At 35.7% G+C, this 72089-nt stretch overlaps 2 protein-coding genes across 3 annotated transcripts; both read right to left on the reverse strand.

Moving 5' to 3' along the window:
- Window positions 1–17336: 17336 nt before the first annotated feature.
- LOC131161803 (probable F-actin-capping protein subunit beta) lies at window positions 17337–43136 on the reverse strand. Of its 2 annotated transcripts, XM_058117782.1 has the most exons (8): window positions 42875–43136; window positions 29896–29966; window positions 29335–29448; window positions 28964–29046; window positions 28814–28887; window positions 28489–28608; window positions 18168–18263; window positions 17337–17770 (listed from the first exon to the last, which is right to left on the reverse strand). In XM_058117782.1, the coding sequence occupies exons 1-8, from the start codon at window positions 43001–43003 to the stop codon at window positions 17687–17689; spliced, it is 771 nt and encodes a 256-aa protein (XP_057973765.1). In that variant the 5' UTR covers window positions 43004–43136; the 3' UTR covers window positions 17337–17686. The 2 variants fall into 2 exon arrangements, with proteins under 2 accessions (XP_057973765.1, XP_057973766.1); XM_058117783.1 differs by lacking the exon at window positions 29335–29448 and having other exon boundaries at window positions 42875–43126.
- A 21305-nt stretch (window positions 43137–64441) lies between these two features.
- On the reverse strand, window positions 64442–67927 carry LOC131161804 (uncharacterized). The gene is made up of 3 exons (XM_058117784.1): window positions 67769–67927; window positions 67512–67662; window positions 64442–64816 (listed from the first exon to the last, which is right to left on the reverse strand). The coding sequence occupies exons 1-3, from the start codon at window positions 67884–67886 to the stop codon at window positions 64789–64791; spliced, it is 297 nt and encodes a 98-aa protein (XP_057973767.1). The 5' UTR covers window positions 67887–67927; the 3' UTR covers window positions 64442–64788.
- Between the last annotated feature and the right edge of the window lie 4162 nt (window positions 67928–72089).

Consider the following 72089-nt stretch of genomic DNA (forward strand, 5'->3'; position numbering starts at 1 on the left):
AGGTTTTAGTAATATATAACTTTTTAAGAAGGTGGGCGTTATATAAAGCATGAAACCCTAGTATGGAATATATCTTCCTTCCTCATTCATTTGACTTTGTGGCCGAGAGTGTATCTTTATTAGTGTTTATGGATTTGTCACCATTACATTTCTTCATTTTTAGAGTTTAATGGCTGCAAGGCCTATTTCCTCCTCTTCCTCCTCCTCCTCCTCCTCCTCCTCTTCTTCTTCTTCTTCTTCTTCTTCTTCTTCTTAGTGTTTTAGACCCTTGATGACCTTTCAAGCCTAACCCATATTTATCACAAGGTAAATTTTCATATGCCTTTGGGGCTTATAAGATTCTTTTCAACCTAAAGAGATTTTCATTAATGAATAAAATTTTGAAGTTAGCTTTAGACTTCCAATCCCTCCCTTTTTCATAAATGCCCTTAGTCACTATAAGATTTCGCATTCACTCCTTCAAATTATTAGCAGACCCTTGTTGAGTTTGTTATCCTTCTCCCCAAGCACCAAATTCCTTGTGATTCTTTGTCTTTTCTTTAAAAACAACACCCATCATACCAAGTTGATTGTACTTTTATGCCAAGCTCCACCAAAAATTCATACACGGATGTCATCTTCTCTATTCCATGACTCAAAAGACAAGTACATCTTCGACATGTATAAAAGTATTGGTCAGTGAAGATTGTGAGGAAGGATCTCATGAGGGATGTGAGGTTCAACCAGCATTGACCCGAAGCTCAAAGGTTCAAATTAGGGAGTTGTTTGACCTTCAAATCCCTCTTTTTCCTTTTCTTTTGGTGGAACCCAAGCTTGTTCAAACTAGGATTAGTTGACTTTACTTTAAGCGGCTGATAAGTGTTGTATTGCATACATCATCATTTCATTTTGTGAGTGTGTGTGTGTGTGTAGTGTAAACTAAACTAAACATTTTATTTGTAGACTCTTCGCTTGCTCCTTAGATTGCTCTAGCTTCAAATTTGTGGTAGTTCAAGATAGTGACAAAGAGGGGAGACATAATGGTTCTATACAAAGTGACCCATGTGCCTATTTGCCAATTTATTGCAAAGAAGAAGGTAATGGAGTCCTGCAAAGATTCTTTGCAAATATATTATTTACTATCTTTTATTTTCTTTAAATGTTCCTCATTTTATGTTCAAAATATTTTTTTCCTTATACCTACCCCACTCCTTCTTGTGCTTTCATATTATAACAACTTTGAAGACCATCCTCAATCAAAAAGATTTTACCCATAAGAAGGCCACTTTAGTTAGGAAATTGGACAAGGAGAGAAAGGCATAGGCATCTAGATTCCATTGGGCTTTTGAATTAGCCTTACACAAGTTTAGACAAGGAAAAAGGTTATTAAGGTCACGATTAGTGCCAATACCTAGTCAATGGAAGTTGCAATCGTTATCTAGCAAAGCAAGAGGAGGTTGGGGTGGCTAGATTCAATGCCTTGAAGGGCTATAGAAAGAGTTGAAAGACCATGTATGCATTTTGTGGGTGGACAACTTTGAGCTATGCAAAAAGGCAATACTAAAGGGCCTTGGTAGCTAGTGGAACATCTCTAGACATCATTGATTGCTTGGATGCCTTCAATACAGAGATTAATAACAACCTTGCAGATGATGTAGTCATGGATTCCCAAGCTTAAGACTTAGCTATAGACCAAGGATGACTCAACCCAATTATTCGATGAATAATTTTGTTTTATATTCATTGTTCTCTTACTTGTCTTTCCCTTTTTGGAGCCTTCAAACTCTTATATAACTTTCAAATCTTCACTAAAATGACACTTTTTTATTCTCTATTGTGCCAATCTCTTTCTTTAATAAAAATGTTAATCTTTCTAGGCTTAATGCCTTTCAACCCATTTTGCACTTCAATGCCCTTGGGAAATTTTCACCTAATTAGGGTTTACGCCTTTGGAATTTAGGCTTAATGCCTTTTGATCCATTTTGGGTTCAATACCCTTAGAAATTTTATCAGATGAATCTCTGTGATTTGGGAATTTCAATACCCTTAGAAAGTGGTGATGTTTCAGGAATTAAGTATCTAACATCCTCAAAATTCTTACCATTATATATATATATATATATATATATATATATATATTTGTGAATCCATATCCATACCTAAGCAGTGGGGACACATATCATATAACCATTCACATATATACTATTTAATACCAGAATCCAGTATATATACAGACCATAGCCATACAAAAATACCCCTCCAGCATCATCTACCCAAAAATATACACAACTCTGTCAAAACTCACCATATAATCGGGTAATCAACACTCTCTCTATCCGCGAGCCTGATCTGCTCGCCTAATTGGCTCACCTAAAAAATATTAAAGTAAAGGGGTGAGTTGACGCTCAGTAAGTGGAGATATGCTATTACTAGTGTGTAGCGACCGAGTTATAAAATTATAATAACAATATTTAAAACTGCACGATCTGTAAAATCTATAAAACGTATATATAAAAGCTTAAAACATTTGTATCATCTGAGCTTTCTATCATTCATACTATTATAATTTACTATATACAATAAAATTATAAATCTGTACACATATATATAACTGTGTTCTTTTCCCTGGGACTCTATAGGTCATGATTTGACCCCTCATGATAGGGTTGTGCGGCTCATAGGTGGGACTTAACCTGGTCGGCCCTCCAGGTAAGTCATCATACTCTACACTACTCCAGCCCGGCTGCCAAACTGCATCCACTCCTAAGTGCGGGACTGGCTACTACCTCGTCTAACCGGCCACCTCTACCTAGTGTACTGGGGAGCTGTATCCTCTTCGAGCACAATTAGACGGTACCCACACACTATCTGAGATATGTGGTTGCTCTCTATCTGTATATAGCAACGATACCGTGCTTTGTAACTGTATCTATCTGTGATCTTTCCACAAGGATCTGATACTATATACATATATACAGATATATTCTTTTACTGTTTTCATCATGTTTCTAGCATCTTGATGCTACCTCTATATATATTTGTCTGTATACTCTGTTTATATATCTGATCTGAATAAAACTGTATGCATGTATATGTATATATATATGTATGTATGTATCTGTTTCATGAAACTATTCATATAAAAACTGTATATGCATGTAATCTTCGTGAATATATATCTGTAATTGTATATTCAGTATAGTATGATACATTATAAAAGCTGTATCAATTCTTCATCACATGAAAATCTACTCAAGCCACACAAGCATTTAAACTCATATTCTGTAAAAACTGTATAATGAATTGGTATAAATATATGTCTATGAAATTTCTATTAACTTTATTAAAATTCCTAGCATAACATATTTCCCTTACCTTAACTCTGAAAAGCGTCTATAAAACTCTGGCTCTATACCCGTAGGGTTCCTAACTCAACATCCTGAAATAGAATCCTCAAGAAAAAAACATTAGTATTTTCTTACCTACAACATTTCTCATAACTGAGGGAAAGACAAATACTCAACAAAATGCCTTACCCTGAGATTGGGACGAAATCCAACCCAACTTTTCCAACGATCAGCTCCGTCAGACTTACAAAGCACTTCGCCAGGAGCGTCGTGGTAGCCTCAAATCTTCGATCCGGTGAGAAACAGGCCCGAAAACGAAGAGAGATGTGAGAGAGGGTCGTAGAGAGAGAGAGAGAGAGAGAGAGAGAGAGAGAAAGAGAGAGGAGCGCTGAAAATGATAAAAATCCCGATTTTCCACTATTTATAGGGCCAGATTCGTCAACGAGACACGTCACTTCATCGACGAATCCTTCAGTAAATTCGTCGACGACTCCCTGTATTCGTCGACGAAATTCAGAGTAGCCCAAATCCGTCTCTCGATATTTTCTCGTCGACGAAATCTTGCCTTAATCGACGAGGTCGTGAAAACCTTCGTCGATGAAACCCTGTATTCGTCGACGAATTTCCTTATGTACTCGTCAACGAACCCCTGTATTCATTGACGAGTCATGGAAATTTCTTCAAATTATTATTATTATTATCTCCAAAATGCAATGTCGTCGACGAATGCAAAGCGTTCATTGACGAAACCTATTGACTCCTTTTGTTCCTGTTTCCATTTTCCTCTCTCTTTAATATTTGAACATCAGTATTTCCCGGGTTGTTACAAAGTGTTAGAAAGTTCAAGATCAAGTAATCACACGAGTACATTGTACACCTACAAACAATTGATTCAAAGAAAGCTTATATCAAAGTTTGACAAATATCATGGAAGCTCAAAGAATGTTGAATCTCAAGATAAGATGGAATCAAAGCAAAGACATACATGAAGACTTCAAGAATTGAAGGATTTAGAATCTTAAGGAAGTCTTATGTGAGTACTTCAAATAAAAGTCAATATAAATGCATTGAAAATTTTAAGTTAATTACTTGAACCTAGATACTTTTTAAAATACTTGGAAAATATTTTTATAAGCCCAAAATTTATTTCAAAAAGGTTAAAATTATTTTTGGAATGAAAAGCACCAAAACAGGATTTTCCAAATTCTGTTATTTTTTCTATATCCGCATTGATGAGCATTTTTTTCTATCCAAAACTCGTTATCTTAAAAAGTGTTCAACATAAAAGTTGTGTTATTTTCTCTTAGCTTTCTATTGATACCAAGAATGTCAAGTTTTGAGTTGTATAGAAAAAATTATGACTAAAATACTGAATGGTGCTCAAAGTTGACAGTAGGATAGGTGCCTCACAGATTTGTATCAGGCGCCTGACTTTACAATCTGAGGCTTCTAACCATGTTTTCCCAGGCGCCTGACACAACACTGCCTCTTTAAAATAAGTTGGGTTTTAACTTGACAGGCGCCTGACCCTTTTGATAGGCACCTGACCTTCTTAAAATTTGAAAATTTAATAGCGGGAAAAGTTTCAAAAATTGGGTTTTTGGGCTCCAAACTTCGTGCAAACTTGGGAAGCACTCCAAGTAAACTTGGGGAACAAGGAATACACTTTTTAAACTCTATATATATAGCCCCCAAGGTAAAGATTTTAAAACACCAAGAAATTATTTAGCAATTAAATACTCTCAAGTGCTCTCAATTCTCAAAGGCTATCTTGCTCACATCTTGCTGATATTCTCTTATGAGTTTTTGCTAAAATTCTCACACCGAAATTGAGCATAAATTCTGAATCTTTCAATCATAGAAAAATCATACCGGTGATAAGTTTACTTTGAGCTTCAATTTCATTGCATATTGATATTTACTTTGAAGTATACTCTGTGCTTAAACCTGTACTAACTTACTCTTTTGAGAGTGTCATTGTACACTAAATTGTTTCTTGTTTCTCTTGTAGTTTTTGACGGTTCAAGGTTGGTTAAATCATTGTAACGAGGGTGTGGTATTGCTTGGAGAGGGGGCTCCACCCTAAAAGAGGGATTGTAACGGTTTGTTTCGCCCACAAAGGAACATTATAATGGAATCCTTAGGTGGTGTTGTGTGAGGCGAGGACGTAGGCTGGGTATAAGCCGAACCTCGTAAAAAACCCAGTCTCACTCTCTTTCCCTTACTCTTTAATTTTCAGCATATTTATTAACTACATGATTGATTTAAAAATCTTGATCATAAATACTATGTAGATTGAACTTTAAATAAACTAAAGATTAATTTGTTTTTGGGACTTGCGAAAACCGAAAGGAAGTACGTTGATTGATCAATATAAATTGCGGAAACCATAAGGGAGTACATTGATTGGTTAACACCCAAAACCTATTAACTAAAAGTTTATTTGAAATCTGAATTTTGGAAAGAGTGTTGGATGTTATATTACTTATCATTTTGAAAGACGAATTTCATTAATACAGGGCTTAATCTCTGCAAGCATTCATATTCAAAATTTACTACTTACTCACTAAATCTTGATAGTGCTGCAGTTCATTCATTAACTTGTGTTTGGTAAATCAATTGGTTGATTTTCATTAAAAATCATTACTTTGTGTTGATATTGAATCAATTCATTAATTGAGTGTGATTTGTGAGGCCTATACAAGCATTGAATATCAAATCATTCTTGTGTGATTACTAAATATAAAATAAGTTGGGAATTTATAAAAGAAATTAAAAGAAAAATTTTATAAACCCAATTCACCCCCCCTCCTGGGACTACACCTTAGTTTTTCAGAGTAATTTGGTTCGTGTTGATGTAAAGTTCGAGGAGGAAGACAAGGCGCTGATGCTATTAAATTCCTTGTATGCGTCTCATACATATGAGAACTTAGTTACAACTCTTACATGGGGCAAATAAAGCCAAATTTTGGAAGAGGCGACAAGCGCATTGCTCGATTTTCATCAAAAGAAAATGGTCGATGATGAAGTTTCACATAGTGAAGGGCTTGTGGTGAAAAGTAACCAAGAACATAGGAGACGTAAGTCCCCGAGTGGATCTTGGTTGCAATCCGAGAAGAGAAAGGATGTAAAGTGTTTTAGGTGCAGTAAAATTGAGCACATAAGACCAGAATATCTAGAGTGGAAGGAAGGGAATGCTGAAATTCAGCAAGGTCCGTCGAAATCTACAAATGTAGTGGAAGGAGACTCAGGAAGCAGTGACGGTGATATGATATATGTTTCATCGGGTTCATAGTGCCTCAGGGATGATTCTTGGATCCTAGATACCATATGCTCTTATCACATGACATCAAATAGACAGTGGTTCAACACCTATAGGTTAGTTAATACTGGTTCAATTTTGATAATACTGGTTCAATTTTGATAAGAAATGATATTTCATGCAAAATAATTGGTATTGGAAATGTCAAAATCAAAATGTATAATGGTGTTGTAAGAACCTTATGTGATGTAAGGCATGAACTGGGTCTAAAGACGAATGTAATTTTATCAGGCACTTTAGATTGTAACGAGTATAGTTACAAGTATTAAAGTGGAGAAATGAAAGTGTGTGAAGGTGACTTGATGGTGATGAAAGGAGAAAAGGTAGCGGGAAATATTTATGCACTACAAAGTTTCACGGTTGTAGGTAGAGCTGCAGCTGTAGAATCCGAGTCAAATGTTCTGTGGCATATGCGGTTAGGGTATATGATTGTCTACATGTATTTAGATGTTTGGAGACCGATGAGGATAGCATCATGGGGTAAACATATGTATTTTGTGTGTTTATCACAAAATGTCTTGGTTTATCTCATATGGCACAAGCCTGATGTGTTTCCTAGGTTTAATTTGTAGTTGAGGTAGAGAACTAGACTAGGAGATAAATCCTCAGGTCAGACATCGGGGTTGAGTACGCTGGTTTTGTTCAAGGAGTTTTGTGAGCATGACAAATTATATGCAAGGCTTGTAGGGTACTTCTTGGTGAAGCCAATGAGTATGACCCGTTTCTCATGTGACCGATCGTCATAGGTATCGCTAGATGGGAGAGTTGTAGGTGAACTGTGGGCAAATTTTTTGGTAGACCACTCGAGCATGGGTGTATGTCCACTGGTGCACTATTCTAGTGATGGAGGATTTAGGCTCGGTGTTATGTCCGGATAGTATATCTTTCTGGGGTCGAAGAAATGTGAGTGCAAGCTAGGTGATCCTGTGACAAAAAAAGAGGTGATCGAGGACATGACTTTTGGTGAGAAAGTCATAGGGCAGCGTACTCAGGTAAAGGAAGAAAAACAAATGACAGAAAATTGCGGCAGCAGCAGACATATAATTCAAGTGGAGTTAGATACTCTACGAAGAAATGCAGGGAGTTCTATCTCGAGTCAAGAATATCACAGTATCAATGGGCATGTGATGCAAGTAGAGCCACAAACTCAGGGCGGAGATGATATTGTACATGTTGTAGGGAATTTCAACTCGAGATACCAGCAGGATCACGGTAGGCCCATATGCACTATCAGACCACCACTCAGGCATAAGTTTGGCATTTTGGTGTTTTATGCATTCATTACTTCCAACAGCAAGGTTCCATTGCTAGCTTGGTGATCCAGCCGACATTATTTGAGAGGACTAAAGTCGCGCAGGCTAGTGATGTAGAGTTAGCTGAGACTATGGAGAAAGTGCAGCAAGGGTTGGCTGCAGATTTTAACATCTCCGAGGGAGGTATGCTGAGGTTTGGAAATAAACTATGTGTTCCAAACGACGAGGGGATAAAGAGGACGATTCTAGAGGAGGCGCATCGTTCTTTGTATACAGTACATCCGGGTAGTATGAAGATGTATCAGGATTTGCGCGAGTCCTTCTGGTGGAGTGGCATGAAACAATGGAGCAATGCCTAACGTGTTAGCAGGTGAAAGTTGAACATTAGAGGCCGGCAAGGCCTTTGCAGCCGTTGAGTATTTTGGAGTGGAAATGGGAGCATGTTTCCATGTACTTTGTCACCGAATTGCCACTAGCAGTTTGCGGGCATAATTCTATTTGGGTAATTGTGAACAGGTTGACAAAATCTGCTCACTTTATACTGATGAAAGTTAGCTACCCTTTGAGTAGGCTAGCAGATTTGTACGTGCAGGAGATAGTCAGAATGCACGGGGTATTAGTGTCCATTGTTTCAGATCGAGACCCAAGGTTCACTTCTCGATTATGGAAGAGTTTACAGGAAGCACTGGGGACGAAGCTTACTTTCAGTACATCATTCCCCTCCCGGACTGATGGACAGTCAAAGAGGACGATACAGATATTGGAGGATATGTTACGGACTTGTGTATTAGACTTCGGTGGTAGTTGGATTCAATTTCTATCATTGGTGTAGTTTGCATATAACAATAGCTTCCAGGCTAGTATCGAGATGGCACCGTTCAATACATTGTATGGTCGGAGGTGTCAGTCTCTTCTGTATTGGGATGAGGTCAGTAAACGATAGATATTGGGTTCTGAATTCGTATAGTAGGCTTTTGAGAAGGTTGGTTTAATCAAGGATAGGATTAAATAGGCTCAGAGTCGGTAGAAGAGTTACGCGGATGTTCACCGCGTGAGTTGGAATTCGAGGTAGGGGGTAAGATATTTCTGAGAATCGCTCCGATGAAAGGAGTGATAAGATTCGGGAAGAAGGGCAAGTTGAGCCCGAGGTATATTGGACCATTCGAGGTATTGGAATGAGTGGGTCTAGTGGCCTACAGGATTGCACTACCCCCAGCGCTCTCAAGGATCCACGATGTGTTTCACGTATCCATGTTGAGGAGGTACGTGTCGGATCCGTCGCATGTGATTAGTTACAAATCCTTAGAGATTGGGGATGTTTTGGCATATGAAGAGATATCCATTCAGATTCTGAACCATAAAGTTTAGAAGTTGCGTACCAAGGAGATACCGTTAGTGAAGGTACTGTGGTAGAATCACATGGTGGAGAAAGCTTCTAGGGAGTCAGAGACGGAAATACGCTGAAAATATCCATAGCTATTCTAAGTAGTAGCTTAGTAGCAGGATCGGTATGGGTATGTATGTATGTATGTAATATTATGCTATTATAGTAACGTTGTGTGGTTAGTCTCTGGGAGAGTTTTGTAATATTGTGAGCTCCCGAGATGGTATGTATGTAACCATGGTATTCCTTCCCCATAAGTGAGGGTATGTGTGTATTTGGGACGGGGCTGCTATATGGGTGGCTGCCAGCTTTTCCTAGAGTCGAGTATCCGTTGGATATGTAGTTGAATTGGTAAATGAGAAATTACAAATTACGAGGACGAAATTTTTGTTAGGAGGGGGGTTGTAAGAACTCGACCCAAGAATTTCAGATTTAATAAATAACAAAAGGGTAAAAAGGTAAATTTTGTAGGCTTCATCGACAAAGCCATTATTCTCGTCAACGAAGGCCCTCATACTCTTCGTCGCCGAAATTCAGAGCCTCGTTGATGAAGGATACCAAACGTGTTGTAAAATATCGGAATAGGGTTCGTCAACGAAATGTGTGGATGATTCATCGACGAAGGTGTCATCTCATCGACGAATTAGACTGGGTCAAGGGTCTATAAATAGAATATTTTATTGCTTCATTGTTAAGAAACCTTAAAACCTCTCTCTCTCTCTCTCTCTCTCTCTCTCTCTCTCTCTCTAAAACTCGAATCTTCTCTATCTCTCTCTAGGATTTCTGGTCTTCAGTTGCCAGAATCAACAATCTGGCGTCACCACATAGATCAGGAGGAGAATCTCTACATTTTTAGTGAATCGAAAATTCGTTTCGAGGATTTTCGGGTTTTGACCCAAAATCAAGGTAAGGGTCTGATTTCATTTTCGTTTCGATACATATGTAGTAGTAAGAATTATAGTGAAGTATAGTTCTTGGATGTTTAAGTTTTGGGAACTCGATTCATAGTTTTGGAGCCGTAGAATTCGTATTTTGGTATTTGAAAAAAAGGTAAGGGGATTTTGTTTATATTAGTCATTTTTGAAATTGAAATCGGTAAACATGTAGTTTACGATTGTATATATGTTTTGGTTACTTATTTGGGAAAATCTATTGGGTAAAAATGTGGGATTTTTGGGTTACAGTTTTTTGGAAAATTGGAGGTTTCGAGTATCATCTCTATTTCTGTTGGAAAATCATATGTTGTATAAAACTATAGTAATGAGATGTCCGTACTTGTATTTGTATTAAACTTTGTTCTCGAATTGAAAACGATATGATTTGTTGTATACTCAAATAAGTGTGGAATAAACTATTGTATGTAAAATGTTCCAGGTTTTGTAAAACAGTTAGGGGCGGCTAATTACCGTACGCTGATGGGTATAGGAACATAAGTTCCAAAATTGTTCTAGGTTTTGTGAAATTCTGCCATGTCTCGGCTAATTACCATGGGCAAATGCCATGTCTCTGCTAAGTACCGTGGGCGAGAGTGTCCAACTCTATATCTAAGGGTGTGAAATATTGTCTATTTGTCCCGACTGGTCACCGATGGGTGTGAGTGGATACTGTATTAACATGATATCGCTGTGAGGCTTCGATTATTGCAGGATATCGGTGCTTGAGTGTGATGACACTGACCGTATGTTTGGTATCGTATGTATTGGAACTGGATTGTGAAAACACTAGAATTGTATTGTATTATGTTTCACGTTGGAATAACACTTGTATGTCACACACTGATATAACCTATTTTCTTTCTTACTGAGAGGTGTCTCACCCTGAATATACAAATATTTTTTTCAGGTCTTTCGGGTAGCCGAAACTAGCATCCTAGTGTTCGGAAGTGTGGGTATCGGTTAGCTACGTAGAGTACTTGTGTAAGTATGAATTTTGTAACCGGGTTATCATTGTTGGGTTTTGTAAACACTCGGGATATGTACTGTATTTTGGAGCGTAGACTCTAGTCATGTATAGACTTTGGTATGATATGATGTATGTATTAGAAAGAATATTTTCGCTATATATTTGATGTGTATGGATATGTATGTGACTGTGTATAGGGTTGGCGTATACCCCACGGGGTCGGACCCTCATTCAAAGTAGTATCATGTATGTTTTAAATGATACAGAGACAGGTTAGGTTACTAAAATCACACTTGGGACCCATCTGCGGGTTCAAGGCATGACACACATACTGAGTGGAAAGCATACACAAAGGAAGAAAACATGTAGGGAATCAAAGATGTTTGATATAGTAGGGAAAACCATCGACGGTTTGACAATAACCGTCGATGGTTTGACCAATCAGTCAACAGAAGCTGCAACGATTTGGAGCAATATTTCAGACATTTTGCATTCTGTCTGAAACCGTTGACAGTTTGGCTTGGGACACTCAGCGCAGATTTCAAATTTTGAAAGGTGGACGTTAATATAATTGGGGTTTGGAGGGAAAACCTTTGGAAACTCTATTTATATGTCTTATTGGATGTATTTAGCGTAAGATGGTTGTAAAAGTTGAGAGGATTGTATTGTTCTTGTAATCTGGACAAGAAGATAGTGAATCCTTGCTACTTACTCTCGTGGATGTAGGCATTACTGAACCACGTAATTACTTGTGTCTTTATGATTATTATTGCTTTCTTTAATTTTGCTGTGGTTGTGGATTGTTCTGTATTTTCATCATTAGAGTGCTACAGTGTGTTTGATCTTTTACATACATATATATATATGCAATGTAGTTCTTTGGAATCATCTTGTAATAGTTATAAGGAAGAAATGTATCTTTTACCTCATAGTAATATTCTTATTGATAAGCAAGGCACAAATTTTTCATTTCTTCTCTTTTGGATCAATTATTGAAGATATAGATTTCATTATTGCCCTATGATGCTATCTTAGTCTTCTTTTGTTCCTTGGCCTTTTTCTTTTTGAATGGAGAGCAATTGTATCCATATTGTCCAAGATTCTTACATTCATAATAGGTTATTTCTTCCTTTTCTCTAAAATTTTCTAAATTTCTTTCCTTTGAAGCGCTTTTTCATCTTCAAGATTTTTCCTTCGTATGCTAACAAGAGTTCTTGTATCATTCTCATATGATCTTTCCTTGCCTGAGGAGTGCTCTTTGGTGATCTTGATATGCAATAAGCTTTTTCTCCTTTTGAACTTTCTTTGACATTCTTGTTCATAGTGATCTTATAAGTGGCGAGTGATTGTTTAGCTAATCTAATTCCAACTAATTTATATCCTAATTAGTGTCAATTATAAATGCCATCGCTCGATAATGACTTAGGAATTTTCTCATCAAAGCTCCATTAGAATAATATTCATCCAACAATTTCATCAAATTTATTATACAAGTTATTCTAGAGTACATGTCTAACCTAGTTTCTTTCTTTTTTTCGTGTTAAATCAACAATGGGTAGATTTACCTTAATGTAATTTTGTTCCTTCATGAGCTACTAATAACTTGCCCAAATTTCCTTGTAGGTTCATTGTAGGTAAGGTAGGTTCTATATTAAATTCATCAAAGGCACAATACATCAAGTTTATAGCTTTTGTATTAAACTGCATCTTCATCATTAATTTAACCATATTCATTCTCCATTGCATTATGCCTAGTTTAATAGGAAGACAAGTACTATGGGTATCATCACCAATAGTTTAACATCAACAAAAATAGAATTTTATTCATGCTTTTCAGCAACTAAACAAAGGTCAATTTGCAGATTGTCCTTCACAAATCCTGTTCTCATCACGGATTCCATTTAGATATGGTCTCGTTAATTAATCAAGTATTGAGCACTTGCTCTTATATCAATTATTGTCTAGTTATAATAGAAAGGAGAGTGAATTAGGTTAAATTAAATTTTCATGCAAATTTAACTTTTAAAAACAAAGGATGGGCAGCAATGACAAAAAGCAAGTATACCAAACAGTGCATGTGCATTAGGCTTACAAATCCTCAATCCTTTACACAACTTACAAATACTTGACCTAAAATTCAAAATAATAAAACAACTACAAGAAATATATACCACACAAAAAATCTCGTAGGAAATAAACACTATGAAGCACTTTCATGTGTTGGCTGCAGTATTTGTGAACCTAATTTAGATATTTTGAGCAATGATAGGTGTCTAACTCGCTAAATGATATTACGCTGATGAGTTAGATTGTTTATCGATGAGTCATCTACTATAATTGCTTATGGAATCAATCCTGACTGCTACTTATGCATTCATGGGTTGTCTCATGAAATGATTGATGAGCAACTTATAAACAATTATGATGTAGTTGAAAGGGTTTCGGTCTACTTTTCATACTTTATTTTAGCAGTACCAAGTGCTACAAAGAAAACCCAATAAAAATCAACTCAAAGATTAAACACCCTTTTCTTGAAGTATGAGATCTCAACAATAAAAATCAAGTCAAGGATTAAACACCCTTTTCCTAAAATGTGAGATCTCAATATCTTTTATTTCTTTCTATACAACTTATGTTTTTGCTTTGTAAAATACTTTGTTGCAACATATGTTCAAGTAATTATAAGATAAGTTGTACCAAGAGATAACACATAGTTCAAAATCTCAAGAATTAGTAACCTTATTTGAAAATTTAGTTCCTAGAATTGTACATATTTCAAGTTCATTTACGGCTAGTTGACCCACATAAAAATAAAAAGCTGCTACTTTACAATTGAATTAGAATCGGTTAAATAATAAATAATGTACAAATGTTCAAGTGAAACAAAGTGAAAATACCAAATATAATAATATTTTTATGATGTATCTAATAAGATATCAAAACATAGAAGAATAACTTAGAACAGTATATGCAAATAGTTATATGATGAGTTTTTGTATACTACCATGAGTAAATTCATGCAATGTTTCATGCTGTAATTAAGAGAGGCATTTCATTTTGTAGTTCAATGCGAAATAATTGTGAAATACTTGAGTCAAGAGCATATCAATCATTCACAATTCATCTACAAGTTTTGGAATCATCAAGATCATTTAAGTAAACATTTTTAGAATCATAATGTTGATTACATATGTTTACCTTTGATGAGGTTTAAATTACATGTTCTTTGTCTTGTCCGATGTCAATGTTGGTTTTAGATATTTAAGGTTTCGACTTATTTTGAGTTTGGGTTTAAATTTGAAGTTTATTTATTTATAATACTCTCAATTTAAGAGTAGGTGTTTATGTTTGAAATTTTAAATTTTTATCTAATCAATGATGAATTGATTTCCTTTTGTGAATTTGTATAATGAATTTTGTACAGGAGACCCCTTCAAATATATGAAATTTCTCCTTCTTTTGGGGGAGGGATATCCATGGGGTACAAAAAATTATTGGGGGCATGAATTTTGAGTTTTAAATTTGAATAAGGATATATTTAGATACAACAACAACAATAAAACCAAACCTTAATTTCATTAGGTGGGGTCAGTTATATGAATTATTTTCGGCCAATTTATGCGATCGTGGGTCATTTTTTTTTATAGATTCAAGGATATTATATTTAGATAAAAATATAATATAAAATTGTATTAAATCTTTTGCAAATATAAAACCCGAAATTCATGCCCTCAACTACTACATCACGTGTGCCATAAAAAATAAGAAAATTAGTCCCAAATTACAGAATTTAACCAAAAGCATTAGAAGTTTCTTTACTTTTTTTTTTTTTTAACATATACTGAATAAAAGGTGAGGCCAAAATGGCATTTTTAGGGTTTTCTGGGAACTTCCCCATGGAAAGAAACCATTTAAAAAATCATTTCAAGGGTTTTCACAGTTGTAAGAGTAGACACGAAATTAGATAGTTTTTTAGAATATTTGAAAAAATAAATAAACAAAATTGTTCAAATTTTTCAATTAAGGTTTCATTTAGATCAAGAATTTGTTTTGAGGAAAGAAAAGGAAAAGAAAAAAAAAACATATTTTTCATTGTGTTTTCTCTCTTTATCAAAATATTATTAAAATAAATTTTAATTTTTAATATGAATAAAAATAAAGAAATATCAAACGTGAATGATGTTAAATTAGTTTTTGTTCATTAATTTATATATTCAACTTTCTTATTTTCCTTGGTAATCATGAAACATGAAAAAAGAAGATTCCTTCTTATTTTCTTTTTCCTTTCTCTACCAAATTCCAAATTCTACCCTTAAATAAGTGAAATCAAAATCAATTCCTTAAGTTTTTTTTTTTCCATTTATATTTTTAAAAACAAAGACACAATAATAATTGTTAAGAGCCCATTTAATCATGAAAAACAATTTTTATTTTTTGCTTTTACTTTTCCAAAGAAATTACGGGTTTGGAAACAACAGTAAGACTGCTCCTTTATAACCGGTTGGCCATGGGTTCGAGTTTAAGGAAACAATTCCTTTGCATAAAAGTAGGAGTTAGGTTGCGTATACTGTGACAACCCTCCCCTTGCCCTCGCAAAGCAACGAGCCTTATGGCACGAGGACGCCCTTTACTTTTTCAAAGAAATTATAAAAATGCTAGACTTATTTTTATTTTTCAAGATTTATATTAAAAGGTTAGAAAATAAAATATTTTTTTAGTTGTGAAAAGCATTTTTCATTCTAGATTTTTGAATAATTACAAACTCACATCCTATTTTTTTAATTTCCTAAAAAAAAATACTTTTTAGCTTTCCTATACAAATTTTAAAAACTAAAAATTAAAATTAAAAAATATTTTCTACAAGTGATAGTGTTGAAACTTTTATTGTTATCCACTTTTTTCATATAGATATTACAAAATAAATACAAACAAAATTTTTATCATACTTCATTGAAAAACTAAAAATAATTTTTTGCAAATAAACGGAAAGATAGATTCAAAGGAAACTGACTTTAGGATTGTTTTTCGGACATTTTTAGAATGTCAAATTGATTCAAGAAATCTTGGATTTTAAGGTAAGACATAAGGTTTGATTTTTAATGCTAAAAAAAAATGGAATCTAAAAGCTCTATATAGATGAATAATAATCAAAAATAGATTAAGGTTCTATATGTAGAAATAATAAGTAGAGAAAAGAAATAATAAATAGAGAAAATGTTGCAAAATAGAATATGCTTCAAGACACGTTACAATATCATTTTCTTTAAAGTGTTATTTGCCTCTACCAGATAAGTGTGTATTGAATCCGCAAATACGTTTTCAGGATACAATGAAACCCATAATATGATCTTATATTAGTTTGCATTATATACAAACGAAAACTGATCATAAATACCCTTTAAATAATCTAAACAAATTTTCTAGAATTCTATTCCTTCGAAAAATAGAATCCAAATTTGAAAAAGATATAATTTTTGAAAGCTTCATGTAAGAAAGAGGAGAGTGATGAATTTTCTATATATTTCGTGAAGTTAATTCTATCTTTAAATAGATAGAACTATGTCTTTTTCAAAAGATTGCACCTGTTCAAATCGCAAAACAGATTCAACCTGGTCACACCGGTCGACAGGGTCAAGCCATGGTCGAGACATTCTGGAAAATTAATTATTCATTCATATTCAGTCGATGGTACCATGGACCAAGTCGCACCTGGTTTCCTATTCGCACCACTTGGTCGCACCACTTAATTTTAAGTCATCCGATCATGATCAACGATCACGATCCCACAACAATGTGAGCGAGCTAAATACTTGTGCACCACTAGCACTCCCACATCGCGCGTGCGATTGCGTGTGCTAATGTGCATTAGAGTACACATTAGCACTTTCTCTAAACCAACTTTAAGGAATTATTCCACCTTATCATTTATTAATGATCTTTCATTTTCCACTTTTTCCAATATAAGATAAATACACATAACATTAAATACTCCTCATGAATGTTCTGGAAAATTCATAAATGGAAGATTTTGAAAATCCATAAAATTATATATTTTAGAAAATATTTCAACACTATATAAAAAGAAAAAAAAAAAGAGCATTCTCTAAAATATTTATTGCCATAGAGAGAGGGAGAGAGAGAGAGAGAGAGAGAGAGAGCATGTTTATTATGATCATTGAATCAAAATGGCATGAAGTAGAAGCGGACTTGACGTACACGAGAACTGATAATATGCATTTTGAGATCAACTAGACACTGGCATTTGAAGCTACGCAGAGGAAATAATTCTGACAAAAGATTCTTCACCACTCATCTTCATAAGCTGTAATCATTTCACCAAAATTCTCAAGAGACAAACTGAAAATCCAAAATGAATTTGCCCGTCTTACATTTAACTTAAACTTGTAGCAGCCACATGCAGTATCTATCAACCATGAATTTCAAGATGTGATCTAAATAATTTTTCTTTTTCTCCCTCGAGGTCAGAAGGTCACACACATCAGCTGTCGGGCAGTCTCATTTGCACCACCTCGGATGGGGGTCGCAGAGTGCATACCATCTCCTTTGTCTTCCCAAAATAAACCTGCAATTATATGAAGAATGTGAATTCACAGTAAATCCTCCAAATATTCTAAGCATGCTAGGCTATTATAATTTGACATTGAATGTTTAAATTTCCCACATAAATAAATGAAACTAAAACAGTAGAAGAGGAAGAAGAAGACGAAGAAGGAGAAGCTGCTGCAGTCAATCTTGGCCCGGAACCCCAAAAACAGGGAAAACATGAAAGTGCAGTCAATTGTACTGGGGAAGAGATATGGCGAATTATTGCAGAAGTCTAAAGAAAGCCAAACCAAAAGTGGGGAAAAAAAGTTGGAATATCACAAAGACAAGGCGTACATAATAAAAAAGAAATAGGAAAAATATAGGGCATAAAGATATCCTCTAAAAAAGTAAAGAAAAGAAAATAAGCCAAATACCTGATCCAGTGAGTTTCTCAGCTTACCCTCCATTTCTTCTATCATCCTCCCCATGTTACAAAGGTGACCCTCCGCAACTGAAAGATCCATATTCATCTGAAACATAATAACAGTAATACTTTCCTGATTAAAAACAGTCCTAGTCATAAAATTACTTCAGATCAACAGCCTCACCAACAAAAAAGTGTAAACCATATTCCAGGATTAGCACTAGAACGTACTTTTTTTAATTTTTTTAAAATATTAAAGATTATTTTTTTAAAAAAGGGAAAACAATGCATAAAGCAAAAAGGATAAGAATCCTCCTAAAAAATACAAAAAACAGTCAAGTTCATAAAGCCAGCATCCAAAAGTTGAATTCCTTAAAACACCCGCTGCAAAAGCCCAAAGAGAGGCCAAATGCCATATCCTGTCCTAAAGCAAAGATAAACCTTTCCAATGAAAATACCTACATTCCATTCTAACCAAAAATCCCTCACAAAACTGATCCACCACAACTGACTAGCACCTTTCTCTGCATAAAATGTCTAAAAGAGAGCCAAAAAAAGATCTCAAACCTGGTAAACACCGAAATTTCTACAAGCCTTAAGCGCTGGTGTCTGACACGTCAGATACCAACACCTGCCCAACACTCCTTGACATGATCCTACATGTGTTTGAAGTTAATTAGTTTCTTTTTTTTTTTGGAAACGGTTGAGACACTTCCGAACACTTCCCAACATGGCAAGGGTACCTCATGGACACTTCTTGCACCAAAACACTGCATTTGGTTACCCCCTTTATGTCTGTTAACAAGACCCAAAAAATTAAAAATAAAAAGTGAAGTCATGACACTGAGAATCAAGATGTTCTTGACATTGGAGTGACTGGACTTCCGAGACCTAGCACCATTGAGCCAACCTTGTAGAGCACCATCAGACCTCCCAAACCCTAGAATTCCCCCTATCCCCCAAGTCATCACAATTTACCACTCTTTATTAACCTTCCATTAAAAAAAGAAAAAAAAAAAAACTTCCTTGACAAGTCATGCCCATTTCCCACCATCAGCCATGCCCTAGATTTTTTTTTCTTTTTTTTTTTTTTGTTCGGCCAATATTCTACGATATAAATGTCGTTGATGATTGTACAATTGTAGTTTGTAAAATGTGCAATTGATAATTATTATCTTCTTTATGAGCCATGCCAATTGTCCACCATCAGCCATGCCCTTGAGTTGTTGTACAAGTGTAGTTTGCAGAATGTGTCATTGAAAATTTTGCATGAATGGTGCTTATATTTCATGTTGAATCAAAATTACCACAATATTTGTCATTTAAAAGGAAAAACATATCTCAATATATATGCTTTTATATTAGGGTGTGTTTGGTTCAAAGACTAGGGTAGACAAATGATTCTTAGACCATGTTTGATGCAACACAGCAGTAAAATAGGACTGGCTAAAAGCAGTGCATATAGCCATTTTTTTAGGGATACGCCCCCCCCACACACCGGCCAACCCCAGAGGGCCCAAAAAATAATATAATAAATGGACAAGGATTGCCCTCTCCTCCTATCCCCTGATCATCTTCTCTGCCCCTCCCCCACAATGATTTTCTTCAACAACCCCCTTCCCATGATAGTCTTTCTCTGGCAGAACCCCCCCCCCCCCCCTTCTTCCCAAATCCCTAGTCATCTTCTCCAGCAGAAATCCCCATCCCTCGGTCATCTTCTCCATCACTTTCTGGCATTGATTCTATGCAACAAAGCAAACAAGAAGCTCTCTCTCTCTCTCTCTCTCTCTCTCTCTCTCTCCCTCTCAAGGTTTGACATGGTGTGTAATTGGGAGTCTGGGAAGAGTTTTTGTTTTGATCAGGGAGCAATGGAATTGCTGCAAAACAAAGAGGAGCTGGAGCAAGATACAGCCCAAGATTGATGGATCATGGTCTTAAATTTCCACAAAATTGTCAAAATTTCCAGTTTCCGTCACCCTCGAAATTGAAATGGCAGTCGATTTCCATCTTGCATAATTTCTGTCGAAATCTCAATGAATCATCCAAAATTTATCAAAATCTCGAAATTTTAGTGAAACTTGTCTAAATTTGAACTATGCAATGAAATTTTCCTAGAATGCAAATGAAAGATTTTGGAGTGAAGTGAAATTTCTCCCTTTATTTTATTTATTTTTATCGAAATAAAAGATTATTACAAGTGCTTTTGAAATTATATAAAAAAGTAAACTTACAACAACATTTTATTTAACCATTCATGTCTAAATTATCATTATTTGTATAATAAATATTATTTAAATGATTTATGAATTTCATTTGTATTAACTGATTCACTAAATATGTTTAATGGACATTATCTTACAAATATGTTTGATGCACATATTATATTACAACTTCTCCACCTCACACACAACATAGATGTATTTACTTGTAATATATTACTCCTAAAACTTACATTATTATGTCTATTAATTATTTCTAAAGCTTTATAAAAGAATTCCATGCTTTACTACTCATTTCCATTATTTTTTCAAATCGAAATCAAAATTTCCGTCGAAAATTCTGTACTTTTGGAGCTTCGAAATTTGAGTCGAAATCAAAATTTAAGACCTCATGGAGTATCATTCCATGAGAATGATTGAAACCTTACTTCAAGCACTCCCAGGAGTAGAAGAAATAGACATTGATCCTGCAACAAATAAATTTTCTCTTTCTTACAAACCAGGTGTGGCAGGACCTAGAATTTTATCCAAGTGATCAAGTCAACTGGACTTGGGCGTTTCAAGGCTAAGATAAAATATCCCTGGTGCTAGAGTATCTTCAGATGGCTTGGTTATTCCAGAGTAGAGCCATGTAAATGAAATACTGGTGTCTTAGTTTATCAAATTGAAGGTGTGTTTTATTCTTTTCAACAATCAGCCTATTCTATGGGTTTTAACATCTAAACATGCAAGAGGATAGTAATTGAACTGTTAAAAACATAGAATACAAACATATGCCACAGATTGTTGGCATCAACTCTATTAAGAACTACTGACCAAATGAACACCTTAGTCATAGAGGAAACTCATTTCCTGATGGAACAATAGATGGAAAGGATATCTTTTGATAGAAAAAGAAGAATTTTATTCAAAGATTAAGAATGTACGGCCAGGAGGATAAGACATCTCCTTAAGGGTAGAAAAATCCAAACAAAAAACAGAGAAAAATCTGAAAACTAGTAAAGAACAAATAAAACCAGCACAATCTAACAATCCAACAAATAACTCCAGTCGCACTGAATATCTGAAAAGCTCACCCCCTTAAAATTACCATGACCCACACACCAAAGAAGGCCAAATAATGCATCTTCTCCCAAACCAGCAAATACGATGACTAATTTCTTCCTCTAAAAAAATATGCACATTATGCTCCATCCAAAGCCCCCCAAATATTGCAAAGAAAGCACAATTCCAGAGCACTGCCCTTTCCTTTTTTGCAGCCAAAACTGAAAAAGGAAATTGCCAAAAAGTACTCCACTACCTCTGAACTCACCTAGCATTCACCAAACAAACCAAGTAACTTATTCCATACTCTCCAAGCAGTGGCAGACCCAGAAATTTTATTCAGTGGGGGCAAAGAAATATACAAATAATGAAGTTATAAATTTTTCTTTATAATTTATAAGGAATTAATTAAAATGAAAATATATTCCCAAACAATAGTAACAATTATTTTAAATAATACACATTTAAAAAAAATTCAAAAAGAAACCCTTCCTATCATGTAATTACAATTAATTTGCCCTGTTTTATTTTGTTTATTCTACTTGAAAGTCCTAGATCTTGGATTCCCATTGTTGTGAAGAGGGGGAACAAATTAGTACTTTTAGGAGGATAACCCTTTAATTTCCCAAAAATTCCTTTTTCATTTCAAATTTTCCTTTATTTTCAAAATTTCAGTGGGGGAACTTGCTCTCACTGAGTTCTATGTAGGTCCACCACTGCCTTCAAGCATAATCAAAATGTATAAAAAGATGCGATGCAGAAGCTGAACAGCTAAAACAAAGTACACAAACATCCGAAGAGAGGCAGAAAAGATACATTTGGATCCAATCAAATTGTTAAGAACTTTTACAAGGAAGGGCGACAGTCCTCCAGTAACAAAAGCAGAGAAAAGAGATCCTCTGCTGCCCTATCAAGGCGAAAGCAACGAGGGAATCTCATAGATAAAGCAGACTCTCCTAATCAGATATTATCCAAAAAGTGAAATGAGACCCGCAACCCAATTTACATCTAATAAAAGAAACAATAAAGGGTAAATTTGCAAATGTTCTCACGACTAGTACCAAATTTGCATCCCAACCATTTACTTGCAAACCAAATTTAGACATCTGGCTTACCAATACCCAACCACCCATCCTTAAGCTAACAAACAACCTCCCAATTAACTGAATGATTTTTCTTTTCCCCTATCCCAGGCCAAAGAAAATCCCTCATTATTTTCTCAATCTTATGAACTACACCAACAGAAATCTAAACAAAAAAGTAATAAAGAAGAATAGAAGATAGGTGCACCTAAATTAGGTGATACAACCACTAAGAGAAAATAAAGCACCCTTCCACCCATCAAATTAGTCAGCCACCTTAGCAACCACATCCCAAAAAACTACAAATCTGGGATTATCACCCAAAGAAACACCTAATAGGTCAAAGGCTAGTCTAAAATACCATATCAAGCTAAAGAAACCAACATCAAAATCCAATTAAATCTAAGATTAATAGCCCTAATCCCACTCCTCCCCAAATTAATTCTTAATTAAGAAAACTGCTGAAAAATCTACAGAATCATAAAAATGTTCAAGAAAGACTCTCTGTGATCAGCTAGGAAGATAAAAGTATCATCTACAGACTGTAAATAAGACACTACAGACACCTTGCTACCCACACCAAACCCTCACACCAACCCTGCATCCACAGGCCTATCTATCGATCTACTTAAAGCATCCACAAAAAGAACTAACAAGAATGAAGAAAGCAGATCCCCTTGCCTAAAACCCCTCAAAGCCCTAAAGCACACCTTGGTTCCCCATTAATTATCACTGAGAAAGATGCATTAGATGAACAATGCCTGATCTAAGAACGCCACCTCTCACCAAAACACTTATCAAGAAAAAGCCTTATCTAGAAAATTCCAACCAACACAACCATTCGCCTTCTCAAAATCAGCTTAAATGCGTTCCCTTCTCTTTCCTCTAGTGTATATCCGCCACCACCTAAAAGCTACTTCTTTTTTTTTGGATAAACAAAGAATTGTATTAAAAGAGAGAACTATGTACATTAGAAAATTTGAAAGAGAAAGGAAAAGAAAAAAGAAAAGACAGGGAGGATAGGAAATCCTCCCTTTACATCAATAAAAACTAGTTACAAAAAATGCAACCTAAACAGAGAACTAAATGTAACAGGGCCAACCAATCCTGCTACAAATCTTCCAGAGAAACATGATGAAAAAAACCATTAGCTGACACCCACAGTGACGCAAGTTATACCACTCTATTCCAAAGCATATTATTGTAGTAGCCACTCCTTTGAATATTATAGTGTTCCTTTCCAACCAAACACACCAAATAATAGCCATTAAGGTGCAACGCCATAGAACTTTCCTATCCTTTCCTTTGCCAAAACCCATAAAAGTTATGGTATAAAAGGCCTTCAAAGTGTATGGACAGACACAATTTTCACCAAATATATCAAATAACTTATTCAAAATAGCCACATGAAAGGACAATAAAGAAAGAGATGTGCACAAGTCTCTACACTCATCATGCAAAGGACACAAATGTCGGGGGGCAGGGCCTTCTTAGTCTCTTCTGAAACAAATCCTTGGTATTAATTCTTTTGAGTATTGCAGTCCAAATGAAAGATTTTATTTTAAAAAGAGCTCTAGCTTTCCAAAGCAAAGGATACAAAGCAAAAGGATCCGCAATAGAATCACAAGTCAAGTATGAGAAAAAAGATTTACAAGAAAACTCCCTAGAAGGATCTAAACTCCAAATCCTATTATCACTCCCCAAATGAACATGAAAAGAATTGAGCAACCCGGTAAAAAGAACCATCTCATTAATTTCTCTCTTAGATTTCACCCAAAATAGAAAGTCCAAGGATGCCCATCTTGCAAAAGAAGAAAAGCAGAGATCGGGGTCTCATGAAGATTTGATAAATGAAACAGATGAGGGAAAGTACTAGAAAAAGGTATCTCCCCCACCCAATGATCCTCCCAAAAGCGAATATGCTCCCCATTACCCACTGTATAATGCACTTTAGGAAGGAAATAATCATAAATCTGACAAACTTCCAAGAACTCAAATAAGCAATGTTAATTCCCATTATAATAGCATCAAAAATTCGTCAACCCCAACAAAAGCACTCTGAAATGGAAAAATAGTGTTACCTAACATCGAATTTAACCTATCAGCGAGGAGCTTAACGATGATCTTGTACACACTGGTAACTAACTGATGGGAGGAAAATTTGTCACCTTAATAGACTGACTCTTCTGAGGCACCAAAGCAAAACATAGAATTAATGCCTTACCCTAGAACCCTGTTTACATAAAAAATCATTTAAGATCTTTAGCAAATCTACCTCACCACGTCCCAACAATTCTGGAAAAAGAATCCATATTAAATTCATCCAGATCTGGAACCTTCTCCCTCTCCATCCTGAACACAACCTTAACTTCCTCAAAAAGGCCTTTCAAACCAAGTTACCTGGACATTAGAAATGGGATTCTAGTCCAAACCATCAATCATAGGCCTAAAATAATATTCCTCAGCATAAATGTTAGTAAAAAGACTGTAATAGCAATCAACTGTGCAATTCTAATAACCTTTCCCTCCCTCGATTCCAACTCTCTAATTAGGTTGCTTCTCAACTTTAAAATTAAAATCACCCTCCTTACTACATTTAAATTTAGTCTTTTGCCTCCAACTGCTAACTTTCTTAAAAATTACATCCTCTAACTCATTCTTTAGGATACTACTCCTAGCAGCCTCATCGTTTGAGAGCCCCTTGCTTACTCTTTTCTATTAAACAAATCAAGATCACCCAAAATTCTAATCCACTTCCTCAAAACCTCTTTTACTCCCTTGAGATTTTTCATCAACCCAAACAACCTCCCCCCCCCCCCCCCCCCACAAAGCACTCACTCCCAAGTCTCTTGAATCAAGGAAAGAAAAGAATGAAGATCAAACCACATTTTCTCAAAATGAAATGGGGTTAAACTCCACAAACAAGGAAATGATCAAAAACCGGTCCAGACAACTTCTCTTCTGAAAGATCATTAAATCCATCCTCCCGCTCAACACAAAATAGGAATATATTGAAACAACAAGCTACCACACTCCACCCTCCAACCCACCAAGAATATAAAACGTTTTCCAAAGGAAGATATCTCAACCCACAGTCTCAAATAAACATATCAAAATCCTGCATACTTGTAGAAAATCTAAGCCCCTCTTTCTTTCTAAAGAAAACCTGAATACCTTAAGGAAGTCAACTTGGAGAACAGAAGCCAAAAACAACATATAAATCATCCCAATAATAAAATAAAAGAGTAGGCGGACCTTGCAGGATAAACTGAAATAAAACACCATTGGCCTTGAGAAAAACAGAGAGTAAAGCAAACTACTAAACAATCAAATGCAGAAACAACCGAATACTACACAAATAAAATACCCATACAGTCCCCTAAGAAGGAGGAGATGTGCAATCCTTACACCTACCCGTCCAAGTACCCCAAACGATACCCATCCAACAGCCTCTGGAAGACACCATCCCTCCCCCCACCCTTGTTTGCCCCCTTGCCATTTATCGCTAATTCTCTGAATGTTCAATGATCCAAACTCACATCTCCATCTAGCCCCTACAGTGCTTGAAGCACTTTTCCCCACATTAGCTACCATGTCATACTACCTTCAAGGCCTGAAAGAACAGCCATCACCCTGAGGCTTCCACTCCCTCTGGGAAATGAATAGATTTGTACCACAAACCCTCAATAAATTTTTCAAGGCACAAGACACGACCCCATCTATTCAAAAGAAACTTCAGGCCAAGGGAGCCCCCTTCTATCCTCAGGTCACATCCCATGGATTAATACCATCCTCAAAAGGTCCTGACCAGAATTGCTTAATCTTTCGCAATAGCCACAAAAGTTATCCAACACCAAGAAAGAGGATCTCCTGCCTACATATTCAGTAATTAAAGATATAATATCCACTCAATGTTAAAAACTATTCTATCAACTCTAAGTGAGTGATGAAAACTCATCCTTAACACCAATCACTTCTTCAAAGATACCTTCTCCTAGCAGCCATTCTTTTAACATACTAAATCTTAAACCATATGCAGATCCAATAAAAACCTCTCTGCAAAGGATACTAGAAATCATTCAAATTAGTATTATTTGGACACATCTAATTAGTAAGTCACTGTGTAATATGTTAACCAACCTGTTCAAAAGAGCGGCTTAGGGCTTCAGGCCCTCTCTACTTTCAAACAAAGCCCTCCTAGGAAAATGGCTATGCAGGCTCAAGAATGAACAACATCTACTTTGGAGAAAGGTAATTGCTTCTAAGTACAGTCTTGATTACAATGGATGAACTTCTAAGAACTTATGATGAAGGAGTTGGAGATCTATGTAGAAACGCTGGGAAGACTTCTTTGCTTTTATCAAAGTTGACATTGGGAAGGGGAATCTATTTACTTCTGGCATGACACTTGGTGTGGCCAATCTCCACTTAACACAAGGTTTCCAACTAATTTCAGCTTGGCCTATGACAAGATGCTCTAATTAGTAGTCACTTTCAGCTTTTGAACAAAGGGATTACCTGGGATGTCCCTACAGTCAGGAATGCCCACTATTAGGACAAGGAAAATCTTGGGGAGTTTTTTTTGCAGCTCATATAAAATTCCTTTATGTAACATCCCTAATGAACCTAAGTGGATCCAAGACAAATATAGTAGCTCTAAAATCAGCTCCTACTAGAGGAAACTCATTTCTCCTACAGCAACCAGTAGCAAGTTCACTTGGAAACCTATTTGGAGGCACCTGCCCCCCACAAAGATAGCTTTTGTGTGGGAGGATATTCTTGGAAAGATTCTCAAGATAAACGGCCTGCAGAAAAGGGATCTGCCTCCAGTCAACAGATGCTTTTTCTGCAAGGAAGATGCTGAGACAGTTGATCCTCTTGACTGTCTAGGACCAGAAATCTCTGCAACCTGGCCACTGCTCTGATCAGGCAGTAGCGTGTAACTGCTAAAACAGCAGAGAATGAACTCTGAGCAGGTAAAGTTATAGGAAATAAGGAAAGTGTTGACTCTAATTCCCCTTACCATTCTTTAGATTGTTTAGAGAAAGAAATAAAAAAGCCTTTTTGAAGGATCGGCTATGTCATTGAATATAATCAAAGACAGATGGACTGCTACTCAACTTGTAGACCACTACTCTAATAACTTGATATAGAGGCCCTCATACATGTTTGACACAAACAATTTTTGACCTTTTGAAACCCTGCATCAGGGGTGGTTTCACTTTAATTTGTACATAGATGGCACCCCTTGGTGCTCTTTTTTATGAATTCGCTATTTTCCAATTTTTTTTTTTTTTAAAAAGGCAATATTTAAAGCTTTTTAAAACAGTATACAATGAGTGGCTTCTTGGTTAAAGACTCTTGAGCAAGGCTATTCACATGATAAGCCAAGCTTCTAATCTGCATGCAGCAAAGCATTTAAAGGATTAAATTGGGAGTACATTTCTGTCCATCTGTAAACCTTATCAATTGTAGAATTGCTTGCAGCGCAGATATTAGTGGCTTGAATATTTTTACACACATTATTCTAGTATCTAAAATTTCTATACCTAACTAGCCCCCAAAATGAGAACTCTCTCTCTCCCTCTCTCTCCTAGGTGTAACAATGCAAGAGTGATAGCTTTCTCTACGCTAATCTAACCCTTCCTTGAAAATGCCATTTGAAATGACAATGGATGACATTAGCTGTCTCTCAAACAATGAAGCAAGGAAGGCCTACACATGCATATGGGGCCCCATATGAAATGGTTAGAATCTACAGAATCATATCATTTCAAGTTCAGTTTACTGCAGTCACTTCATGGGTACAGACGTCAGACATATCTGCTAATATTCTTATGTTTAACCCAAAAGGCACAAAGGCACATTGCTCTTGTGTTGAGATCCTCCCTGACATCTAACATGAGAGAAGTAAAGATTAAATGCTTTTCCAGGTAACCATTTTCTACTGGAAAAAAAAAAAAAATTAAAACAATACAAAACATACCTGTCTTCTAATTGATCCTGACAGACTGAATTTTCCTGATGACTCTTCATTTGTAGTCAACGATAACATGATGGTACTGGTTAAACAGTAATGAGCAGTTCCTTCATCCTCCGGCCCAACCTAAAGGAAACATTTAGAATTGCAGCATGACACACACATATGTATTGTATGTATCTATGTATGCATGCATGTATTTATGTATCTATGTAAGTATGTATGTATATACATATGTACGTATGCATGTGTATCTAAATGTAAATAAATATGAGGGGTAAGCACTGCATCCCTATGAAATCTACAACCAAATCTCCGGCAGACGATTTACCTCAATAACATGTATTGCATCCCATGCTCCCTCTTGCAGATAACCCCTTCGGCCGTGACCTGATTTTGAGCCATCTACATCACAATAATAACTGAAATCAGCTAAAAAGAAACTGTACTTTGAATCTGCTGGCTTAAGGAACAATCTTACCCTTCTTTATTAAAAAGCAGGCAACGAAACCTTCATTATCATCTTCCCACATATAAACTGATGAAATGCCACCTTCATAATACCTACCACTTCATTGGTTAATCATGATGCTAGCAATTTTTGAAACAAGACAGTTAAATGAAGATGTACAAAGAAATGTTTATTCAAATCCTTTTAAGCTGATATTGCAATCCATCTTGCACACAAGAAAAAAAAAGGTGAATGCCAAATTAAATTTGGAATGTAATTCGTTAAAAAAAAAAAACAAAACAAAAAGAAAACTCAATTGAAAAAGTAAATTTAATTATATGCCAAATAATCTCATAAAATTTTAAAACAAACTCAAGGACGAGGTAAGTAAAGGACCTCACTGGTCACGATAAATTGCAAAGACATCATTTGCTTCAATTTCAAGTTTCCTCAATTCCATGGATGGGAGTGGCCCATCCTCCAAAAGTGGGTGGTATTTGTTAGACCAAGGTGACCTATATAAATATGGAAACAAGATATGAAAAAACAAATCATATAAGCCCAGAGCAAAAGAGCCAACAAGATTCACGTGCTCAAGCTCGAATAATTCAGACAAGACTTTATGAGCATAAATATCATAAATTTCTAGCAATGTTTTTATGAACATCAGTGCTATATTAAGAAACAGGAGATAGAAGAACAGTTAAGAGGCAACGGCTAATGTTTGGCTATGTGTTCCCACAATTAACAAAAAATGCAACTGCTTCGATATGGGATTTTTAACCAAATGCCCTTGGATGGCTCCTAATCCACAAACACAAAAGCTGGATCGACAAGGAAAATTTTCTCACTCATCTCCAACTCAGATATGAGTGAAAGCACCACCATTTATGCGCATTAGGTAACCTGATTGGCTGATAGCAATGCCATCAAAGATCAAATACAAGCAGCCTAGTACTTACCTGTAAGAGTCAGCATCTCTGTTGTATTCACACAAAATGAACTCCTTTCCACAGTCCACATCACATAGAACCTGAAATGTAGTCAACAACTTTTGAAACTTATTCAGGAGACACAACACAATAGTCAATCCTAATATTAAAATATTATCCACAATCCAATTGTCCACACAGGAACAAGGGGAAAATTAATCAATATCAAAACCTTCGATCATAGAAGAGAATTTTTTTTTTTTTCTAAAGGCATTATTCACTCGCTATGATGTAGTTTATGGTGAGTTGGCATCAGTACGCCATAGACCCAACCACTGACTTCCAGAAAAAGAAAGAAGAAAGAGGGAAAAAAAAGAAAATGAAAAATAAAAAAACAGTGACCATCACAAGGAGAAAGAAACCAATAAAAGACGAAAACATGCAGTTACAGCTGCACAAAAAGATATGGTGAAATCAACAAGATTGTCAACCTCATCATTGCAGAATAATTAATACATGTTGCTTAATTAAAGGGACCACTCAAATAGAAAAAATAAATTAGAAATATTAGACCCAATCAAACAAATGGGAATGCATGGAAACTGTAAAAGAGCAGAGTGGTGCCATTGCAGAAAAAAAAATCATATAAAAATGATTAAGCAAAACCTTTACAAAACAGGAAGTAGATTAAAACTTAAAAGAATCTCATTTTCATATTAATAGCATGAGTCAATTATTTAATGGAAGAATGATTTCTGGAAGAACTCAAGTCTCAAGTCCAAAGAACCCAACATTTGATTATCAAGCAGTGAAATTTGATAGCTGTAGCCAATACTGTTAAGGCTTGATATACATTGTTGGCCCACAACATTAAAGGTGAAGTGGTAATCCAACATGGTATTAGAGCCATGGTTGCCAAGAGATCCTAAGATCTAGTCTTGTTGCCTGCATTTATTGTTTAGTTGTCTAAAAACTATCTTACTGCTTGTAATGGCTGTTATTTATCATTTGTTTATCTCTCCATGTGCAATCCAGCTGCACATGTAGGGGAGTGTTAAGGCTTGATATACATTGTCGATGCACAACCTAATGGCTTAAGCTTCTAGGTGAAGTAGTAATCTAACAAATACTAACCATAAAGCATTTTCAGAATCATGAAATCCCCCACCAACAAAGGGAGATAGTAACAAAGTACCATAAATTACAAACCATCAAACCTTAAGAGCGATATGCTTTAGGCAGAAAAAAACATGCATACATTGATATTTTTAACCAAAATTAACAAAGAATAAGAGTGATAAAAGGGGATAATAAGTGCAGTTTTGGGATATTGAAATATCTGAGATTTGGTGGGAATTGTAGTATTTTGGCTTTCCCTAATTATAAAAAATAAATCAGGTACAATCAGTAGTATCTCCTTTTCTTTAGTTCTGTATCTGTTTCACTTGACATATGTTTATTTTAGGTCATTGGAGGATTGTGGCTCAAATCCATGGTATCAAAACAGCTCCAGACAGTGATTTTCAAAACCACTTTTCCTGGTTCAGTCTAAATGACTGCTAAGAATATCATCTTCCTTGAATGCTGATACACTGGCAGCCATGTTGGTTGTGTGCTACTATGTGTTGGCAAGGTGTGAAGCTACTGTTTCTGATGTTGTTTGCGCTCTCTTTTAGCTTTGTGAAGGATTTAGTTGTTAGTTTTCTGCACTTGGTTGCTTGGCGGAAAGGGTAGTTGCTTGGCGGAAAGGGTTGACCAAAGTACAGGATGATCTCCACTAGTAAAGTAGCAGCAGACAATTTTAATGTTCAAGTTTCTGTCATTAAATTAGCAGGAATTTTCAAATTACCTGCTATGGTCACAGCCTGTGAAGGTCTATATTAATGCAAAAGGAAAACTAAATATTTGACATATAATCCTCCCTCTCCCAACTCAAGCATCAAGGATGGTTGAGGGAGAATGATGGTATTTTGATGTGGTTGTCGAACAGTATGGAACCATGTGAGGCTATTAATGTCATGTTCCATAAGATGGCCAAGGGGGTTTGGAAGACATAAATGAGAATTATTCTCAAGACAAGAATGTTCTCAAGGCTACTAATGTCACTTGTTAGTCTCATCTACACCAACACTGACTAGTTCTTCTTCCTGGTTTTTTGAAAAATTGACTTGTCTTACAGGCTTCCATTTTGGGCATTCATTTGATCGATGTCCAAGTTCTGAACACCTGTAACACTTAATGGCGTTATGACTCTGTGAGTCATAAGGATGATTTCTGTTACTAGCAGTATTATATGTGCAATCTGCAGGGGCTGCCTTTGTGCTTCTGTTTGAGACAGTGTAGCTGGAACTTGGAAGAAACTCCCACTCATGGATCATGGCCTTGATTCTTCAATTATTCAGCGTTAGTTGGGCCTCAACCTATAAAGCAAGCTAATGAGCATCACTTAACTTGAAAGGCTGATGCAAGCTTACTTGATCTTGAATTGCCAGTCAAAGATCAATGATGCATCATCTTACCTTCTGAGGTTTTGTTTTACATCACTTACCTTGAAAGGCTGATGCAAGCTTACTTGATCTTGAATTGCCAGTCAATGATGCATCATCTTACCTTCTGAGGTTTTGTTTTAAGAAGATTACTCCTTAGTGCCAATTGAAACTCCTGCATAATACTCTTTCATACTCTTCCCACATTGCCTAAGATTTTGCACTTTCTGGTATAAGTTAGCTTTTCTTTATTATATTCCACTCTCTGACCTTCCTTTTACCTAAGTTCACAATCATTTTGATAATGCCTCCACCAAGTAGAAGCAGCTCCTCTTGGTTTTGCAGCCACCAACTTGATTCTCCAATCTTCTGGAATATCTTTGTACATTCGTCGGACTTCTCTTACTTGTCTGTCGTCCCACCTCTTTCCATTTCCTTGATGATTGATGTGAAGAACCAACTTTGTAAAGTATTCAATTTTTTCATGTAGTTCATGCAACATCTCAACAGTTGCATAAGTGATGGCTCTTTGGCCACAGTTTCCTTTCCGGCCCTAGCAGCCATCTATTAGCACCCAAAGGAGAACCTGCTCTGACATCAATCTCATGCAATGGAGAAACGAAGCAGTGGAAGGCATGGAAGGTGCCACTGGGTGAATCCTCAACCCACACTCCCAGATCTCAAGAAATTCTTAACATGTCAAAATTGAGAAGCAAATGGAAAGGAAAATTTCTACACTGCATCTTCATTGTCTAGAGTCTAGACAAAGACAAATGTAAGTGCATGGCATCCTTGCATATTAAATGTGCCTAGGAAAATGATGATTCTTGACTACAGCTGCTTCCAACTACTCTAGATAGCAAAACCTTATTAATGAACTCTGAGAATGAAGCTGGACAAAGACATGGCATACTTTGCCTAAACCTTAACAATGATTCCTAACAACTAATAATATTATAGCAACTAACAGTATTGATGCAAATAGGTATAGGAATATAAGAAAAATTAAAAAATAAAGGCTGGGATTTCAGAATAGTGTTTTAGAAACCTTCTTTCACTCAAGTAATTATTAAATATGTAAAATAATAAAGAGATGACTGCTGTCAATTTCAGTTCAGAAAATAAGACAATTTCTAGGCACCACAGCAACTTAATCCTCAAACCAGTACCTGTTCTGTCACTGTTTCAGAACGGTAACAGCAGCTTTCTGCTAACCTCTCACGCCCTTAGTAGCAATGAAGGGACTGGTAAGCACCACAAGGTTGAATCCTCAAAACCCTAACTGCAGCCAAATCCTCTTCAGGAACCAACCCCCTCTCATGCTCCTGTGGAGTCCTCCAAATCTTCACAACCCTAGCTGGTCTAGAGCTGAGCTCTGGAGAGAAATCTTCTCAGAAGATAAAACGCCAAAAGCCTCCTGGAAAAGTGGCTGAAGACTCCTTACATACTAGGCCTAAGGATTCCAAGAGAAGCAAACTCCTATTTTGCACATAACCCTCTCTAGAAACAACTAATCTTCTAAAGCCCCACAAAAAAATAACTCCCATCACAAAAACACCTTGAATATTTTGAAATGACCCTCCAAAGCTAATTATACCAAAATAAACCCCAAAATTCTGATATTTAAAAAATATCCCTACCATCCATAAATAACAACACTTGACATAAACAGAAAACTAAATTAAGATGACGGGAATTATATCATTCCCCCCCTTCTTGGAAAAGACTCGCCTTCGTGGGAGTTGCCATCTTCACTGAACAACACATGTCAGGATCAAACTTCATGAACTCCTCCTTGCTAATCCATGTTTCTCATAATCAGGTCTGCCAGCCCATTTGACCAAGAATCTGAAACAAACTCCAGCCCTAGTCTTCACCTCTTGCACATGTATGACATCCTCAAATTTTTCTGCATTGCTAGAAGTCACTTTCCATGATTGCATAAATTGGCGGAAAAGGATTCATATAGCCAACCCCACTAAGTGGGACTAAGGCTTGGTTTTGTTGTTGTTGCTAGAAGTCACTTTGGTGGAGTTCTCACGCTCAACACTTTGTATATCACCATGGAATGGGTACAAATCAGCCACATTAAAGATTGGTGCTATATCCAAGCCATGTGGGAGTTCAATTTCATAGGCATCAAATTTGCACAGAACTTTGTGTGGTCCAATCTTTTCGACTTTTCAACTTGTGGTAAGTGCCTGCTGGAAATCTCTCTTCACGAAGGAAAACCATCACCCATAACCTGACACTCCTTGAACCGTGTATGTTGATTAGTAGCTTCCTTGCAGAGTTTGCTCACACTTTCAAGCATCCTTCGGTTTCTTGGACCTATTTCAAATTTTCAGCATAAGCAATAGCATCATCACCAGGCCTTGGCTGGTTAGAGACATCCACAAGGTCAACAACCTGATTTGGATTTCTACCATACACCACCTGAAAAGGACTTTGATCCTTAGATCTGTTAATGATGCTGCCATAAGCAAATTCAGTTTGTAGTAAGATCAAATAACATTGCTGACTGTTGTCCTTTCCAAGGCACCGCAACAAATTTCCTGAACTCCTGTTCACCACTTCAGTTTTCCCATCATTTTGAAGAATCTCACGTCTGTAGATCCATTCTCCTAATTCATTTTGATCAAATTTTGGAACATCCACCCTTGAAAATCTGGTTGAAGCCTGATAAGTTACTGAATCACCCATTAAAGGACTAATTGCATGGTCATTTTGAACCATTGACTGCTCGCATTTGCCTCATAAATAGAGTATTTGGAAATTCTGAAAATGATACTTCGCTTGTGAAGCTCACAATAGATTTCTCATTTTCTGCCAAGGGGCTATCATATTGTGTCTTCATTTCAAGAACCATACTTTCTACTTCAGAAAATCTGGTTGAAACCTGATAAGTTACTGAATAGACATGGACTTGAACCATTGATTCCTTCATTTCCTTGCGTTTGCCTCATAATTGAGTATTTTGAAGGCTCCAACAATCCAACTGATAATTATCTTGTGAAGCTCCGCAAAAGATCTCTTATTTTGTGCAAGGGGGTATCATATTGCGCCTTCATTCCAATGACCATGCTTTCTACTTTCTGGAAGTCTTGAGATCTGGTATCTTTTGCCATTGTGCCAAGATTTTGTTGTTAGGGGTCAACAGTAAAGAGTGAATTAACTGAATAGCAGTTGAAATTTGATTTGTAGGTGTTTGACAAGAGAGGAAAAGGAGGACAGGTGAAAGGGAGAAAGTGAAAGAGTTGGGAAGAATTTGGGGAATTTTAGGCCCCATTAGGAACTTGGAGAACATTAGGGAAAGGAAAGAAAATTTTAAGGGAATCCACTTTTTTATGTTTGGTTATAAGAAAAGTGAGAAAGGAAAAAATATATATAGCAAACTAATGAACAAAATTTTGATTTTCACATCATTAGCATTTGATTTTTCTTAACCATATTAGAATATTTTTTTATTTTTTATAATATTTAATATTGAGAGAAAATACAATGGAAAATGAGTTTTTTTTCACTCTAATTTTCCTTTCCTTTCCCAAAAAAAAATATTTAAACCAAACAGACCCCTAGAGAAGAAGAATTCTGAGATTGCATTTTTATTTCTTCAATCCACTTTGTCTCATTTGAAGAAGTCGATGTGGGTCTTAACTTGGTCCTTGAGCTACAGATACAGGGATTTTTCAGCCTTGCAATCTCACTTGACTACCCAAAGTCCAATCCCAACTCTCTTTCTCCTTTTAAGCTACATGATGGTCCTTCTGAAGCTGCCAAAAAGTTAGTCACTTTGGGAATGTTGTCCCCCTACAGGACCTCCCCTCATAGGCAGCTGCAACTTGAGGAGACAGATCAGGAGTAGTAACCCCCTAATTTTCCAAATGATACTGGAAGACTGGTCCTTGTCCCAGCCCCCAGTACTGGTCATGATTCTTTGTGCGCCAATCCCAACATTGAGAATTTGATTGATAGGCCCATTTTTTTAAAAATTCAAATGACTTGGACTCGGACAGCACTCACTTCAAGAATCAGGTACCTATTTGGGTTCTTCGGAAGCTAAAATCAGTAAGCAAAACCATAGGCATGTCCTTCGAAGGGTTTGAGGACAGAGTCTTACAGTTGTTTGAGGATATTGAAAAAAAGAGATGAGAGGAAACGGGAAGCAGTCACAAAAAACCTGCGGGCAGTATCAGAAAGTTGGATACCAATAGGGAATTAAAGTGCTTGGAATGTACAGTGAACTATGGAAAAAACAGGAGGATGCTCAGAAATGGAAGAGGCATGCAGTAGCCGGAGCCTTTGTGTTAAATCATGTTGAAGAAAAATAATTTTCCTAGAACGTGAAGGGTCTCAACGACAAATCCAAGAGGATTGTAATCAAGTACTTTCTTAAGGATTGGAGGAGTGATGTGGTGTGCTTGCAAGAAACTAAGGTGGAGACGATGGAGCAGCTCTTGATCAATGACCTATGGGGCCGAGATTCTTGTGATTGGATATCCCATAGAGCAGTAGGCAGCTCAGGGGGTATGCTAGTCTTGTGGAAGCCTAGTGTTGTGGAATTGTTGGACCACTCCATTGATCTCCCTCTCATTGGTGGCAAATTCACTTGATCCAACTCTAGAGAGTCCCTTTCCTTTTCAAGGATCAATAGGTTCCTAATTTTGATTGAATTGGAACTTCATTTTCCTCACATGATTCAGAGTCTACTTCCTAGGCCCATCCTAGATCATTTCCTCGATTCCTCGTCTCCCTTGACATACGAGGAAGTTAACTAGGGGCCAACCCCCTTTTGCTTTGAGAATATGTGGTCAAAACATGATGGCTTCGGGGGGTTAGTGAAAACTTGGAAATCTTATATTCTGGTCACAAGGAAGGCTAGTTTTGTGCTTGTCTCAAAGTTGAAAGGAATAAAAGAAAAGCTAAAGATATGGAACAGAAACACCTTTGGGAATGTCCAAGCAAAGAATATCCTTAATGGCATCAAAGAGATTGGTGAGCAAGAAATAATCCGAGGTCTTGATGATGAATAGAGAGCCAAAAGAGCTATGCTTAAGAAGGAATTGAACGAGGTTACTAATCTTGAAGAGATATCTTGGCGGCAAAAATCCAAAGCTTTATGGCTTAAAGAGGGGGACCATAATACAAAATTCACTGTAGAAGTAACACCTTGTCCAGCATTGAAATTCAGGAAACCACCTCAACTAGGGAAGAGGATTTTACGATAAAGCTATTTGTGATTTTTACAAAGACCTCTACCCTAAAACCGAGGCTTGGAGACCTATAGTGGATGGCATCAATTTCGGATCTCTCAGTTCTCCATTGTGGGGTGGCTTGAAAGACCCTTTGAAGAAGCAAAAGTCCTCCAAGCTATTAAAAATTACAATGAGGATAAAGCGCTTGGACCAGTTTCTCCTTGGCTTTCTTTCAAGCTAACTGGGGCCTCCTCAAGCACAATGTTTTAAACGTGTTCAAGGAGTTTCATAGAGTATGAAAATCCGTTAGTTGAATAAATACGACTACTGTCAATCTTGTTTCAAAGAAAGTTGGGGCTGCTAACATCAAGGATTTTCACTCCATTATCTTGGTGGGAAGCATTTATAAAATCATTGCCAAAGTACTAACTGAGGGGTTCATAAAAGCAAGTTATTGGTCAGTATCAGCATGCTTTTGTGTCTAGAAGACAGATTATGGATGCTGCCCTTATTGCTAATGAGGTGGTGGATGCCTATCTGGAGGAGGGAAACGGGGAATAGTGTGCAAATTGGATATGGAGAAAGCATTTGATCATGTCAACTGAAACTTCCTTCTTTATCTACTCAGGAAAATGGGCTTTAGGGAGCAATGGTGTAGTTGGATTGCTCAATGCATCAAACCCAAGCTTCTCAATGCTTATAAATGGCTGCCCTTTTGATTTCTTTTGCTCCTCGAGAGGCTTGAGACAAGGAGATCCCTTGTCCCCGTTTCTATTTATTTTGGCGATCGAGATGCTTAGCCTTATGCTGATGAAAGGTATTGAGGGAGGGGTCTTTACAGGTCTCAAGGTGGGCAGAAATGGAAGGCTTATAGAAGTTTCTCATCCACTTTTTGCAAATGATACTATTATTTTTTGTGAAGATGACCCCTTCATATCCTCAACCTCCGATGCATTTTGTTAGGGTTTAAGGTCGTCTCAGGCCAAAGTGAACCTTGGTAAAAGTAAGCTTATAACAATTGAAAAGAACATAGGAGGGATCTTCCTTGCTGGTCTTTTGTGTTGCAAGATGGGAACCTTTACTATTGCTTACCTTGGTCTCCCCCTTAGAACCAAATTCAAAGACAAAGGAGTCTGGGACCCTATTATTGAAAAGTTTGAAAGGAGATTGGCAAGATAGAAAAGAAATTTCTTATTGAAAAAAGGCAAAATCGCTCTTTGTTAGGAACACTTTTGAAAACTAAGGTGTAATCCCAAGAGTGGGGGTGAATTGGGTTATTTAAAATTTTCTTTTAATTCTTTTTAAGATTCTTAACCTCTTTTAATTCTTTCAATGAATTCTTGACCTTTTTGTTGATTTTATAATCACACAAAAACTTAGTTCTTTTTATTCAATCCACAATCACACAACAAAACTTAATCAACCAATCAATATTCAAATCAAGATATACCATGCAACTTCTTTTGGCAATTTACAGCTTTTCAAGAATTCAAGATATTGAGTTGTATGCAGCCCTGTATATATGATTATTTGATTCAAGACATGTGGTTAATGTAATTGATCTTTCAATATGATAATCAATATAACATTCACATTCTTTCCAAAATTCGGATTTCAAATAAACCTTATGTTAATAGGTTTTAGGTTGTTAACCAATTAACGTACTCCTTTAAGGTTTCCGCAAATTATTGATCAACCAACATACTCCCTTTCGGTTTCCGCAATCCCAAAAACAAATTAAACTTCAGCTTATTTAAAATCCAATCCACATAGTTTTTATGATTAAGAAATATAAATCATCCACGCAGTTAATCTATGCTGAAAATAAAGAGAGTAAGGGAAAGAGAGTAACACCGGGTTTTTTACGAGGTTCAGCTTATCCCCAGCCTACGTCCTCATCTTTGGCCAATACTACCAAAGAATTCCACTATACCAGTTCATTTCCCAGCGGAAAAAAACCTTATAAGCGATACCCCACGCTCAAACACTCCTTCACTAGGCTAGAGCAATGCCTCTCCAAGCGATACCCCATGCTTGGGCAATGATCCAAACAATCCTTGAATCGTCAAATCTACAAGAAAAAGATCAATAATCTATGTAGAAAGAATTACCCTCCGATAGGGTGGATTAGTACAATTTCAAATACTATATACTTCAATCAAAATATCAATATGAAATACAATTGAAGCTCAAAAGAGATTTCATCAAGTTTTCCTTCTAGATGAGAATCAACAATTCAGAAACACAGAGAAGGATTGATCAGTTGCTTCCAGAAAATCTCAGTAATTCAGATGTGCAAAGATGAGAGCATGACAGCTTTAAGAGTGTGAGAGTTTCAACTTTGAGAATTGATTTTCAATTGCTTGGCTCAATTAATTCATTGGATTAAATGAGTATTTATAGAGTTTTTTTTTTTAGTGAGTTTCCTTGTTTCCCAAGTTGCTTGGAGTGTCCCCTAAATTTTTATAACGTTTAGATTTGAAAAACTAATTTCCCGTTAAAGTTCAAAATTTAAATTCCAGTAAGGTCAGTTGGCAGGACAGGCGACTGGGTAAGTGTTTATACAGGGTCAGCCAATTGGACAGGCGGCTGAGTCCATTCTATCTGTCCAGGATTTTCAAAAAATAATTGTCAGTTGGCTGACTAAAAATAGTTCAAATTGGTCAGTCGACTGACCAGTCAATTGGCTGACAAACCCAGTTCATCTTAGTCAGTTGGCTAACTAGTCAGTTGGTTAAGGTGCTATCAGCTTCGACAACCCTTCAGTATTTTGGTTATAACTTTTTCTATATAACTCCAAATTGGACGTTCTTAGTATCAACAGAAAGCTAAGAGAAAATCCCATAACTTTCATGTTGAATACTTTTTAAGATAAGGAGTGTTTGATAGAGAAAAATGTTCATCAATACAGATATAGAAAAAATAACAGAATTTGGAAAATCCTATTTTGGTGCTTTTCATTTCAAAAATAATTTTAACCTTTTTGAAATAATTTTTGACCTTATAAAATAATTTTTCAAGTATTTTAAAAGGTATCTAGGTCCAAGTAATTACCTAAGAGTTTCATGTATCCATATTGAAATCGAATGAAGTACTTACATAAAAACTTCTTAAGACTTTGACATTCTAAGCACTTAAGTTTTCATGTTTGTCTTTCTTTGACTCCATCTTGTCTTCCAACTTCAATATATTTTAAGTTTTTAGCAAGTTCTCTTTAATATTCATGCTCTCATGATCTTCAAGCTTTATTAGACCATCTTTGAATCCATGCCTTTTAAGCTTCATTTGATCATCTTTCTTTGGAGTATAAACTTTCAATGAATCCTTTTAAACACTTGACCTTACTTTCTCATAGTTGAGTCCTGAAATGTCATCACTTAACCATATGTTAAGTTTCCACTTGTTTGCTAGCATCAAAATAGGATGTTAAACCTTGTAAAGCCAACAACTTTGACAAATCTTCCAATTTACTTCATGTCTCTCCTTCCCTTACCAGCCTCAATCTCTAGGAGATTGGAGGGAATTCAAAGAAGATTTCTTTGGGGAAGCTTAGGAGGGGAGTTTAAACATCACCTTGTTAGATGGGAAGTGGTCAAACAACCCACTTGTTTAGGAGGTTTGGGGTTGAAATCCCTCCTCATTTTCAATAAGCCCTCCTTCGGAAGTGGTTATGGAGGATAATGAAGGAGAAAGGCCAGCTTTGGTGGGATATTAATGTTTCTAAATATGGGCTTGAGCACAATGATTAAACAACTCACAATAGACGGGGTCCCTATGGAGTGAGAGTATGGAAATTCACCGAGAAAGGATGGGATGAATTTTTTCCAATTTGTGACATTTCAAGTAGGCAATGGAGCCAATGTTTACTTTTGGCATGATGTGTGGCATGAGAACAATAATCTTAGAGCTGTCTTTCCTTACATCTACAGCTTGGCTTGTGACAAAAATGTCCTTATCAGTCATCATCTCCAAATCACTGATCAAGGAATTTTCTGGGACATTCCTTTTGCAAGGAATGTGGCAGATTGGGAACTTCACACACTCTCCAAATTTTATTATTCTCCACAAATTCCATCACCAAAACATCTTGAATGAACCAAGATGAGCTTTGGACAAAAATGGCGTTTTCATTGTTAAATCTTTATATAAGAAGCTCTCATTGTTGGAAACAAATTACAATAACTCCCCCCCTTCAAAGATTGCCTTTTTTGCTTGGAAGTCTGTACATAGAAATTTTTTAACCCTCAACAATATGAAGAAAAGAGGGCTTATAGTCACAAATTGGTGTTTTCTCTGTATGGTTGATGCAAAACCAGTCAACCACATTCTTCTTCACTGCCCGTAGACAAGGAACTTGTGGACTTTGGATCTTTCCTTGGTTGGGCAGCAGTGAGTTACTGAAAATACAGTTGGAGGGAAGATTTGGGCTTAGAAAGGCATCAGAGCCACAATGAAGAAGCGAAAGGCTGTGAACCTCATCCCGTTCACTATCTTTTGGCGTTCTTGGAAAGAAAGAAGAAAGCCTTCAAAGATTCAACTACTTCGCTTCAGACTTGCAAAGACCAGTGGATTGCTGCTCTCTCCACCTGGCTTAGGGGGAAAATTATTAATGATCATTTTGTAATCCTTGATGTTTGCAACACTCTCTAGAGTGATTGATGTTTTGTACCACAGACTGGCATCCCCTTGATGCCTTGCTAATATATTTTCTCTTTGCTGACAAAAAAAATGGAGTCATCCCTCCCCTTCTAAACAAAAATAACAAAATTCTAGCTACTGCTAGCTGCCAATACCAGAATTAACTAACAGTATTAAGTACTAACTGATACTAGCAGACTGCAAACTCATTCAATTGATGTCAAACTCTCATCGTCTTCTTTGACATCACCCTCATTTCTCATGTATAAACCAGGCTCTGCTGGGTTATTTCATTCTATTTTTCGTCTTTTCCTTCCAAAAGATGAAAACAACAGGGGGTCCGAGATCCTAATATCCCATTCTTTTTCCCGCTAGCTCCATTTTCCCGTAGCCTAACCCAAGGGTTGATTTAAAACAGCATTCTATCAACTCCAGACGCCCCGAATGAAACCATCACTTCGCAAGAACACGCTAAAAAACGAAGCAACAACAATGTGAATCATACAGACAACATCTAAACGAAATCAAGTTGAAATTGAGTAAAACCTAACAAAGGCGACATCAAAGAAAACACGGACGCTCAACAGATCAAAGGAATCTTAAAAAATTAACAAAAATACATACACAACTCATTATATTAGAAATTCTGGAATCTGAAGGGAGACTAGATAGAAAACAGAGAGGCGAAACCTGGAGAGGCTGATCAACTTGAGAAAGTAGATCTGCGGAGTGGTCGGGCAAGAGGCTAAGAAGAGCAGAGAGGGCAGTGTCTGCGTGCTTCGGATGGATCCTTCGCATCAATCCCATCGCTGCCTCCATTTCTGATCGTACCACCTACACGCCCAACGCCAACCAACAGCCACACAGAGTTTCAGTTTTAATGCGAAGTTTTAGTTCGACCAAATCCAATGCTTCTTTTTTTATTGAAAGGATTAAATTTTTCATCTTACACAATCCGACTACTCGTTTTTTAATCAAATTTAATATTATTTTATTTTAAATTTAAATTTAAATTTACATTCCACCTTTTGAGTTTTTGAAAATGACAAAAGGTTTCATTTTGTTGATAAAATCCTCTATTAGTTGACAGTTGACCATTAAATTTAATAAAAAAATTAAATTTTATTTTTAATAAAATAATAATTTTAACATTTAACTCAATTTTGATAAAATAATTTTTTTTTAAAAATAACTTTTATTCAATAAATCAAATTAAAAAATTGATCGTTAAATATATTGTCACAAAATATTTGTTTATACATTTAATGAAAATTAAATGACTAAATATATCTTTAACGAATAAAATTTAATTTAAAATTTTGGCTCAGATTAGACAATTGGTCCAATTGTGACTTGTTTTTTTATGAATCTGATTGAATATCATATTTAATAACATATCAACTTAAATAAAATTAGAAAAAGTTGGTTATTGTCTCTAACAATAGTCACTAATTAATATAAATTTAAATTTTCTTTATTAATTTAGCATTCATATTTTACATGTAATTTTATAATTTTAATTTATAAAGAATGAATTTTAAAATTTTCGCAAACCATTTTTTAACGATCTGTTTGATAAGTTACTTAAAATTTAAAATACTGAACAATGTTGAGCTTGTTAATTAATGAATCATCAAGCTTGTTGAACACGTTAAAACTTAGTTGGACTTGGCTCGGTTATAGCCATATGGCCTATGAGGACCATAGACCCTACCTCCACAATAATGTTATTTAATTTATTATTTTTTTCTCTTGTCTTTATCATATCATTTGTAATCTAAATAATTTATTGTTAAAATATTAATCACTTATAAAAATTTTATAAGATTTTATATTTGACAACATGAATATTTACTATTCATATTAACTATTTGAACATTGAAAATTTTGGATGTATATTAATAAGCAAGATGTGGTATATTGAGTTTTATAAAAGTATATATTAATTTAAATTTTAGGCTTGAAATTTATATTCCTAAACACAACTTAATTTGATGAAACACTTGTGAAAAATAATTACTTAAGCCATTATTAGTATTATATATATTTATATAATTGACATAATTCATGAATATCATATATAATTCTGTCATAAACATGAATTCTACCATTGGAGATTGAACTTTAAATTTTAAATTTGAATTTGTGTGAAATTAGATAAAAATATAATAAAAAAGTATATTAAATTTAGTTTAAATTTACATAAAAATTTATGTTAAAATTGAATAAGGAGAATTTTCTATATTGATTATTCAACAATACAAGGGTATATTTATACATGAGTCGAGGATCCGAAATTATTCCTAAATATCTGCTTTATAATAAATACATAATAAATGAAAAATTGAAAGTGTATATGTATCTCTAATACTCCCCCTCGAGTTGGAGCATGGAGATTTGTAATGCCTAACTTGCGTGATAAGTCTAGGAAATATTCAGGACTCAAAGTTTTTGTGAAGATATCAACAAGCTGCTTGTGGGTAGGAATATGTTTATTAGTGAAGAAGAGGTCAGCCCGTAACTTTTCACGAACAATATGATAATCAATTTTTATATGTTTTGTACGTTCGTGGAAAACAGGATTCTGGACAATGTGAAGAGTCGTTTGATTGTCACAATATAAGAGCATAGGTTGGGAATGCGGTACACCAAGATAATTTAAAAGAATTTTGAGCCATGTAAGTTCACAAGTAGTGGAAGCAAGCGCCCGGTACGCAGCTTTGGCGTAGGAGCGAGACACTGTAGGTTGTTTCTTAGTGCGCCACGAAATTGGACTAGTGCCCAGCTAAATGAAAAAACCAGTGGTGGAGCGGCGAGTGAGGGGACAACTAGCCTAATTCGAATAAGAATAGGCGGAGACTTGAAGAGTGTTGGCAATAGAAAAAAATAAGCCCTAGCCTGGAGATGCCTTAATGTATCAAAAAACACGTACAACAGCATCATAATGTGGTTGTCTGGGCTGGTGCATAAATTGACTAAGAATATTGACTGGAAATACAATGTTGGGTCGGGTGATAGTGAGATATATCAAACGTCCAACAAGTCATCAAAACGAGCTTGAATCGGAGAGAAGATTACCATCATTATTATTAAACTTGAGATTTTGTTCCATGGAAAAGTTGGCAGGATGAGCACCAAGATGACCGCTATCAGTGAGGATGTCAAGAGCATATTTTCGTTGATTAAGAAATATGCTAGTTGGAGTGTAACGACCTGCCTATTTTAACATATATATATATATATATATATTTATTTCATATAAAAACATTTCATCATTCATAATTACTATGTTTTCCTGTTATACTGATATAAACATGGTACACCTAGACCCGTGGGTACTGGGGACACACTTGTCAAACATCTCGGACACCTAAGTAGCAGGAAACGTAATTTACATACAACCATCAAATCAATCACAATACCAGAGTTCTTTTAAATCCTCTAATTATATATATACAATCATCCACCAAAAAACTGAAAAGTATCCTAGGGTCACTTCCAAAAATAAATTTGACCCTAACATATCAACTCACCCTTTTGACAGGGTAGCACAGACCAACTCTACTGTCGCGGATCTCTATCTACTCCTCTACCCGGATTTCATGAAATGTTTTAATGTTAGGGTGAGATACCTCTCAATAAGGGGAATAAACTAGTATCAGTGTGTGGCAACATAAGTATTTTCGTGTTATACATATAAATGATACAATAAACATAACTGGAATAGTCTAACTGTACTAAACTGAGTAAAACATGATTTGTCAATTCATAATATAACATACTGCATGATGTACATGGAAAACATCTTATATAACTGTACTATACTGAAATAACACTTAGGATGGATAACTAACTGATGTCATGTCTTACCCCCATATAATTGGGTTGTGCGGCCCGAAGGCTGAACCTAGCAATGACTAGTCAACCATGCTAGATCAAAACATGAGTCTATAAGTACGACGAGCCTGCTCCACCTGATCCCGAACTGCCAGGGGGACATCACAACTCTATACTGAAGCCACATCGATTGCCACTTCCCACACTCTGGTCGTATGGTTGCACTATCATAACGCTGAACATATAACTACAGTACCGTGCTCCTAAAAATTGAACTATACCATACCATCTCAGTTCTGATAACATATAATATGTTTCATATACTAAACATAACTATTTCGTATTTCAAAATAATATCTAACATGATAATATTTCATGAATTATGTAATATTATACATGAATATGACATTTGTACCAACATGAATCATGGCATCTGCGTCGGCATAATGTGACATATAATCTCGGTATCTGCGCCGACATATCATAATATACTGAACTTGAATTTCTTGCACTATTTTATGTAATATTCATAAATTCATGGTTCCTGTACTGTTTAATAACTTTCTTGAAAACTAAAAATACATGATAATTATGGGAAAACATAATATTCCATTATCATAATTTTCATAATAAATAATACTCATATCACACAGAAATGGGTAATGCTCTGTACGTAAAATCTATTCTAAAAATCATATTTCCTGATTAACATATTTAAATCATATCCCCATTCATAGCAGTAATTCACAAATAATTATACAATATACATATTTTCCTGAAATTAAAGACTGCAAAATAATGAATAATCTCATGAAAAATTCTAACTTAGTTTATCTATTTACCTGGCTTACTGAGATGCCCACACAGTTCGATCTTGAGCCCGTGGCATTTCCAGTTCAAAACCTACAATTTTCATTTCCCCAAGACATTCAACAGAATTCCAACATAATTTTCATAAAACATTTCCTAAGCTCCCAATAATCTAAATAAATTATTAAACTCCAAAATAATCAAATTATGTTGATTTTCCTGAACTATGCCCGCAGGGTCATGAGATTACACCCGCAGCGCTTACCCAAGCCCTGAATTCAATGACTCTAATTCAACCTCAAAATGTTCAATATTTAACATTTCCAAATCTACAATAATTAAATAACAATTAGCCCATTAATAACTCCCTTAGCCTAATTTTGGGGTTATACCTACGATGACCCCACGAGAAATTCGTTTCGCTAGACTTGTAGAGAATCATTCCTAAATTCTCATGGTGATATCCGATAATCAATTGGGTTTAAGATTTACGAGAAATTGAGGTAAAAGTGAGAATTGAGCTTACCTCAGGAGATATGTTGACGCTGCTCCTATGACAAATTCGCTCCAACAGAAATGACGGTAGCGGAAAATAAAGTCCAACGATATTTTCTGATTTCCAATCAGAAGAAAATCAATTGAGAAATTGAAGAGAGTAGGAGAGAAAGACGAAGGAGATGAGACGAACACTCAAGGGGGGCACTGCCTGCTCTTTGCCAACCTTCAAAATTTGAAATCCTTATACTTAATAATATTATAATAATAATAACTTTTAACCTATATATATATATATATATATATATATATATTACTTGATTCATAATTCTTATTATTTAATTTATTTATTTATTATTCAATTTAATTTTAAACCTTCAATTATTTAATTATTTATTTATTTTATTATTATTTTATTTTATTATTTATTTATTTATTTATTTATACATTTCCAAACATATCATTTTCTGAGGCATTACATTCTCCCCTCCTTATAAAAATTTCGTCCTCGAAATTTGTTGAATACAATCTCAAGTAAAATTCATCATTAACCTAACAAGTTTTAAGTTAATCTTGTAAACCACCCTATTAAAACTGGTAACTAACATAAGTCGATGGATTATACATTCTGTCCTAATACACCTTGCTTTAGCACCAACACTTAACAACTTCAATTCTCATCTCCAGCCTTCCAAAAATCTAACACCAACATTTCATATTTAACATATAACTGATGTTTTCACAATATTTGTAAAATTAATCCCAAATATTGTTCATGCTCTTCTTGAGTGTTTGAATACTCCCAAAAAAAAAAAAAAAATCATCCTTGAAAATGCAAGGTGCATTGATAACCCCAATTTGATAACACCAGAAACTTATAGCGACCTTTTTGTGTACTCAATTTTGTCTTTGGGTTGTGTAATTCCCAATTCTTAATTGGTGAAAATTAGATTGCAAATCAATCTTCAAAAATTTTGGGATTTACCAATTAATCAAATAATCCACTAATCCCTAGAAGTCGATATCAATTCTTGTTGTAACATGATTCAACTTCCAATGATTAATGCATAGCCTCGAGGTTCCATTATGTTTCTTAGTAAATAACACAGGTGCAACTTATGATGATATACTAGGCCGAACAAATTCTTTATTGAGAAAATCCTCCAATTGCACCCTAGGTTGCCTTAATTCAGTTAATGTCATTCTATATGAAGTAGTTGACATAGGTTCCATTCTTAACACCAAATCAATATTAACTTCAATCTCCTCTTAGAAGTAACCCCAATAAATCATTTGGGAAGAATATTTAAAAATTCATCACCTATGGGTAAAGAAATTTGGAATTCGTTAACTCGTATATTTTTTTCACTATTGTTACAACCTCAGACGTATGCCCAAATTCTGTCCTTTCACAAACACTCAAGATGTCAAATATGAGAGCTTGTTAGTTAGAAAGAAAACCCTCACTCCATTTGGATTTTTGAATACTATTTTCTTTTAAAAAGCAAACAACTAGGTATATGATCAATAGATAACCACCAATGGTTAGCCTCATCTTAAACAGAGAACTTGCATTAATGACTCATACTCATCAAGGACCATACCTGCTGAGACATCCCAAACCAGGATGTGTAATCATTTGCCCGTCAGATCAACTGTATAAAAGGCACTTCAACTTTCATCATAACTTGTGATTTGTTTGAGTAAAAATTATATGAACTACCAAACATTCCCTGGAATCCTAGTCATCTAATTCCCTTTCAATGTCAAACTAATACACAGGTTTACACTTTTAAATCAAGGTAAAGTATCATTTTCCTAGCAAATTGGTTTCTAGAGCTTTAAATAGTTTAAGACTCAACTTTTAACCTATGGTGGCACACGTTGAATATCAAAACATAGTTGGAAAATATCCTCAATGAAAAACACAAATTGCAATTATGGCAAGTCTAAGTCCAGGTATACTGACTCAAGTCAACCCTAATCTTACTCTAATGGCTGGACAAATATGCAATACAAATATGCAATACACATGTGTCTTGATTTTTAGTATGAAATACAATACTAATGAAGTTGTTTAGTTAGCTATGATCAGTGATCAGACATTATCCAACAGCATGAATCTTATGTAAAATGAATCAGGAAGAAAAAGGTGATATTCATTTGTGCTAGAGAGTTGCTAATGGTAGAAGGATTAGATTCTAAAAAACTTGAAAAGCCACAATCAACTGCAGATCACCACAGAAGATTTCACATTAAGCTATATACGAATCAAATCCCAACCGAACCGATGCCTAAGCGGTTAAATTAGTGTCCCATTGCCAAGTAGGATTCTCATAGGATAGAGCAAAAAGATATAACTTCAGGTCCTAGCATGTATGATTTTCCTTCTAGATGGTAAATTGCTAAGGTCCAATTATCATTATGATTTTTCTTTTAGGTAAGTTACTAAAGATGATTCGGTTAAGTGTTATTTGGTTCATAGGATCCTTCGTAATATTTGGCAATGTGATGCCCATGACATCTTGTTCTCATGTTCGTTTCCAGATTATGGTGATAACATCACTTCGCATGAAATAAAGAATTTCCTCAAAACATAGGAGTCCAATTGTTGCCCACTTAGTATCTTACATTCTTATGAGCATCTCAATTTTAGGATTAAACTGTCTCCACTATTTTAATCGACTTATGGAAATACAAAAACATATAGTCGATGCACATTGTCATCAATCCATCTTCCTTTTTCACAAACAATATCGACGCTCCCTAGAGTGACACACTAGGCCGTATAAACCCCTTATCCAACAGTTCTTGCAACTATTCTTTCAACTCTTTTAGTTGTACCGATGTCATTCTATATGGCGCCTTAGGAATTAGTGTTGTTCTTGAAACCAAGTCAATAACAAATTCTACCTCATGATCAGGAGATAGTCCCAACAAATCCTCAGGGAAAGCATCAGGAAAATCTCTTACTATAGGGATATCCCCTATCCTCAACTCTCCTTCTAATACCGCCTTCACATAGGCCGAATACCCCTGACATCCATCCAAGAGTAGCCTTCTCGCCTGCATGACTGACACTAACTGAGGTGGAGAACACACATACGACCCTACAAATTTGAATTCTTGTTTGCCTGGCAATCTGAATATCACCTCTTTCAGATGACCGTCAATATTAGCATAATTAGTTGTCAGTCAATCCATATCCAATATTACATGGAACCCATGCGTATCTAACACAATCAGGTCAGCTTGTAACACTCTCCCCTGAATTTCTACTGGATAACCCTTGAGCACTCTACGACACCTCACCACTGACCCTGGCGATGTAGCTACTGACAATTCTACCTCCAATGACTGGGTCTCGCCACCTAACAATTTAATATAATTTGCAAACACAAAAGAGTGAGTAGCACCGAATCAAATAAAACAATAGCATGTTGTGATAAAATTGTTATAGTAATTCATTCGAAGAACATTGAGTTTTATCAGTCATGAGTCCTAGATACCAAATATATTATCTTCCTTTTTAACATTTCTTACTTTTTTATCCTTGGGAACTAATTGATTAGGAAATACTTTTGACATTTTTTTAACAGTGTAACTAGCAACAATCAACAATAAACTGAGATAGAGTCAATTAACAATAACCAATCTTAACCTAACATCCATTGAAACATCACAAGCTACTACTACTACACATATTCCCAACAACCACCATATAAGACAAGTAAAACAAATCCATGAATCATATATTTTTTCTTTTTTTTCTAGAATATCCATGTTGTATTTCAAACCTAGATTTAAAATTTGAAATTTACAACGCACACATGATATTTCTATAAACAATTGGTTGCAGAAATTGTTTTAAAAGAATAATACAATATTTTTTTGGTAACAATGACAATAATATTTATTTGCGAATACACAAACATAAATATTATATATGAACAACAATTGTAGCAAGGAAAGATGAAAGAATTATTGGCAATGCTGTAGAGACTTGGTAACCAACAATGACCATTGGAGGAAGACTAGCAAGAAAGAATGAGTGAGGCTAATGAATCCTTAAGAAATATATATCATACTGAAAAAAAAAAAATGGATTTTACATGCAAATAGCACAATTCTATTTGTTTTCTTTCACTAAACAAACAACACTAATATCACATAACTATCATATGGTGTTTGGGCAAATGGCTGTCCACAATTGAGTGTTAGACCCTAAAAGAAGGTTTAGGACATCTGAAAACTACAAAGAGAAGCAACAACAAATTATAAGAACTTTTGATTAATGAAGCAGACCAACTCATTTGTTCATGAAAGGGTGACAATAAGAAGATAATAATGACTTTTTTACCATTTGTGCAAGAAGAGACTTCTCATTAAATTAAAATGGAAAAATAGTATAGCAATATTCAACATAGTAGCTTGTCAATACCTTTAGGAAAAATCTCATCAATATTGGATGTTAAAGTAAAGAGTTAACAGAAGCATGTAGGCTTACTGCAATATTGAAAAAAATAAAAGTACTATAAGTACTTGTAGCTTAAACTTTTGCATGATTACACTAGCTAGAGTGAAGCTCACCTTGCATCCACAGAAGTTATATAAACCCTAGTAATACAAAAAAAAATCCACCTCATACAATGTTTAGATCAATTCAAATACTAGAGTAAGATACACTAATTGTTTTGGGAATAGAGGCATCAAAGTGTTGTCTCGAAAACAGAATTTTTTTCATCATATGGCTAGAAAGCCTAGAATGCACAATGACATGTGAAGGCACACACATTTGAGACTTGTTTTGCGTTAAACAAAAAATGTTGTTTCCAATCTTGTTAGTCAAATGTTTGAATTCATCACTATGTCAAATATTTTTTTTGCAATCTCAATTTGTGGCCCTTTGGCATACCCTTTTTGTAATGCCCCGAACCCTTAAATCCGGTCCGATGCATTATACCTAATTAAATCCTAATAATCCATAATTAAATCATACATACACTGATACACTGCGGAAAACTTAACTATTATCCTCAATCATAAAATATAAATACCAAAGTTTACTAATTCTATCTGTAATCCACAATAGCCATTTATCACCTGTATTCCCATATATATATATATATATATATATATATATATATATATATATATATATATATACATATCTCCAAAATAATCAATATTCACAAACACCAGTATGTTTCACAATCATTCATACCTCAGAAAACTTTAAAACATAAAACATAGCTTATTTACATTCCAAAATATCATCAAAATGTTTATACCATTTTCTCTATCTAGAACCCCAAAAATGCTATCAACTTCGAGCGTCTCTAAGCTCGTTTACTTGGTGGTCCTGAAAAGAATATATTCGTAATCGGATGAGACACATCTCAGTAAGGGAAAGAAACAATATATATTAAAAATAGCGTGTGGTCAACATGAGATTATAATCAACATTTTAGTATCATTTGCAAATCATTAACATAATTTTGAAATCATTTTTTGATCCTAATCATACACAAGAAAATATTTACCCACAAGACTCCCCAAGGATACGGGTGATTACTCGCCCATACAAGTAACACCTCTCTACTCTGATACATTAGGCAACCCAAAGGTCACAACTAAAGCATACCAGAACACTCACCTTACTCAGTAAACCCTTAAGTGGTAGTTTAATTTCGTACTCATACAATTCATACAAAAGTTTACTTGCGAAGACCCCCAAGAATAAGGAAATCTACCCGCTCATACAAGTAGTTTCCCTCTACCCTAGTGCGTTATGCAGCATACTGTTACATCTGATACTACTAGTGCACTTGCCTTTCTCAACAAGTCCTCAAGCGAAGAGTTTGCCCCGCCCTAAAGTAACATATTCTACTAATTTACATACTTGATAATACCATAATACATTATTTTGTCTGTCGTTATTTAACCATCCATATATGTTCATGTTCATAACTTTAGCATTTCATAACATTTCACTTTACGTAACCTTTAACATTTTACATCGTTCACATTTCATATTTCACATCCATTTCATTCACATTTCTATTTCATTCATTTTCATTTCATTCATTCGTACTACAACTCATTTTAGCTGTACATCAGTTAGTCCACATAGATATGCGCTAGAATATGCTAACACAACTCCTTTTAGTTGTCATCATCTACAGCTCCTTTTAACTGTCATTGCATACATGATTGCATTATCAAACACAAGCAACATGGCCCGTTTAACATTTCATTATCAATGCATTTCTTACATAGCCTGCATTTCATGCATATAACATATGTTTACACAGCATTACTATTCACTCATGCCACACATTTTAGCAATAAAATTTATACATTGCATGTAAAATAAGCCAACCATCATTCAACGTTTTTATACTAAAAATATCTTTCATTTCTCACATAATTATCCTAAAATACTTTTCACTTTCATCATTTCATTTTCACATATACGTAGCTAAATAAACAATCTTAAGCTTAGAAAAAATTATTTAAACGGTTGACATTTATACCCACATGAAAACATATATATTTTATTTAACTTAATCCATTTCCACATGAAACCTGATTTAATATATAAATTTCCCCCTTACCTAAATCCTCGAACTACACTAAGAGGTATCCCAAACTGATGCCTGTGATGCTCACCCGGTCCCTGGTTCAAAACCCTAGTTTAATTAAATAAACTACTATTTCTACATTTTCTCAACTTAATAACCTTAAGTAACCTTTTTAAAAACCCAAAACTATAAATCCTAACCCTTACCTCAACTTAGGAGTATTTCCTAAAATGCCCAGTTTAGAAAACTGATCCGTTAGATGTGTAAAGAATCTTCCCTAGAACACCGTAGCGACCTCCGATCGTCGATTTAGGCTGAATCCAGGCCGGATTCTTAAAGAGAAGTGAGAGAGACGCGTTTATAGAGAGAGAGCTGAAGGAAAAATGTTTTCCTTCACAAGAAAGTAACCTTAGATCTTTATATACTCGTCCTTACCACGTGGACTCGTCGACGAGAAGATAGGACTCGTTGACAAACCATTGAAGAACACTCGTCGACAAGGCCGTGAGATCGTCAACGAGTTTCAGAACAGCCCAAACCCTCTCGTTAATCATTGTTGACGAGACATACATACTCGGTGACGAGTTTATGAAGATCTCTCGTCGACGAGAAAATCCTGCTCGTCGACAGCACCTGTTTGTACCCTTTTACAATTTATTTTCCCCTCTTCTTCTTTATTTCTTATTTATCTTTTTCATCTATTATTTTTTCCAATTATTTAATCATTAAAATTTTCCGAGTCATCATACTTTTTTGCCCAATCTACTACTCACTACAGAGTATAGTTTCTAGACATGGACTAAACAACTTCTTATGAAATAGGTCACTGTAATATGAAAGGAACTGATTTGAGTTTACTTGAAAAATTAATTGCATTGGAATAACTACCGTCAATAATGGAGGATTTTTTGTAGTTCCAATTACCATCATCATTCGGTTACTATATGTTTCTTTTTAACTTTTTTTAAGAAGAGATTTAAATGAAGGAGAAGAGAAATACAAAGGGGAAGATAAGATCATCACCAGTAACAAAGGAAATAGTAAATACATACTGAAGATGAAACAATAAACAGAAACAACGTCAAGATAACCATGCCAGCCAATCTTGCTGAAAATAAAAAAAGAAGCTCCATTGAAACAACCAACTCAGAAACCAAAAGACATGCAAAGAAAACAATCCTCTGCCAAAAGCAATGGCAATGTCAAAGCCCTTCCTTTAAAAATGTACACATTCCTCTCCAACCAAATGTCACATAAGCTAGCAAAAATAGTGCACTCCAGCAAACAATTAGAATCTTCGCCCCTTCCAAACCCTTCAGAAATATTGAGCAAACAAACCTTTAAGGAATCTAGATAAAGCCACCACAGAATACGAAATTCAGAACAGGAAGCTTGTTCTTTTGGCAACTTAAGCATCGCTAAAAAAATCACAACACGACCCAATGAAGTAAAATTGTTCAGAAGAAACTAGAACTGATAGAATTCAATATTTGATTCTGACCATGACAAAGAAATAGCAATCGTAAACCCATGTATACCAGCCTTTCCCGAATATCTGAAACATTTTGGCCATTTCCTTTTCCAATAACTACTTTCATTGAACATCGGAACTTGCTCAAACTAATGAACAATGCTCGAACTAATAAGGACACGCATACAAAGAAAATTCTTTGTGAGCAATCACCAAATCAATATGTTTTAGTAGTAAATTAACACTAATCCAAGCAAATGGATTTGAGAAAGAGAACTGCAAAAAACAAAAAATTCAATCAAAAGCACACAAAAATAAAAGGCATTCTAGTAACATCATCAAGTTTTGGCAAATTTCTCATTTATTAAAAAAATATTACATCATTAATAAATGGAGAGAAGACAGCATACAAAGATGAGACAAAAGTGAACATATTCACAAAGAGAAATGCGAAAAACTGTAGGAAAGTTACCCGAGATGAAGATTGAGGCTGCGATTTTTGAGAGCTCGTGTAGGAATCAGATCTGCTTGTTGTTTGAGGTCAAAGGGATGGAGAGCTCTACAGGCTTCGCCAATTTCGGGCTTTTGCGCTTTATGAAGTCTTTGCATAAATTTTTTTAATGGCAAATTATGCTTCTTACCCTTCCCGCCTTCCGCAGTGACCACTTTTAAGTGGTTACTGTTTACATCACTTTTTTTTCCCCCCCACAAATCGCTTCTTCAAAATTAATTTTTTGGTGTAAAAAAGTGGTGCAAAAAATCACCTTTTGAATTAAGTATTTATTTTTTTTCCCAACCAAGAACACTTTTTTTGTGAAATCACTTATTAAATAATAAGTGTTATAGACAAGTTACGGTCTAAGTGTTTGAACAAAGAGCATATTGCAAAAGTATAGATAGAGATTTATTATTTTTCAATCAGGTAATTTTCCGTGGAAAGTAGGCAGTTCTAAATTCAAGAGAGCTATTGAAGACTGACTATGGAGGATATGATTTTCTTCATAACTTGATGTGTAGTTTGTGATTGGGAGTCCCTTTTTTGAGAAGTTAAGGATACCATTCATGAGAGGGATTAGAGTTAGGTGAAACATTAGGAGTCCTATTATCTTGATATGCATCCCACCTTGTACAAGATATCAGGCCAGCTAACTATATATACTTAAATGTGGAGCCCAACAACCTCCTATTCATAATAAGGCTCCATGCACCTATATTTTTTCAATCAATATTATTACTCTTAGTATATCTCCCTAAAATACTCCCTAAACTACTCGTGTACCCTTGTATGCCTCCTTCTCCTATAAAAGGATGGCCTTGTACAGTTGTATGTACACAAAAAGATTAATAAAGTCTGTATTAATCTTAACATGGTATCAGAGCCAAGTTAAACCTAATTTCTCTTTGTTTTCTAAACCTCCTTGCCGCCGCCCACTGCTCCATCTTCTCCGCTCGACCGCCGTTCTGGACAACGTCATCGTCATCGTTGGTAGCCATTCCAGACGTCGTCGTCATCATCTTCCCTCTGGTCCCATCTCCCTCTGGTTGTTGTCATCGTCTCCAGCGAGACTCTCGTCTCTGCCTCCGTTCGGCGTTGTTTACACTCAGCCGACTGGAGCTCTCTCTGTCTTCCAGTCGCTGTGCCAACACAGAGGGAGAGGCGTCCTCAAAACCGCCCTCAGCCTTCTCCCCAACCTTTGACACTTCTGATCGAACAAAAACGAAAGGAAGAACAAACCCCTGGGGTAGAGAGTCTCTGTCTTCCCCGTATGTTCTCCCCGTGCAGGCCAACACGCGTGAGCTCGCCATCGCGCTTCGCCGCTTGTCTCCATCATTCGTGAACTCGTTGCTGACGCGGCAGCCGGACCACCATGCCCAGCTTCACCATCCCGGTCGGCAATGCCCCATCCTGAGCGACTACAGGTGTGCCCTGTCAGTCCCTGAGCCCCACCCAGCGAACCAGTTCCTGGTGGGGTGGTTTGGGCTCCGGGTTTCTTCACCATCATGCCGCTCCTTGCTCCTCTAGCCGCTCTTAGCATAGGCAATTGAGTCCTTGCAGTATAATCCCACATGTTGACGGCGAGGGAACCTTCGATTTCTCGAAAAATCCACCACATAACTGGTTCCTTGGGAAGGTTTATAACATCAATGGTTTGTGCTCTAACTTGCTCCTTGGCCGCATTCTTTCTTTAGAGAAGCACCAATTTTCATCTTTCAGATTCTGTTAAATTGCTACTTGCTTTCCATCGATCAGTATTATCCATTATTTTTTTTATATGGTGTCTTTAACTGATGTTGCCCGCCCTATAGAGATTGTTTTGAATGGCTCCAACTACAATGTTTGGGCCCAACAAATGTCAGTTTTTTTTATTGGACGGGGATTATGACATTTTGTCACTGGGACAAAACAAAAACCCACAAAAACTGACACACAATTAACAGAAGAGTTTGATGAGGCTCTTGATGAATGGGAAAGTACTCACTGTAAGATCCTTTCCTAGTTTATTAATACATTCGTTCCTACTATTCAGAGTCTACTTCCTAAATTTTGTAATGCCAAACTTGCTTGGGATTCTTTGGCCAAACGATACAACTGTGATAGTGATGCTGCTCTCGAGTTTCAATTGGAAATTAGGCTTTCCCAAATGTGTGAGGAACCTAGACAATCTATTGCTGAGTTTCATGCCCAGGATAGTGGCATTTGGGTTCAGCTCTCTCAAGCTGACCTTGCTTTTTCTGATGAACAATCGATTAAACTTTTTGTTGCATATCGGGATTGTCGTCAGTTTATATACTTTATGATGCATATCCGGGATGAATTTGAGAATACTCGAGTTTCTTTGTTACATCGATCGCCTCTTCCTACACTTGAGGTTACTCTTGCGGAGCTCATTTCTGAGGAGACAAGCCAACAAACTTGTCGGGTTCATTCTACCGATATGGTTTTAGCTATTGCTCTGCCTCGTTCCTTTACTTCAGTTACTCCAGCTGCAACTGTTGCATCTTATAAACTGCATTGTTTTAGTGGCCAGTGCCACTATTGAAAGGAAGACAGTCACCGTATTTCCGATTGTCCTAAGAAGAAGGCTAAAGATGCTCGGGATGCTCTCAAGGCTAAGGCCTCTTACTCTTCCAAACCTGTTGCTGCTGTCTCCACCAACTCCTCAATTTCTACTCCATCTTCTACACCTCCTTTGTCGTCTCTTTCAGCAGCTAACCTTGAGGCAATTATCACTCAGGTTCTATCCCGCACTTCTACTGCCTTATTAGTCTCCACAGGTACCTCTACACCTTGGTTTATCGATTCTGCCTATTGCAATCATATGACCTCTGATTCCTCTTTAGTGACGCATAAGTAGTCTTTAACTTCTATTCCCTTAATTTATACTGCTGATGGTTCACATATGTCTGTTAGTCATCTTGGTCATCTTTCTACTCCTACTTTTTCTGTATTTGATACATATGTTGTGCCTAACTTGTCTCTCAATCTCCTTTCTGTTGGTCAACTTGTTGAAAGTGGTTTGATCTTAACCTTTTCTCACAAAGGTTGTGATGTGCAGGATTCGAAGACGGGCCAGCTTGTTGGGACCGGGCGTAAAGTTGGTCGTCTTTTCAAGCTCACATCTCTGCATTTGCCTCATTCGTGTTCTCCTTCGTCCCTTTTTGCTGTAGTGTCTTCCAGTATTTGGCATTCTCGTCTCGATCATGCCTCGTTGTCTTGTGTTCAGTCTTTAGCTTCTAGTGGTTGCTTAGGAAATGTTAAATTTGAACATTTTGATTATATGTCTTGTCAACTTGGGAAACAAAAAGCTTTACCTTTTAATGAAAGTAATTCTTTGTCTTCTGCACCTTTTGATTCGGTTCATTCTGATATTTGGGGACCTGCTCATGTCCTTACTAAGGGCGGGTCTCATTACTTTGTCATTTTTATCGATGATTACTCTCGGTATACATGGATTTATCTTTTGCATGATCGCACTGGGTTACTTAATGCTTTTCTTGACTTTAAGCAAATGATTAAAACTCAGTTTGCTCACACCATTAAAGTTTTTCAGTCCAATTATGACCTGGAATATACTTCTACCGCTTTCATTGAAGAACTTCGAGAGGTCGGCACCGTCTTGCATTGATCCTGTCCTTCCACCTCCCAGCAGAATGGTCGTGTCAAACATAAGCACCATCACATTCGTGACACTGTTCACTCTCAACTCTTCTCTGCATCCCTCCCAGAATCCTTTTGGGGGTGAAGCTGCACTTACCATTGTTTATACTATTAATCGGGTTCCAACCCCTACTCTTTCCAATAAATCTCCATATGAGGCTCTATATGGAGAGATACCCGATTATTCTCATCTCAAAGTCTTTAGTTGTGCTTGCTTTGTTTTGCTTCCACCTCATAAACATACAAAACTTGAACCTTGTTCTCGTCTATGTTGCTTTCTTGGTTATGGCATTGAACACTAGGATTATCAGTGCTATGACCCCATAGCCAAGCGTCTTCAAGTCTCTCGGCATGTTCAGTTTTGGGAACACAAAATGTTTGCTAGTATCTCTCCATTTTCCTTTGATTGTCTCTTATAATCCCCCATTTTCACTGATCTTGCCCTCGATCCCTCTCTCACTTTCTCTTCTAATGTAGGTCCTAACAGCTCATCAGGTGATCCCTATGCGTCTACCATTCCTGAACCTGGACCGTCTAATGATCCTGCTGTCGCGTCCACACCACTTGAGTCCACTGATTTGGATGTTCGCCGTTCTAGTCGGGTAAGGGCACCTCCTACCTATCTTAGTGACTTTCACTGTTTTTCTACTCTTGAATCCCTTCACAAGCCTCGTAGTTATCGCGAAGCTTGTTCTGTTTCTGTTTGGCAGCAAGCTATGTCTGAAGAACTTGACGCACTTCACAAAACTCATACTTGGGACTTGGTTGACCTGCCTCCTGGTAAGACTGTAGTTGAGAACAAATGGGTGTATAAACGGAAAACAAACTCCGATGGTTCTGAAGTACAACATAAAGCTCGTTTAGTGGCAAAGGGCTTTACTTAGGAATATGACATTGATTATGAGGAGACATTTGCCCCTCTTGCTCATATTACCTCCGTTCGCTCCCTTTTGGCTGTTGCCTCTGCTCCGCGGTGGCCTTTATTTCAGATGGATGTCAAGAATGCCTTCTTACATGGTGATTTGGCTAAGAAGGTATATATGCAACCCCCTCTTGGGTATCCTCATTCTCCTGGTCAGGTTTGTTGTCTTCGTTGTGCTTTATATGGGCTTAAGCGAGCTCCTCGTGCTTGGTTTGCCAAGTTCAACTCCACTATTGTCCAGCTTGGGTTTGCCTCTAGCCTCTATGATTAAGCTCTTTTTACCCATCACACTGCTACTAGCATCGCTCTTCTACTACTTTATGTTGACGATATGATCATTACTGGTGATGATACTTCTGGTATTCATGAGCTTAAGCAATTTCTGTGTCGGCGGTTTAAGATGAAAGACTTTGGTTCTCTTCACTACTTCCTTGTCTTAGAAGTGTCCCCTACCTCTGATGGCTACTCCTTGACTCAAGCCAAATATGCCTCTGATTTTCTCACACGTGCTGGCCTCACCGATTGTAAGATAATTGATAGTCCACTGGAGCCCAATATCAAACTTCGTCCTACTGATAGGGAGCTCCTTCTCGATGTCACTCGTTACCGATAGCTTGTCGGGAGCTTGATTTATTTCACTGTCACTAGACCAGATATTGCCTATGTGGTGCACCTTGTTAGTCAGTTTATGTTGGCTCCTCGCCCTATTTACTATGCAGTTGTTCTTCACATCTTACGATATGCGAAGGGCACTTTATTTCATGGCTTTTTTTTTCCTCTCACTCATCCTTGACTTTACAAGTTTATTTAGATGCTGTCTGTCTACCATTGGTTTTCTTTTTTAACTTGGTGACTCTCTTATCTCTTGGCGGAGCAAAAAGCAGACTATTGTTGCTCACTCTAGCACTGAGGCTGAGTATCAGGCTCTTGCTGATACTACTTCTGAGCTTCTTTGACTTCGTTGGCTTCTCCAAGATATGGGAGTTCCTTAGCCCTCGAACACTTCGCTTTATTATGACAATCATAGTGTTGTCCAGATCGCTCACAACGATGTCTTTCATGAACACACCAAATATATTGAGATCAATTGTCATTTTGTGCATCATCATCTTCAGGACGGGACACTTCGCCTCTTTTCAGTTCCTTCGGCTAATCAATTGGCTGATATCTTCACAAAATCTCATCTTCCTGGTCGTCATCGTGCTTTAGTCTACAAACTCCAGATGTCATCTTCAATACCACCTTGAGTTTAAGGGGGGATGTTAGTATATCTCCCTAAAATACTCCCTAAAATACCCTTGTACCCTTGTATGCCTCCTTCTCCTATAAAAGGATGGCCTTGTACAATTGTATGTACACAAAAAGATTAATAAAGTCCGTATTAATCTTAACAATTACAAATAATTAGTTACATTTATCTATTTTTCTTTCAACCAATCAAACCATTATGTAGATTTTACTAATTTTTTTAAATACTTACAAATGCTCTCAATTGTAGACCAAGTTGAATACAGATTTATCGTGAATAAAAATAAGATTCGAAGTTAAACATATAAAGTTGTCACTAAATATTTTTTAACACTTACAAAATTTTAAAAAAATTGAACAAATTGATTATAAATAAATATAATCTTAGCCTTAACTATTTCCTCATTCTACATTAGGGATGAAAATTTGAATCTTTATAAAAGAGTAGGATATTTGCGGATTTCATATATATATATATACTTGTTTGAGGCATTAGGTGAAGGCCAAGATACTTCCTAATGCCAAAAATTAAATCTTGATCTCAGTATCCATGGATCATGGCAATCAATTGCAACCAAAGAAATAAAAAATAAAAAATAAAAAGAAGAAGAAGAAGCAGCAGCTTGCGACACCCCTAGTGTCCTCCAGGGGCCTTTTTCGACCTTAATTCAAAGCGCGAAATAACTTATGTAATTGTAATTATACTTTTATAGAGGGTATTAGGGAATTCTATAGAATCTCTTTTATCTCAACCTTGGCTTCTCCTTCTATAGGTGAATTTTCCAAGTATAAATGCTCCGGTCTTTAATTTGGGGAATTATTGGCTTTATGCAAGGTTACGTCCTTCCATTACCCTTTATTACTTTTCTTGAGATTATATCCACTTTCTTAAATTATAGGCAACTATTGGTCTTCTTATTAAATATCTTTTGACACTTAGTCATGCTTTGAGTGTATTTTTACAACATCAAATTTCCTCCAACTCCCATGCTTTGAAAGGCACTTTAAAGTTTATAGGAGTATGTTTTTCGTAACTTACTCATGGAAGAAGGTTGTTCCTCAAATGCTTGGGTTAAGGTGACCTTTTGGACCTTTCTTTTCTTTTCTTTTCTTTTCTTTTTTGCACCTCAGATGCTTGGCCCGAGGTGGCCAAGGCTTCCCCCCCTCCTCCTCCTCAAATGCTTGAACCAAGGTGGCTTTTGGCATTTTTTTGTACTCCAAATGCTGAGAGTGAGATGACATTTGTACCTTTTTAAAGGGTATTTCTCAAGGTTATCCCCTCTTGCCTTAGCGCTGATAGAGACTTGTTTATCAAGGGTATTTCCCAATGTCAATACCTTGGGTCTAGCATTTCTTGAGGTTGCCACATCCTATCCTAACAATAGTAGAAAGCAGCCAAGGTCACCATTTTAAATTCTCTAACCGAGGTAGCTTTCTCTTCCATGTGTATTCTTCAAGTTACCACCTTTAGAGGTGGCTTATTCTTTAAGACAATTTGCGAAGGTTAATTTTGACCTTTAGTACTAAGATCATTCTACCAAATGGGTCTATTTTTATCTTTTGTACTTGGTTTTTTTATTTTTTTCCAAGTGGGTCTATTTGGCCTTTTGTACTCATTATTTTGCCAAGTAAGACTATTTAACTTTTTGCACTTGCTTATCTACCAAGTGCAACTATTTAGCCTTTTGTATTTAGTCAGCCTACCTAGTGGCCCTATTTGGCCTTTCTTTCATACATCTCTGTGTCATATACACAGACAAAACAATTTGAAATCCTTCAAGGCTAACAAATTGCCTTGCCTATGTCGACAGAGCTTCTAAATAATCATCTAGTTCTCCTTTTGGGTTTCTTTTCTTAAAGCCCTAAAAAATTGAAATTTAAACTTGATGGTTGATGTGACAGATAGACTAATTGTAACATTATTACAATGGTTCCTATCCTAGAATGAATCAAACATAATATTTTGCTATTAAAAAATGACACGTTATAACCTTCATAACCAAAAGTAAAAATAGAAATAACTTCAGAACCACTTTTCATTAAAGCCCTAGAAAAACATTAAAAAAAATAGAAAAATATATTTTAAAAAATTCCATTTTTATATTTGGTTGAAAAGTCATAAAGAAAATTAAACATAAAATAAATCAATGAATACAAAATCTATCTTACATGTCAGTTCATTACTATTATTTTTTTAAAAAAAATTAATAATAATATATGAACAAATTTTCATTGTTAATAGTATTCAATATAAAGGAAAAAAATAATAAAATACTAATCTTGTCCTTGTTTTTGCTTTTTTTCCCTTCTCTTTTTTCGTATAACCTCTTTGATTCAAATGAAGCTTAAAATCAGGCCAAGAGCCTAAATGTTCTATAAAAAAGTCATTTCTTGTAAACCTTGATGAACTTCAGAAGTGGGAAGAAAAGGGAGGGGGTCGGCTGTGGTGGAAGCTTTTGGCAGCATTACCTTCTTAGCATAGCACTCAAGATGGTGCCACCAGGCTCATTCAACTTCTTGGTATGGAATTTTAGAGACTTGTGCTCGTCCTTGACCAGTTAGAAAAACCTGATCCAGATAAAGCCCTCTTCTAGATTGAATTGCCCTTTGTTTCAACTCATCATCATCATCAACACCACCATCATAATAATAATTGTTGAATGAACATTCATAGCACTCGGATCAAAATCAATTAAGTCGGATTTGTTGGGACATTGAAATTGACACTAAATGAAAAAACAAAATCATTTCATACTTTATTTTTCAACCAAAAGTTTTCTCACAATAATAGTTTTAAATTGCCAAATCAATAAATTTGCATACGAGCAGCAACTTCATCCAATTTTTTCTACCTGTTTTAGCTGAAATAGTGATGTCAATATCTTCACCGGAATTGAACTATCCTTTCATAGTTCACACTCTTCGAATACTTTGTTGTGTTTGAGAACATGAATTTCAAGTTTTGAATTTGGATTTGCGAGGATTTGGATGAAACCTAAAATAGTCTTTTATTTATTATATCCAAATCAACACAAATCCAAATTCAAGGTTTGAACTCCAAACTCCCAAACATTTTGGTCAAGAATTTTGCTGTGAGCAGCTACTTCTGCAACACACACAGCAATGTCAAATTGCATGATGAAGAGAACAGTTTATGGGACAAGTGAAAAAAAAAAACAGAATAAAAATTAGAAAAATTTCATGCTGTTTGTCTACTGACTACTGTAATTTCTTTTGAAGCTTTTCTTCTCAAGAAGTATCACTTATTTTCGGTAACACATTCCAATATTCCGGTTTTCTACAACATGTAAATAAATTCAAAATATCATAGCAAAATGAATTAAAAAGAAGTGCAAAACTTTCCTTGCTTCAGAACGCAGTTCATGAATAAGCTCTAAAATGCAGGCTGCAAAGATTCTTGCACTAGCCAATTTCAAAAGGCACTCATTTTAGTAATATTCTAGAACAACCTCACAGGGTCTACTTACAGGTTCCCCACCTCCACTCTACTTAGCATCAAGTTTATTCTAAATAGTTGATAGCTCAACCTTAAGACCGTACCAAATGGTTTATTATTATTATTATTATTGTGTTGATAAAAGATTGTTCCAAATAGTATGACCCTCATGATAAGAAAACTGCCATCAGAATTAAAAATGACTGACTTGTCATTGCAATTAATTAACAAGTACAGCAGAAGTGCATTGTAGACTTGCTTCTTGTCAAATAAAGCCACATCAAGACAAGAAAAAAATATAGCAACTGAAAAAATTCTCTAAGTTCTCTACATAAGATTTCAGACTTCTCTCCAATCCATTTTAGCTAGTAGTCTACTTTTTTGTTTCTTGCAAAAAAAAAAAAAGTTAATTCATTCCAGAAGATTAGATGGGGCAGGAGACCAGTGAAAAGCCAAAAACAAAACCTCAAAATAACGAACACCCTCCAAAAGGCAAATAAATAATAGGGGAGCAAGGATTGTGCTCTTCATGTTATTGGAAGAGGATTTGAACTATAAAGGACTCTCAAAACCTCAAAATAACAAAGCCATCTTTAATAAACATCCTATGATCATATTACATCATTCTTTTACTAGAACACTGAAAAGTCCAAATGGGTTTACCATATATTTTGCTAAAACACTGAACAATTCTAAGAAGACAACCGCTCCAAGTCCGAGGTAGAGCAAAGCCCTCTCAAGACGGCAAACATTTGAAGCATCACTACTAAAGAATGCAGTCTTCTTATCTTTATTAAAATTTTGCAGCCAGTGACAAAAGATTTCAAAATTTTAAGCCTCCTGCCTATGGGGCCAAGTGCCATAATTCACCTACCCGAAACGGTCTGCTTGACAAAGATGGAGCAAAATAGAATATAAGCCTATGAATGAACAAGCTGTTCGGACAACTCCAAGGCACAGTCAGTTACTAAATGAGCCAAATACGGCCTAGTTTAAAACTTTAGATCCAAATTCTTTTTGAGAAATTGAGCAAGAAAGCTGTCCTAGAATTTGGTTTCTTGCAAAAATGTACAGATTTCTATGTCAGCTCATGATTTAAAATGATTGGGCATGGTTCTTTTCTATTAGCCAAAAAAAAATGACAAAATCTGATGCTATGGAAAATTCTTTCAGAACCCAAGAAAAAGTATTACTGATTTAATGTGGTTGATTACAGAATGTGCATAGTTCTATCTCAGTTTATGATGTGATCCGAATTTGTTAAATAATGATTTATATTTGGATACCATAGATTAGGATTTGTTTCTTATTTTGTTTGCACGGTTTTTACTTCTTTGTTTGGGAGCTTAAATTTTGGGCCTTTGATTTTAGATTTGTGCATATCTCCACAACCTAGTACAACTTTGTCCAAATCCACACAATTCAATTCCAGGGCCTAAAATCCATGCACCCAAATGCAGCATCAAGATAAAGCTAGGTCTGTCAAGGGCTGGTTGCTTAGGCAGAGCAATAGTCACAACTCAGCTAAAGGTCTGTCAAGGCTAAATTGGTTGGGTAGAGCAATAGTCAATACAGCTTAGCTAATTAGCACCACTAAGAAATCCCATACCACAAGCAGATAAGGGAAGGGATTAAATTGCAAATGGAAAGTGAAAAGTAAATGAGAATATTATCAACTGATTCTAGAGATCAAAAGCACAACATGCACTGGGCATAGCCAGCCGGCCCAGCCCAGCATTAGTCTAATTGATAATGATGACATTCCATCAAAGATAACAATTCACGCAATTTGATTAAGTTGAGAGCGAAAATTAACGAACGTACAAAGGCAAGTTGAACCTAGTAAAACAAACACAAAACAAGTTTCAGCCCAGTGTGGGATAGTCATGGATCACTAAGATGGGGCAAAAACCCTTTTGGGAGAATCAACTTCAATAATTTCCCAAATGTGTTTTGAAACTAAGGCTGTGTTTGTGTCTGTAGATTTCAGCCCTCGAATTTGAATTTATTGATTTGACAAAACTCATTACATGTTTGTATTACATTTTATCTAACTTCACAATTTTGTATTACATTTTGAACTCACAAACTCGGTAAAAGTTTGACCAAAAAAATATATATAAATAAATAAAAGAAGAAAGAAAGAAAACCCAAAAAAAAAAAAAAGTTATAACCACTAAGCTAACTAAGAATTAGAAATCTAGAGAGAGAGAAGAGGAAAGAGAGGGGGAGAGAGGGAACTTTCATCACCTAAAGTCTAAAGTTGGAACTCATACATTCAAAACCAGGCAGAATCAAATAAATAATGAGAAATATGGCAATAAAAGGGGGAAAGGGTCACCACCCAGAAGCCGAATTTTTGTAATTGATACTGTTGTAGAATTGAGAGAACCGACGAGCTGGGGGTTTTGGTTTTGCGGTCTTCTTTCGCAGGCCGAAGATCTCTTGCACCAACGGGACGTGTACCAGGACTAGCTTCCACGCCAACACCCAACCTACACAAATTTAATTCATGGCGGAATTCGTGAGAACAGAAGATTAGAAAGCCGTAGAATTTTCGTATACACGGCGTATGTACGCGAGAGGAGAGGGGGTTTTTACCTAGAAGAATCAGGGAGAAGACGAATACAATAGCGAGAATAGGCCGCAGAAGAAGCAGATTGAGGTAATCCCAGTAACTAAGAGAGTATGGTGAAGAAGAAGACGACTCCAAACCCATGATGAACTTGCGCAGATTTCCTGAGCTTTGCGAAGACACTCGTTTATATGTATATGTAACTCAAACTTAGCTTAACTTTTTTTTTTGGATTACGCCTTTACAGTCCACGTGACTAATTCCGCGCCCCTTAAAGTTGATTCCACGACTTCAAAGGGAGAATAAATTCAGAAGTTCAGAGGTGAAAACAAACTCGGGAGAATTTCATATTAATAAACAAGTCGAGCTTAAGTTCGAGCTCGACTTCATTGAAATTTATTTTAAGCTAATAAATGAATCAAGACACTAAACTAATTAATTTAATTAATAATTAATAAAAATAATTAGAAAAATATTTTTTGAGTAAAAAATTTAAAATCAAATATTTCATGAGATTAATAACGAGATTTTTCAAGAGCTTAATATTAAGTTTGTTCACGAACTACTAATAGACAAGCAAATGAATTGGCTCGCGAGCTATTAAATGAGTCAACTCACAAGTTTAGCAAACCGAGTATGGCTCAATTTGAGTTTGGCTCATTCTTGGTTCATTCTCGAAGAATTTGAGTTTGAATTCAACTAATTTAATTTAATAAATAAATTTGAGCGAGCCATTATTGAATCGAACACTAAGCAGCTTACAAACAGTTTAATGAATTTCTAGCCCTAGGTAATATAACCTAATAAGGGGAAGTAACAAATTTTATAATAAAATAATACTAGCTCTTACTTGCTATTGCATCTTCAAGGCCTATAGGAGTTCAAATTCTTGTATGGAGTGTAATTTCTAATAAAATGAACTAAAAATAGAATGAAATAAAAATCTTAATACTAGCTCTTGCTTGCAATAGCGGATCCAGGACTTGTGGTTAGGGAGTTGAGAATAGTATGTGCTTTAAATTTTCTTTGTTTTGTAAGTAAATTATTGATACATAATTATAAATAGTTTTAATACCAATTTTGATATACCCCAAATATATCACCATTAACACCGATCATAAATCAGGAGAAGATTAAAGCATGACATTGATGAGGACAGTTACGAAATTGCCCAAGTTAATTAATCAATAAGAGCGGTTTACGTCAACACTGTAATGACCATAAAGATTAGAATAATTCATGTCAAGCGCCATAAAATGCTCATAAATGGTACATCACCTAGGGTCAAGCCTCGCCGGTATAAAAGGGGACACATGAAGAGGTAAGGCATCTCATTTCAACCTATTACTTACTGTTGCATTAAACCTTTCAAACAAATCCCTTACTTAGGCATCAGAGTGATCTCCTGGAGTACACCCCAGGTCCTCCAAGCCGTCCATACTTCTTCTCAGGTGGTCGTGATCGGAGAACATCTAAAAGGTCGTTCAACTTTTTATTCAGCAACAAATTTAAACATTATATTAGAGTATTGATTAAAACAAAACAAAAAAGTAAAATTTTTACTAGAACGAATTTCCTTTTTTAATCGAATTTTCTTTTGTTTAGGTCCACTTTTGTTCAAAAATTTTAGTTGGAAAAAGGAATGGAAAGAAAAATAAGAAAGAAATTTATTTTCCACTATATTTTCCCTCAATACCAAACATTACTAAAATGAAAATTTATTTTAATATAGTTAAAAGTTAAGTAAGTCAAATGTAAATAGTGTGTAAAATCATATTTTTATTGATTAAATATATATATTTTATTTTATTTCTTATTTTCCTTAATAATCAAATATGAAAAAGTGAATTCTCTCATATTTTCCTTTCTTTTCCCAAAATTTTTTAAGTTTCAAATAGACACTTAAAAAAAACAGAAATTGAAAAACCTCCCCTACCCTGAATTTTGTTTTTTGGACAAAGATCCTCATAGGCACAACTTTAGTGGATGCAACCTGAAGAAATTTGTTTATGAGTTGAAACTTGGTTTAGAACATTATATTTTTTTTTTTTTACCATATTGGATGCTTAAAATGCATATTCCTAAATATAATGAAAATATTAATGAAATAGTCTCTTTGATTTAGAATAAACAAATAAATTCATTAAAGTTTTGGTATTTAAATGAGCAAGTTTGTTATTTTAATGAATTAGTTATGTCCTTAGATTATAACGCATAGTAATTTAAAAAGAAAATAAAATCATTAGCAAGTACAAAATTCTTCACATTTACAAGCATTATAAAGAAAACAACATGTAAGAACAAAATGTATGATATTGATATAGAACAGTCAAACGAATAAAAGTGTTCGATCATCTATGTACCTTTGAAGTGTCAAATAACTAAAACAAACGCCATAACAACACCCTATAAGATGCATGAAGATTCTCATTTTAAACTCATATTAAATAATTTTAGAAAGTAATTGTGCAAACAAATTAAGTATTTATCCAACTAAGAGTTTCTTGTCGAGTCTAACTATTACAGAGATGCTTGGAACACCTTTGTTCAATTGAGGATGTAGTTTCCTACTAACAACGAATAAGGGAGAATCTTATGTTGGTAGAAGAGAGGAATTTCTCCTTCATCAATTTTTTTTTTTCTTTTCATTCAAAGGTTTGTTGGAGCCATCAAACAAGCTCATAAATTTCTAGTCCCACCACTACTTCCATGTTTCCCATATCTCACTATTTCCTCAGTAGTGAAAGTCATTTGAAGGCCAATTCTGACCTCTTGGTATATATGTAAGAGTTCACTTGTGTGCACCCTCAGGGTGTGGTTCAAATGGTAGTGCGGGCTGCGGAAGTGCCTCTCACGAGGTCAGGTGTTCAAACCCTCCCGAGCTCGTTTCCATCCTTGGACTCCTAAATTTATCCTTCCCTTGGAGTTGTGAGGTCAACTTCAAGGGGCGCAGGATTAGTCACGTGGACCGTAAAACGGACACGTAGATACCTGGTGCGTATTCCAAAAAAAAAAAAGAGTTCACTTGTGTGCCATCTATACACGGACCAAAAAAAATCATCATCATCATAAACTAGAGACCATGAACAAATGAATAGATGAAACAACAACAAAGAAAGATAATGAAAGAACCATTAATTTTTTTCATCTAAAAACCATTAAGACAAGAAAACGAAGAAAGGAAACATTCATTCTAATTATTTTATTTTTTTTTATTTCCATGGAAGAAAAGAAGACAACACGCTTGTAAAACTTCTTTATTTTTGGTGTAGGTATATGCAGAGCTCACTTTTTTCTTGCTAAAGTTCATCATCCGAACAAATTCTTGTTATAACATTTCGTTTTCCTTTCATCGATGTTTTATAATAAATTTCATTTAGATCTTCAGTAATGCCATCCCAACCTTTCGGTATAACCTTGAGTTTACATATTTAAGGAAGAGATACTAATGAATTATTTATTATGAGAGTTTAGAAATTTGTAAGACAGAAAGAGTTGCATACTAAAAGATAATTATTGAGAGAGTAGCTCAATTTCCTCATTCTAAAAACGTATATTTTACTTCTTCCAAAATAAAATAAAATAAAACTTCTTAATTTTTATTTAGATGGTTCAAACATGGCATATCTTGTAAAAGACAAAATCAATGTGTACCCTTTGAATCTTCAATTTAAAGCTTTATGAGACTAATTGATACCTTACCTTTGTCCCCCCTTTTCTCCACATGTTATAATCACAAAGCAAATGAAATAACAAGTCTTTGAAGAGAAGACAATACAATCCTTACAACACAAGTTGGTTTGAAACTTCTAAAAATTAGTCAACCTTCAAAAGTAACTGCACAAATACACACTTTTGTGTCATGATTTCCTTCATGTTATTTTTTATCTAGAAAAAATATATATTTTTAAATAATAGAATAGTTATAATATAAAGATGTGATATCTTATAAGTGATGTGTTTTCATGGTAAAACAAATGAAATTGCACTAATTTTTATGAATCCATAATACAGTAAACAAAGAATGACAATTGATATGTCCTAAATATATCATCTTATAAAAGGAAATCAAAACCTAGCAATCACTACGCAAATCAAATCCTCTCGTAGGAGCAATTAACTCTAATCTAATAATGAAGGGAGAGATCCACGCTGGTGCTTTAAACCTCCGGAGCTATCCACGTCCCCACATCATAATGACGGATCACCCCAAGGGTCAAACCTCGCCACTATAAAGAAGGATGATGCAAACAAGTCAAGGTAACTTACTTTTAACCCAATCTTACTGTTGCATTCGATCTCTTGGAAGCATTCCCTTACTTAGGCATTGGAGTGACCCCCCAGAGT

The sequence above is a fragment of the Malania oleifera genome, chromosome 8 (genome assembly GCF_029873635.1).
Source record: "Malania oleifera isolate guangnan ecotype guangnan chromosome 8, ASM2987363v1, whole genome shotgun sequence".
Taxonomy (NCBI): Eukaryota; Viridiplantae; Streptophyta; class Magnoliopsida; order Santalales; family Ximeniaceae; genus Malania; species Malania oleifera.

What these genes read in the sequence shown, in the direction of transcription:
- LOC131161803 (XM_058117782.1), bottom strand. Translation starts at nt 43,003, where the DNA reads ATGGAGGCAGCGATGGGATTGATGCGAAGGATCCATCCGAAGCACGCA. An exon ending in TTTGCAATTTATCGTGACCA is followed by an intron (nt 29,047 to 29,334) that starts GTGAGGTCCTTT and finishes ATGAAGTGGTAG; the next exon opens with GTATTATGAAGGTGGCATTT. An exon ending in CTGCTTTTTAATAAAGAAGG is followed by an intron (nt 28,888 to 28,963) that starts GTAAGATTGTTC and finishes ATTGTGATGTAG; the next exon opens with ATGGCTCAAAATCAGGTCAC.
- LOC131161804 (XM_058117784.1), bottom strand. Translation starts at nt 67,886, where the DNA reads ATGGGTTTGGAGTCGTCTTCTTCTTCACCATACTCTCTTAGTTACTGG. An exon ending in CTTCTCCCTGATTCTTCTAG is followed by an intron (nt 67,663 to 67,768) that starts GTAAAAACCCCC and finishes AAATTTGTGTAG; the next exon opens with GTTGGGTGTTGGCGTGGAAG. An exon ending in TACAAAAATTCGGCTTCTGG is followed by an intron (nt 64,817 to 67,511) that starts GTGGTGACCCTT and finishes TGTGTGTTGCAG; the next exon opens with AAGTAGCTGCTCACAGCAAA.